At 34.0% G+C, this 72,089-nt stretch overlaps 1 long non-coding RNA gene across 4 annotated transcripts; it reads left to right on the top strand.

Annotated features, from left to right (window-relative positions):
• The first annotated feature begins 29,934 nt into the window (after nucleotides 1-29,934).
• Nucleotides 29,935-49,018, top strand: LOC136027643 (uncharacterized). 4 transcript variants are annotated; one of them, XR_010617646.1, is made up of 3 exons: nucleotides 29,935-30,772; nucleotides 38,750-38,861; nucleotides 45,450-49,018. It is a non-coding gene; the product is annotated as an uncharacterized LOC136027643 (long non-coding RNA). The 4 variants fall into 4 exon arrangements; XR_010617647.1 differs by lacking the exon at nucleotides 38,750-38,861 and adding an exon at nucleotides 38,171-38,279; XR_010617644.1 differs by lacking the exon at nucleotides 38,750-38,861 and having other exon boundaries at nucleotides 47,477-49,018.
• Nucleotides 49,019-72,089: the final 23,071 nt, after the last annotated feature.

The raw sequence follows: 72,089 nt of genomic DNA, 5'->3' as shown, positions 1-72,089 counted from the left end.
AATGTAAGAAACAACTGAAGAGGAAATTGGGACCCTAAAAAATAGGTATAAAAACAGACTGAAAATCATTTTTTAGCTGGGTTCAGAACCCAAATATGGGGCCCAAAAGGGGCTAAGAAAAACTTTTCATACCGGCTTAAAACTTTCAAGAGTCGCTACCTGGAGCAGTAATGGTTTTAGGCCTCATAATTTAGGGGGGGGGCAATATATACCACCGGAGTGTAGAATATGAAAAGAAAGGATTCAATATCAAACTTCAGATGTACTGGGGGACGGCAGCCCTCCCCCCCCCCCAGCCCTACGTCTAGAACCACCTCTGGCAAATTCTAAGGGGGCTAACATTTCGTTGGGTGAGAAAAAATTGTTAAAGAGCCTTTTAAACTTTGCAGGTGGTTCATTTGACTGGATCAAAAATGGTAACTTCCTCCTAAAGGGGACAAAGGAATAGGTGAGCTATAGAAAGTGTGCATATTCGTGCAAATCAGATCAAGAGTAGTATTTCCTTTGGTTGTTGGTATTTTTAATTTGGTGCCCACCTCGAGTCACATTGGCGCCCTTGGTCCAGTGGCCCCCTTATCCAAGATCTTGCTCTTGATCTGCTAGAGAAGAAATGAAAACGATTGCACGATCAGTTTACGAATCATTTCGTCATAAAATTATAAGATAAACCTCGTTTTCAGAAAAAATTAATGATATAATTAAACTTGCTAGATCTTCATCTTCAGATTGTTTTTTCTGTTTTTGGCAGATTTTTTTATTCTCTTTCTTAAGAGCCCATCAATTTACGGTACGGTTTCTGGGAGTCATTGATAGGGTTATGATAAGGATGGGTCACGCGAGGGGAGACACATTATAAAGGGGGTCTTGGCTGTTCAACACACGCTTGAACAGTATTTTGACCGTGTTTCGGCAAAACGCCCTAAACTGAGATGAGGCAAAACATCCAAGACCATCCATTTTCAGTTTCATCAAGAAAACGCTGAATCTCTACTTAGGGTGTATTTTTGAGAATGTTTTTCTTATTTTTCACTGCTTAACGGGAAATTTTACAAAGAAAAATGACCTAACTGGTTCTAACGAGAGGAATGCTCAGATTTTATCATTTAGGACTTGATTGAGCGCTTGAGGTCAATATACTGATCAAACAGAATTAACGAAACCTTATAAATTTGTTTAGAAAAAAAGCTAACTCAGAAAAGTAATTTTGTCAAGACACTGTCAATTTATTGTCGACGAGTGTTGAGAAAAATATCAATTATTTTGGGTCACCTACCTTCACTATTATATTTTTAAAGAGTTTTCTTTAACAAGAAAAAAAACAATAAAATTTCTTTCAGATGCCTTAAATCTGTCGTTTCCGTCAAAAACTACTTCAAAAATTCCCCTCAAAAATTCAAAAACTCTGACGATAACTTCAAGTTTGCCGTTACTCGTTGCCTCTGGTTCTCACACAGATTCGACTACAGAGACACTGTCTACCAGCTCCACCAAGGACAACAAGCTGTCACTACCAACTTTTTCCCACAATTCTGACACTCATTAAAGTGAAACATTCTGATCAGCTCACAGAAGGATCGAGAGATGACACAATATTCAAGATGCAGCAGACGGAGATGACACACCCAAGCAGCAGCACATCCTCCTCGCTTGACACTGGCATCACACCCTTCTCTGACTTCGGTTTCGCAGTGATACTAAAAGAAACAAACCAACTAACATCTGGAGATATTGCATTTTTTCTTAACGAAAGATGGAAGCCAAAGAACCAAGCCGAAGTTCCGACTTCAATACAAAGACGAAAGGGGGGTGAACTTACTCTTCGACTTCCCATCGATTTTCCTGGCTTGTGGTGAGCCGTTACCAAGAAATTGAGAGACTTTGGTATAGTGTTTGTGTCATAATGAGAATCTCCAATAGTAATGGAGGGTGGTTGGCTCTGTCTGGGGGTAGGAGTGGGGGGGGGGGCAAAAAATGCGTCGGGTCGTCTTTTAAACCCCCCAAAAAGACCACTCAAATCTAACTGGAAAAGATGGCGCACTTACAAAACATGCCAATTCACAGTATCATATGAATCACCAGTGCAGAGTTGTAGCGCTTTTAGCTTCGTTCAAGCAAGACCATCAAGATATCAGGAATGCCTTGGACTCTGAAAGAATAAAACAATTACACCAGAACCGTGAACTATTTACAAGCATTGTGGAAACAACTAAACTTTGCGGGGAACAGAATATACCCCTCCATGGCTACCGATTATCGATGGTAAACTCGATAATCAGGGGCCTATTTTATTCGCAGCAGAAAATGATGGTAATTTCCGTCACCTACTTCGGTATCGTGTTCATGGGGGTGATTCGCTGATTCAAAGGGTTGTAGATACTACACCCGGAAACAAAAAATTCACCAGTAAGCAGATCCAAAATTAACTAATCGGGTGGAGAACTTATAAACTCCGAAGCAGTCAGAAAAGAGAACACAGCAAGAGTTTGGTGTCTCATTGCTGACGAATCCACAAATAGACAGACAAGGGAAGTCATGGTAGTAGGGTATCGTTATGTTTACAAATCAGAAAAGGGTTACGTAGTCCGAGAAGATCCTGTTGCCATATTCGACGCTTTTCAAACCTTAGCGGGGCTCTCTGAAGATGAAAAGACCAACACCAGCCAAAATTTTGAAGAAAGGCTAGACGGCAAAAGCCTCAGCACACTACTTTTAAGTGAAGTCACCAAATTTGGCTTATACATGACAAAGTGCATCGGCCAAGGTTATAACAAAGCCGCTAGCATATCATGCTTGGTAAATGGGGTGAAACAAAGCGTAGTTACCAACTTGCAGATTAATTTCATTGCGTAAGCCCTGCCACTAATCTTTCGTGCTCGAAGACAGCTTCTGTCCCAATTCTACGGAATGTGCAAGATGTCGTACAAGAAACTATTTGTCATTTCAGCTCGAGTGCCAAACGAACAAAGCTTCTGAAGAAACATCTAATGTCAGGCAACTGTAGAGCTGAGACCCTGATTGGTCTTTGTACCACAAGATTTATAGAGAGGCATGGGGCAATTAGTCGGTTCTGGGATTCCTTGTCGTCTATTATTTCTTTTCTGGGTGAGATGGAAGGCTGGCTTGACCGAGAGGCCAGCAGTAAAGCACATCTACTATGTTCTTGCATTTAGAAACCAGATACGTTGATTGGACTGGTCTGCTTGAATTCGTTTTCATCTCTAATGAAGCCATAAGCAGCGTCAAGACAACAATAGAGGAAATGTGAGCCCGTGCAAAAACTGAGTTCCAGTGTCTCTATACGGAAGTCGAGAACATGGCAAAAACATCAATGTTGCCATAAAAGTCCTCCAACCGCGCATAGCCTCGCGCTCTGTGTACCGAACGGGAGTACCGAATCTGGATCCAGAAAGCCAATGCAGGATGGCAGCATTCATCCCAGCCATTAGAGCCATTCTTCATTTCCCGGTAAGATACAACTCCCATTTTCCTCATGCGGCTAAACTTTCATCACTATTTCCAACAATTGCCCATCGCAAGAATTGCGACGATCTGAAGGAAGAGTACGAGAAGTACAAGGACCTTTCAACTTGCGCATGAAGTGATTTGAAAATGAAATTCCAGATATGGAAGAGCCACTGGTCGAAGGTAGCAACGGAGTAGCCGAAGAAGGCTATTTCGGCTCTCATCGGCTGTCAGGAGCAGATTTTTCTGAACATCTTTGCATTGCTCACAATCCTTGCGACGCTTCCAGTTTCAACATGTGAGGTAGAGACAATTTTCTCCAAGGTCGACATAATGTGTTCTGCACTCAGAAGCACAACGTCTGAGGAGAGGTTTGAGGCGCTGTTGCTTATGCAAGTATACAGGAACGAACTGCCGAAAACAGAAGATGTAATAAATTTGTTTTTAATCTGAAAAGCTCGGAGACTGAGTCTGATACTCCAGTATGGCCTTTTCTTTCTTTTTGTTAAATTTTTTTGCACCTTGAATTAGATAGAGGAAAGGAGAATAACCCAGCTACAACTCTTTTCATCTCATGATACGAACCAAATCTACAGAAACGAGACTTACAGACTAACCGAAAAATCTGTCAAGAAGAGAATCGGGTCCGAAAAAAATAAGGAATGCTATTACCGCTAGTAGTGATATTTAGATTAGTAAGGTGATTTAGGTGATGTAGAATAGATGTGATGGGATGGTATGACACAGATTAGTAGAGATGGGATAGTATGAATTAAATTAGTACGGATAGGATGATCTATTCCTATTGCAGTTTCCAATTTTTTTTATTATTATATTTTGTATAGTGGAATGGCTATTTAAGCATCCTTTGTCTAATCCTTAAACTAATCCTAGAAGGATTTGGGGTAACTATATTCTGATTCTTAGAATAACAAAAAAAAAAGAAAGAAAGGAGAAACATCACTTGCTTCCCACGCGAAAAAGCGATTTTCTTGCTGCTCCTGATGGGAGGGGGGATTTAATTCTCTTAAATAGGGTTTTCGGCTATGATAATTCCAATGGTGTTTATTTTGATGTGACCACATTTTCGGGGTTTTCAGGGCGTTTTTTGAAATTTCCTCAAGCCGTTTATTAGCAGCAAACTTTTCCCCTTAACATTTTTCGAAGTAATAGTTACCACTCCTGAAACAGCTTCACATGGTAATTCTTCTTCACGTGACAGATTTTTTTTTTTAAAGTTTTTAATTTTTCAGTTACTATGGGTCAGGGTTCATTCCAACCATGATCCTATAAAGGATTTTTAGGCAACCAAAGTCTAATCCTATGAGGGATTAAATAAAAAAACAAAACAATTTTTTTAACTGTATGTAAGGAGCGACATTAAAACTTAAAACGAACGGAAGTTATTCCATATATGAAAGGGGTTGTCCCCTTCTCAACGCCCCGCTCTTTACGCTAAAGTTCGACTCTTTGTCCCAACTCTACTGTTTAAAACAATAAAAAAACTTTAGCATAAAGAGCGAGTTGTTGACAAGGGGACAACCCCTTTCATATACGGAATAATTTCTGTTCAATTTAAATTATAATGTCGCCCCTTACTTGCAGTTAAAAGAACTTTTTTATATATTTAATTTCTGAACGTTTTTTAACTAAGCCATGTTTTGATTTTGGCTCACTGCTCATGAATAAATAAAACAAAATTTGCATTTCATTTAATTTTGCTAAATGGCTTTCTCATAGTTTTAATCGGAAAATTTTGCTAAAAAAAGAAGGATGGGGGAGGAGGCTTAGTTGCCCTCTGATGTTTGGTTACTTGAAAAGGCAAATAGATTTTTTTTTTCAAACGTTTTGCTAGTAATAAACATACGTACCTTACGAATTAGCTTATGTGACGAACTTTTATATTTGTGTATTTTTATTTCGTATATGACGGGGTTTACCCCCTCGTCAATACCTGGCTCTTTACATTAAAGCTTGAATTTTGTCCCAAATCTTTAAGAATGGCCCCTAAATCACAAAGGCCGTAGAATGAATTGTTGAAATTACTAAAACTACTTTAGCGTTAAGAGCAAGGTATTGTGGGGGAGACAAAAAACCTTATATACGTAATATTTTTTGTTTGTTTTAAGTTTTAATGCTGCTCCATACTTGCAGTTGAAAACAAATTATTTTTTCATTGTTTTTTTTTAATAATAATAGAAAATTCTGCGCCCCCTTCATGGAAATTGTCTTCCTTCATGATAAATTCCTCCATTTGAAGATCCTCCCATGTAACCCCCTCATAACCCATTTAAAATACGCATTAAAATAGGATTCTTTTGATATAACTATTGGTATAAAAATTTCGGTTTTTAGAGTTTTGGTTACTATTGAGCGGGGTCGCGCCTTACTACAGTTCGTTACCACGAAATGTTTGATTTTTAGGTATGCATTGAAAACAGTTTGATAACACAAACTCCAATCTGAAACTATTTCCAGTTATAATTTAATGTCAAGCTACAAAAAAGATGCATCGTGTTTTGTGAAAAACACTAAATTCCAAGGCTCTTCAAAATCAAATCAAACAGTACGTGGTAACAGTTCGAGGAGCGACCCGGCTCAATAGTAAACGAAACTCTAAAAACCGAATTTTGATGCTAAAAGATACATCAAAAGAATTGAATTTTCATGCTGATTTTAAATATATAAGTTTCATCAAATTTAGTCTTTGTCATCAAAAGTTGAGAGCCTGAGAAAATTTGCCTTATTTTGGAAAATAGGGGGAAACACCCTCTAAAAGTCATAGAATCTTAACGAAAATCACACCATCGCATTCGGCATATCAGAGAAAATATATAGAGAAAATTTCCAAATTTCCCTATAGAGAAAATTTCAAGCTCCTATCTACAAAATGTGGAATTTCGTATTTTTTGCCAGAAGACAAATCACAGGTGCGTGTTTGTTTGTTTGTTTTTTTTTTTGTTTTTGTTTTTTTTCCCAAGGGTCATCGTATCTACCAAGTGGTCCTAGAATGTTGCAAGAGGGCTCATTCTAACGAAAATAAAAAGTTCTAGTGCCCTTTTTAAGAGACCAAAAAATTAGAGGGCACCTAGGCCCCCTCCCACGCTCATTTTTTTCCAAAAGTCAACAGATCAAAATTTTGAGATAACCATTTTGTTCTTCATAGTCGAACACCATACAAACTATGTCTTTAGGAACGACTTACTCCCCCACAGTCCCTGGGGGAGGGGCTGCAACTTACAAACTTTGACTAGTGTTTACATGCAGTAATGGTTATTGGGAAGTGTACAAACGTTTTCAGGGGGATTTTTTTGGTTTGGGGGTGGGGTTGATGGGAGGGGGCTATGTGGGAGGATCTTTCCTTAGAGGAATATGTCACGGGGGAAGAAAAATTCAATGAAAAGGGCACAGGATTTTCTAGTATTACTATAAAAAAAAACAATGAAAAAATAAACATGAAAACGTTTTTTCAATTGAAAGTAAGGAATAGCATTGAAATTTAAAACGAACAGATATTATTACGCATATGAGGGGTTCTAAAAATACTTTAGCATAAAGAGCGAGGTATTTAGGAGGAGATAAATACCTCGCCTTTATGCTAAAGTATTTTTAGTAATTTCAACTATTTATTTTACGGCCTTTCTGATTCAGGGGTCATTCTTAAAGAATTGGGACAAAACTTACGATTTAGTGTGAAGAGCGAGGTATGAACGAGGGTACAAACCCCCTCATATACATAATAAAAATATAAGAATGTAAAAGTTTGTTATGTAAGTTAATTCTATATTTTTTACTAATAAAAACGTTGGTTAAAAATTAAAAGTTCTAGTTGCCTTTTTAAGTAACCGAAAATTGGAGGGCAACTAGCCCTCCTTAACCACCCCTTATTTCTCAAAATCGTCTGATCAAAATTAAGAGAAAGCCAAAACAAGAATTAATATGCAAATTTCATTTTAATAATTTATGTTTGGAGAGCCAAAATCAAACATGCATTAATTCAAAAACGTTCAGAAATTAAATAAAAAAAAAAACTAGTTTTTCTAACTGAAAGTAAGGAGCAACATTAAAACTTAAAACGAACAGAAATTAATCCGTATATGAAATGGGTTGTCCCCTCCGTAATCCCTCGCTCTTTACGCAAAAGTTTGACTTTTTGCCACAATTCTACTTTTTAAAGCAATTAAAAGCTTTAGCGTAAAGAGCGAGGGGTTGCTCTTTAGGTCAGGTCTTAGAGCCAGACTGAGTTGAGACTCTTAGGTTGTTTTTTTATTGGGGGGGGGTGATCGGTAAAGGGACTTGTAGGTTATTTTTAAGATATAAGGGAAAGCTTTGCATCGGCCATATCGGCATACCGGCCATAAGAAACATGCAACAACACTAACACAGCAAATAAAACGTTTAGAAAGCGTTAGCTTATACAAACCCAATAAACAAGGGAAACGCCAGTCCCCGTTCACCTAATCCCCGCAGTTTAAGGGAGACTCTCCTCAGAGGTACAACGGTGCTTGTGACGGGGAACTGCCCCTCTTCTGCTTCCCTATTTGGGTTACTTCAAACAACTAAAAGCACTCCTTTCCCTCAATTCAAATCACTATAAAATCAGAATAATAACGATGCCAAAAGACTGTTCCTTTCACTAAATAAAATAATTCTTAAAAAAACTTGACAAACAGCTTCTTAATATCCAGAAAAAAGAGGTATGATTCACTTATAATATATTCTAAAACTACGCAGATCTTAATTAAAATGGTTGTTATCTTGCCAGATACCAAAAGAGCAATTTGCCAATTTCAATTTCAATTTCTGCCAACTATTCTGTTTCGCAATCACAGTCCTAAATAGTTTGTTTCCAAGTCCTAATTAGGAGAGATGCATAATTGATATGTGCTCAAGAGCTATATATATATATATATATATATATATATATATATATATATATATATATATATATATATATATATATATATATATATATATATATATGTACATATATAATATATATATGTATATATATATATATATACATTTATATATATATATATATATATATATATATATATATATATATATATATATATATATATATATATATATATATATATATATATATATATATATATATATATATATATATATATATATATATATATATATATATATATATATATATATATATATATATATATATATATATATATATGTATATATATATATATATATATATATATATATATATATATATATATATATATATATATATATATATATATATATATATATATATATATATATATATATATATATATATATATATATATATATATATATATATATATATATATATATATATATATATATATATATATATATATATATATATATACATATATATATATATATATATATATATATATATATATATATATATATATATATATATATATATATATATATATATATATATATATATATATATATATATATATATATATATATATATATATATATCCTTCATATAAGGAATAATTTCTTTTAGCTTGAGTTTTAACATTGCCCTTTACTTTCAGCTGAAAAACTTCATTTTCTATATTTAATTACCAGAAGAAAGATTTTGGATGCGTATTTATTTGTTTGTTTATTTTGTTTTTCCCAGGGGTAATCGTTTTGAATAAATCGTCCCAGAATATTGGAAGAGGCCTCATTCGAACGGAAATTAAAATTCTAATGCCCATTTTAGAGTGACAAAAAAATTGGAGAGTAACTAGACCTTCTCTCACACGCCTTTTTCCCAAAAATCGTCAAATCAAAATTTGAAATATCTGTTTCGTTCAACATACTTGAAGGGTTAATAGGTATACCTTTGGAGATAACATAGCCCCCATCACCCTTGGGAAAAGGTGACCAAGCTATAGAATTTGCAAATTTTTTGCGTATATTATTTCTTAATAGGAAGCAAGGATTCATTTTTCTGGTGATGGGGGGGGGGATGAATTTGCTGCTTGGGATAGTTTCCACGGAAAAAATTATCCATGGAAAGGGAAGTTTCTCGGGGGCTGAACTTTCTAGGAAAAAATTTATACTGGGGGAAAATGCCAAAATCCATTTATGGAATTCTTTTTTATTGTCTAACCTTTTCTTTGGCGACTCAATTTTACGTTTGAAGATATAAAGGGTAACTGTCTGGGGTAAATTTTTACCGGGACTGAATTGTCAAAAGGATATTTACATGGGGGGAGGATCTTCCCTTGAAGGTAGAGCCGGATTTCTCGGTACTATTAAAAAACGACCAGAAATTAAATAAAAACACATGTTTTTTCAACTGCAAGTAAGGACTAGCATTGAGATTTCAAACGGCCAGAAATTATTATGCATATAAGGGGGGTTTACTCCTCCTCAATACCTTTGTAATTGCGCTAAAATTGCAATTATATTCCAATCTCTTAAGGACGACTCACGAAATACAAAGTTCATTTCTTTGGAATAATGAGAAGGTTTTTCAAAAGCACTAAAAATATTAGCGTGAAGAGCAAGGGATTGAGGAAGGGTCCTCCCCTTAACTACGAAATAATTTCTGTTTTTTTAAGTTTTAATGTTTCTTCTTACTTTTAGTTGAAGAAAAAAGTGTTTAGTTTTTTCACTTAATTAATTCAAAGCACCCCGGAATTTATTAGTTCAACTGAAATTCCTGCTTTGTCTCCCTTTGACTTGAAACTAAACAATATAATGATAAATAGGCCAAGGTGTAATGCATTAATTACAGAGAGCTTAGGTAAAGAAACATTGTTGTTTGTTAGGGAGGTTAGAACTTTTAATTTAAGCTTGAATGAGCCCTCTCTCAATATGGTAGGACCACTCAATCGATAGAATAACCCCTGAGGAGAAAATAATTTCATGATCTTTCTTCTGGTAATTAAAAATAGAAACTTCAGTCTTAATGCTAAAAGTAAGGACCAAAATCAAAACCTAAAACCAAAATATTCTTTCCCCGAATGCGAAAGGGTTTTCCCCTTCCTCAATAACTTGCTCTTTTTACTAAATACTTTAGCACTTTTTTCAAAACCTCTTTCTTTGATTAAACGGTCTTTGTGTTTCAGGAGTCGTTCTTAAAAAAAATACGACAAAAAGTCAAACCTTAGCGTAAAGAGCAAGGTATTGAGGAAGGGGAAAAAACCTTCATATAGAAAATAGCTTCTGCTGGTTTTGAGATTTTATGTTCCTCCTTTCTTTCATCTAGAATTTTTTTTTTAATTAAATTTTGATCGTTTTGCCAACGCTGGTAAAAACTCTTCAAGACAAATTCCCTCTTCTCATGGAAAACTCGTCCATTGAAAGTTGCTACGACGCAAAATAAACCAGCAGCCTCGGGAAATTCCCTCCGGACAGTTCTATCGTCGCAAAAAAATTCTCTATCGTCTATTGTCGGGAAAATCCCTCCGGACAATCTATCGTCGCTAAAAATTCTCTATCTTTTATCGTTCTATGGTCGGCAAAATAATATTCAACCAAATGCACAATTTAGTTTTATTCTAAACAATAAAGATTTAAATAATAAATTTCATTAGCGTATGAAATTACAAAATCTAGATTTTTTTCTTATTTTCATGCATATAATGAACTAATAATTAACGATGAGGTGAAGAACTTCATAGTTTCATGTATATAAAGGATAATAATTCCCGATGAGATGAAGAAATCCTCCTCATTTCATTTATATATTAAACAAAAAAAAAGTTTTAACGAACAAATATCATTACGTATATGAGGAGGTTCGCCCCCTCCTCAACACATCGCTCTTTACACTAAAGTTTAAATTCTGTCCGAATCCTTTAAAAATGGCTCCTGAAACACAAGGGTCATTTAATTAGAACAATAAGTAACTTTTTTTAAAGTGCCGGAAAACTGTAGCGTGAAGAGCGAAGCGCTGAGGAGGGGGCAACAGCCCTCATATACGTTATAATTTCTGTTCGTTTTAAGTTTTAATGTTGCTCCTTATTTTCAGCTGAAAATACTTGTCAAACTTTTCATTATTTCATGAAGCTAAGAGACTAACATTTTTCTATAGGCAATGGAAAAAGTATGTCAATTAAAGGAAATGTATACAAGAATAAAAAAAGTAAGTCATTGAAAAAAAAAATACAGAAAACAATAGCCTACTTACAAAAACTAAGATATCCCAGCATTCAGTTCTGTTGAGCAATGCCAAAGCGTTGGACGGATATTTTTTTTAACAATATCGACAGTTTTGAACTTGGTTATTAAACACCAAAGTATTTAATGCCTTTAGACTCAGTGTTTATAAGAAGTAACGCATTATTAAAGTAATTTGTTCAAAGTAAAACATTAAAACTAAGATTATGAAAATCAGATAAAAATTTTCAAGTCGATATTTTTAATTTAATTTTAACTATCAAAAATGAATACATTTGACACCTTTATACTTCACAACTGTAAAAAATTAATATTTTTACAAGTAACAACTAGATAAATACGATTACTCCAGTAAAAAACAATATATGATAATGAAGCACAAAAAAACACGTCTGTTCAGGGGGGAGGGAACAGAAATGCCCAGTATTCCGTTCAGGGGAAACATTTCTGATTATAGTGGCTTCATATATCAGCTCATGGGTACTATTGCAATGCAAGCGAAAGTTGACAGCATATTTTTACCGAAATTGTCCCTTATTAGGTTGTTTTCCTTGCGTCTTCTATAATTGTACGAACTTTCGTGTATACTAATAACTGCACTAATTGCTAATAAATAAATACCTTTTTAGGATCACCATTAAAAGTTGATTTTTTGATTGAATGTTATCAATAGTTAGGCTCTTATACTTTCATGATTGACATGGATCGTCATTTATTACTTACGTGATTATTTATTTATTAGTAATCATTGATTACTATGACAAATTTGAAATTTTTCGTTGCTGCTTCATCCAAATCATGTAGAAAAATGTTTGTGGAAAACTCAAAAGGGGTCACTTGGTCACAAATTAGAACTTTCATTTTCTTATTAATGGTCAAAACCTATTGGCAGGCAGCCAACAATGGGGCAACACATATTTTTCCATGGTTTTTCCCTATTCTGCTCTCTTTCCTTTGGTTTCCTTATAATTACTTTATAGTCCCAAATTTCAAGGGAGGCCATGGCCCCCCTGCCGGCACCCTTGAAGCCGTTCCCAATGTATTGTAGGTACACCGTTGTGATAGTATGGCAACACACAGTTTCTTTTCTTATTTACATCGCTACTTAACCAAGTATAGACTATAATTCCCATTGGAGCTGATAATGCAATAGCTGTTTAGTAGATCAGATATAAAGATTGGCTTAGTTTCATTCTCTCCCCCCTCCTCCTAAAAAAAATATATTTTCCTTGATAGGCAAAAACAAGGCGATGAAGACAAAATTTATAAAAATTGTGATTCGCGACGCCCAAAACAGCTAATTCATGGCACTCAAAATAAGTCAATTTTTTTTCGTCTGCAGGCGGTCAGCAACTTAATTGACATGCTAATTCATGGCACTAATAACACTGAATAACAGCTAATTCATGGCACTGATAACACTGAATAACAGCTAATTCATCGCACTCAAAATAAGGCAATTTATTTTTGTCTCCAGGCGGTCAGTAACTTAATTGACATGTGTTTACGAACAAAACAAAATGAAACATTTCGATTTGTATAGCCCCAAATCAGGCCAAGTATTTTTTCTCCTATCAGCGTAAAACTTACCAGTATGCAGACTGGACCAAGGGGATCTTAACGAGGATAGTAAATTTTGGAAGAAAAGGTGGTTATTTCGATTTGTTATCGCGAAAAATCAGGTTTTTTACGCTGATTTGTTTTTAAAGTCTTGGGCCGTGCAGGCACCTCAAATAATATATCACCACCAAAGGAATCTAAAAAATTAAGAAGAAATCTGATTCTATTGATTCATGGTATCCCTTTTTTAAAGACGATAAAACAGAAATATTTTCAGTAAATGACCTTGGCATGCATTATTGAAACAAAAAAAGTAATAACAAAAAATAACGTGAAAAGTTTGTTTTAATAGTATAGAAGATTAAGATATGTGTATATTTAGGGCAGGGCCGTCATGTACGGAAGGGAGGGGGGCTCCCTCCAATGTTTTTTGGTCATTCGGTAAAAAAGGAAAAGTCTTTGTTCGGTTCTATAAAGACCACTAAAATACCGACACGTCATCTACAGAAATTTCGAACTTGGTCGGTAAACGCACCAGTTTTACCGACTCCTGCCGTGACTTTACAGATGTTGCCGCAATTATTCATTTGGTCAAATAAACAACATTAAAATAGTGACATGATATGTACCAAAATCTAAATCTCGGTTGGTAAATGCAGCGGTTTTACCGACTCTTGCAGTGATTTTACTTATTGTATTCGAAATGGACATTGTGCTAATTATTGACAAAAAGTCGGTAAAAATGACCAGCCAGTTGGTAAAGTCTCTTGCCTCCCCCCCCCCCTCAAACAGTTTGGTTAGTAACGATCCTGATTAAGAGGATGTCTGCAGGATTGATTCTGCCCTATAGGGAAAAATTACGAATTTTCAATTAATATGAATAGTAATCCCCCTCCCATCCATCCTATATTCTAATAGCAAAGGGGGAAGTGCCCTTTTCAAGTGACAAAAAGATTGGAGGGCAGCTAGCCTCCCATCCCCGACCCCTTTCCCCCCCCCCCCCCAAAATCGTCCGATAAAAAATTCGAGATAGCCAATTTATTTAGTATATTTGAAAACCCCGCAACTATGCTTTTGAAGATAACATGACCCCCTAGCCCCCTGGGAAATTCGTATATTGTTTATGTATAGACATTTTTAGGGGGTGGGTGAGGCGGTAATTTTGTGCTGGTGACGGTTTTCCAAGGGGATAATTTTCAATGTGGAGGGAAATTTCTGGGGAAGAACTTTCCAGGGAAAATTTTACACTGGGGAGATTTGACAGAATTCATACACGAAATGCTTCTTATTTGTCTTTGTTTCTCTTTGTCTACTCAATTTTGCATGTGGACATGTTCCAGGGTAATTATCCGGGTAAATTTCAGCGTGTTTGGATTGCCGGGAAACAATTTACAAAAAAGGGGGGATTTCCAAAGATATTGGAAAAACGATTAGAACTTAAAGTTCTATTTTAGTGTTCGTTTAGTCAAAATTGTTAGAACTTAATTTAATGCTCACATAAAAGTAAATAGTGCCTTCAATAAGGGATCAGTTTGTATTTGATTTTTTTTTTTTTTTTTTACTTGGTGGCTTTTTCAAAACTCATTTTTTCTACTTGCTAATGAGACTGGGAAGGGGAGTTTTCAAGAGGGAAATTTTAATCACATGTTTAAGGGTTTTTGATCATGGAGATTTCAAGGGTAGACCTTTTATGGTTTACAGTTTTACACTCCAGAAATGACATTAAAATCAGATTTTGTGCCATAAGGCATTTTATGGTGGTTTTATCGTGACAAAATTATAAAAAGGGCTTAAATATGAGTAATAGTTTTCAAATGATCTTATGTAGCTCTCCAAAATGTTTTAGTATCCTATTAGTATTGGTGAAAAAAAAGAAGAAGACTTATCAGCGTTTCCAACTCTTGTCAAAATTACCAAAATTGTGTTTCCAATATAAACTTTTACTATTAAGATGAGATTAAATAATAGATATCATCCCCGAGTCAGCATTAACGGCAAATATACCTTACGAGACAGAGTTTCTCTGCTTTAAGAATGTTTTTACCCTTTTGGCTGCTATGGTCCGTGGTTTTTTTCATGGCCCGTGGATTGCAGCTATAGAGGGGAAAGGGCAATTTGAAAGTTTTGCATTCAAGCAGCATTAAATGATAAAAAAAATTCTTAGATAAGAATTAAACAATGAATAAAACCATTCCATTCGAGTCAACTCGAATGGAACCACTTCTCACACAAAGGGTTGAATTACATTTACAATTGATATTCTTGATTTCAGGAGAGTTGAGCTGAATGAAGTTGATTTGAAAGAGCTTCGGGTCAAGCAAGGTTCGGCTAAACGGAGGTTTAGTGTCATGAAGATTGAGTTAAATGAGGGTTGAATTGCACAGGAGTTGAGTTTAATGAGAGTTGAGTTAGACGGGGGTTCCGCTAAGCGTGAGTTAGTTTGCACAAGCAATCAGTTAAAAGTAGATCGAGTTGCACGAGGGTTCAGTCGTATGTTTTCAGTTGAACGGGGGCTGAGTTGAAAGAGAGTTATGCTGCATGGGTGTCAAGTTGAATGGGGATTCACTTAAGCGGGGTTTGATTTGCACAGGGGTGGAGTTAAATGGGATTTCAGTTAAACGGGATTGAGTTGCACGAGGGTTCAGTTAAATGGTTTCAGTTGCAGGGTGTTCAGTCGCACGAAAACCACAAAAATAACCACGAACAAGAGTAGAGCTACCACCCCCTAAATCTTCTAAAGGTTAAAGTATTATTGGCCATTTACTGACAACAAAGATATTTTACACGTTTTCTGTGTCATAAGAGGAATAAAAATCTTTGGAATACAGTTCGTCTCCAGCAAAAAGCAAGTGGCGCTCTGGAATTTAGAAGGCTCAGGGAACGTTAGCCCTACTCCTGTTTGCGAAAATTTGTGTTCTTTTTAGGTTTAACTAGATTATTAATTAAAATTCTGTTCATTTAGTGTCTCGTTTGTTCATTGATAGTGACTTTTGTTCGTTGTAAGTTTGAATTACTATGTCAATTTAATTTCTGCTTGTCAATTTAGCTCTTTCATTTTCTTCAAGAAAATTCTTTTCTGGAAAAAGTTTCTTTTTTAATCAATGAAAGTAAATAATGGTACAAAAACACTATCTTGAAGCCAAAAGGAGGGGGACTGCTATTGAAAATTTCCACTCCTTAATTATAAAAATCTAAAATTTCTACAGCCTTAGCGTTAAAACACAAATTTAGGATACAAATTATGTATTCAAGCCAAAGTTCGAAATTATTTTTTGACCCATTCTGTGAGTCGCATGCTTTACGTAAAAAAGAAATTAGATTTTAATATTATATTACAAGGCTGGGGGAGAAGAAATTTTCGAATATATGGGTAATTTCTACTTGGTATATATATATATATATATATGTATATATATATATATATATATATATATATATATATATATATATATATATATATATATATATATATATATATATATATATATATATATATATATATATATATATATATATATATCTTTTTCTCCACATACAAAATCAAAACACATTTTTTACAAAATGCTGCCCGCACTAAGAAAATCTTTACAGTTTTGTAGACGTACGGCAGTAACAAGTAATTCTAATTTTGCCTTTTGCGGACGCTCCTCTGATATGTTTGTTAAATAGAACGTGTCAAGGGCATATAATTCGAAACGTGAATATCGAAAAATCAAGAAAAACATAAATTTAATTTTGATTTAAAGAAGAAGAAGAATCAAGAATAAATCAGCCTTTTTTATTGCAGCACAAAGGGATATTTAAGAAAAAAAAATGGTCAAAATTATCTTGCCAAAAGGGTTAAGTTTTGGGAATTGTCGCTAACAACCCCCCACCCCAATCTATTCTAAAAAATCTAAATATATTATAGGTTTTGCCTGAAACAATAATATTTTAGATAAGCTCCGGAAGTAAAAATGCAATTTTGAAATTAATTAGGGTTCCAAAAACTGTTCCATGCTCCCGTGTCTGATTTAAAAAGAAAAATGTGTTTTAATGCTATAAAAGAGGGCTGATGGAGAGGACACCCCCTCTATACCCCCCTCGTACATACGTTAGTTTCCGCTTGCTGTAGATCGAAATCTTGTCATTTATGGTCATAAAGCGACCTAGTTTTCAAGAATTTTTTTCAAATAACTAATTTTTTAAAGCATCCAATCTTTATGGTATTTCAAAATTTGTTATTTCAAAATAAATATTTAAAATTTTGATCCAAAATGGAGAGGTGGGATTAGGGGAGGTATAAAAAGGCGTAAAAAAAGCAGGTTACTCTCGAATCGCTTTCGATCCTGAAATAATTCCACAAGAACTTACAGTTACCAATTCAAGTTAGAATCAACGCAATGGCCTTGATTAAGTAAAGTACAAAGTTTCTCCCATTTAGCATCAAAAGTCCAAAAATGTGTCTCTATGGGGGACATAAATTACGGGTTTTTACACTATTCTAGGTGCCCCGTGTGTTAAGTAAAAGGAAAATTATGTTTAAATACTTTAGCATGGGGCAGAGGGAGAGGAGGCCCCAACATAACCTTCCCCAATACATAGGGTAATTTCTAATTGTCATAGATTATAATCCTTTCATTTATAGCCACAAAAGCAAAATAATTTTTAAGTGTTTCCTTCAATTAAACTCATTTTTTTCTTAAAGCATCGAGCCTTTTTGGGCCAAGATTTGTTGCTATGTTTTGATCGAACAAAAACAATATATAGGAGAAGGCCCATAAGAAATGAACTCCAAACAAAGTCTTGGCTCAGATCCAAGATTTCGTACGCCTATCGATCAGGTAATTAGGACCATGTCTTAACTATATCCAAGCGGAAATCCCAATTTCCAATACGCTTCGAAGGTCGTTGTTTCCAAAAGCAAAAAAGGATCGGAAGATTTCTAGTTTTTGACCAATCAGAGAGAGAGGAAAGAGGCACAAGGGTCACTTTGGGTGTTATATAAATTATGATTTTGGGAGTTTCTTAGAGTTAGTATGCCATCGTTGGCGGACAGGAAATATAGGGCTATACCTTTGTGTCCTTATTGCAGTGGCCTTGGCCGGTACGTCAAATTTCTTCCTTTGTTTTCAGAGATTATGCCATGGATATAATTTCATGGGATCCTGAGACAGGACATGCTAGAACGAAGAGGGATACTTTTAAATTACTAATTTTATGGTTTTGTTTGTATTTTTGACAATCCATCCCAACCCCGCCCATAGCCCTAGGCTACGTAGAAAAAAAAAATAGCATGATAGTTGATAGGAATTGACTCAAAAACAGACGAAAAAGAAGAAAATATGGTTCATTGATGCTTGCTGCATATCATGAAATAAGAATTCCATCATTATTATCTTTTCTTTCCTTAGTTTCTTGTTATAGCCTAGGGATTTATAAGATCATTAGAGGAAGGGGGGTCTGGGGATGAATTGTTGAGAACGCGAACAAAAGCATAAAAAGGAAAATAAAATTAGCCATCTAAAGATTTCTCTTTTTTCTAGCACGTCTCAATCTAGACAGGTTAGACATTCATGCTATATTGTCACTGGTTTATGGCTTTTATGATACATTTTCCCTACCCCTAACCCTGAAATAGATCACTGCATTCGTGTCTTATCAAAAAATAAGGCTAGTTTAGCAAGCATATGTTCATGGGATCAAACCTAGATTGGCAAAATATAAGCACTCCGTTCTGTTTCGATACATAGAGGAGCAAGAAAAATTAAGCTGTTTTAAATAAATGCTATTTTTTATCTTAATTTAATTTTAAAAGATTAGTTTACAAACATATGTTTTGAAATCAAAACAAACGTTTTAAAAATATTGATTTTAATTTCTGTGCCATGAAAATGTCAACAGGAGTGCTTTGCAAATATTCCTGAGAATAAAAACAACCTATTTCAAAACCTTAGACAAACCTTGGTAAAGTTTAGTGATTGGCGAGTTCTGAAAGGAACATGCTAATTAATTAAAAAATAAGTACCATTAACTTCCTTGGTTTATATTCTTTGTAAATATCACCGTCACTGTTCTTACAATGCACCCTAGCCTCCATCCTGATGGTCTCAGATAAAGCTCTAATAATATGTTTATCCGTTAATTAAATCTCGCGATACATGATAGGTTCTTTCTTAAAACGGATTTCTGCAGTCTCCACTCAATGAAATTTAGTTTCGTTTGTAATTTATTGGATAAGAATATTGAAACGATATTCAAAAAGTGGATAACAATGGAAAGAACTATGATAATCGGATTATTTGTTAATATGTTCCATATTAGTCGTGTTTTCTTAGAAAAATTAATCTGCCAAGATCTTGAAAGAAAACGATCTTCGAAAAGAAATGATTTTGAGGAAAATTTGAGGACTCTGACCTTACTTTTAAGGCTGTTTTTTTTTTTTTTTTTTTTTTTTTTTTTTTTTTTTTTTTTTTTTTTTTTTTTTTTTTTTGCAAATATGATTTTCATTCAACTCTAATCAGTGATTTAAGGATTTTTATTGAATAAATATGATTTATAATAAATATAATATAATCAATATATATATAATTATTAAATATAATATAATATAATATAATATAAATATAATAAATACAAATGAATAATAACGTAAATATAATAAATAATACAATAAGATAATCAATAATATAATATAATAAATAATAATAAATATAATATAATATGATTTATAATAAATATTTATAAATAAATAGTGATTTAAGGATTAGGTGATTTAAGGATTTTGAGGACTCTGATCTTACTTCTAAGGCGGTTTTTTTTTGCACATATGATTTTCATTCAACTCTAATCAGTGATTTAAGGACTTTTAAGAGATTGTCATCTAAGTCTTCTCTTCAGTCTTCTATTTGTCAGTGAGTTGTAAGATGAGTCCAAAATGTACTTGTAAGAATTCCAATGGGTAAGCTTGCAGTTTGCAACATAATTTAGCTAGAATATAAGCGAATACATCACTTGATGCATTTTCTTATGCTCTTCCATAGTTCAATAATTGTTTAGGGGTCAAATTCAATTTTTAGCCCCTAGTGGGGTCACAAAAAGTAAAACAGTCCATAGTTGCCAAAATTTTGAAAACATCAAAAACAAATTGTCTAGTGAGAAAAATTGCCATTTGTAGCTGATTCAGGAATTGTTTTTATTATTTTCCTTAGTCTTGATGCTAAAATATTATTAAGAAAACAAATTTGTGGAATTTTTTAAAGAAAGCCAGAAACCTTTCAAAAGTAACGTCACAGGTAAACTGACGCCATTTTTAAAGGGCTTTCAGCTCGAAAATTTTTGCAAATTTGTTTTTAAAATAATATTCTACTATTAGCACTAAAGGAAACAATACTTACCATTACTGAATAAGCTACAAATGGCATTTATTTTTTTCTCACTAGCCAGTTTTTTTTTTAGAAACTTCCTTCTAAACTTATGTGGACTAGGGACTATTTTGAGCCTTTTAAGGGCTCAAAATGGAATTTGCCCCAAATGCTATTCTTGAACTATGAAAGAACATGAAAAATGCATCAAATAATATATTCAGTTTTGTCCTCGCTAAATTATGCTGTAAACTGCAAATTTACCTTTCATTGTTTTAGTATTTTCTTTCAGTTTAAAGGGGCACATCTAGGACGATCAGAAGGGGGGGGGGGGGTGGATCATCAGAAAGGCGACCATGATTTTCAGAAATAGGAAAAAATAAGAAAAATAATGGTAGGCTACTATTATAGTTATTTAGCTATTGCTTCGTTCATGTTTAATGAAGGCAGCTGCTAAGCTTCTTAATGGTAGGCTACTTGGCTTCCTTCAGAAGTGGCCGATCACTAAATATTTACCCAGATCTCCAAAAGCTGTATTTAGACTGCTGAGTTTGTCGTTATGGGTTATTTTATTGAAAATGCTAAAATAGTATTTAATGCAACTAATCCAGTCCAACTGTCTTAGAATTTGATTTTGGGAATTCGATTCTGGTTCCTAAGAGCTTAGAGCAGATAAATTGATTTTTTTAAATGACTTAAATATGAAATCAATTTTTCTAAAACTTTAGTTTCTGTCCTCCTCCTACCGGAAGGACTGGGCTGAGATTTTTAGTATTTCCTGGACAGCAATAATATCTTTCTAGTGAATATTTAAAATTTTGGATTTTAAGTTATAATAACTTGGGGGTTTATCAAGATGGGTGTGGTTTAGTTAAATGAAATCTGGTTGAACAAAATTCATTTCATTTCATTTTTCATTTCAAAATTCATTTCACTTTTGACGAAATTTAAGTTGTTTTTTCAGAATTTTGGCAAACGCTTAATGCAGAGCTTAGTCAAATCACTTCTGTTGAATTTAAAGGCAATAAATTCTTTCATGTTGTCGAAATTTATTTCCACTATGGGTTTTGTTTAATAATCCTAGAATAATGCTGATAGTGCTGCATCACTATACGAAAAAAAGAATTCCACTGTGGGTCTCAAGCCCCTTCATTTTGATCTTGAGAATATACATTGCCGGATCCTATCGTAAACAGGTTTATCATATGAGGATCAAATCTAGACCAATCGTAGAGTACCATCAAGGGCCAAAATGTGTTCATGACCTTGGGTTATGACACTGAATAGTTCTAAGGTCAAGGAATTTTAATCGTCTGGATAAATTAACAAAGATTGCAGAGGAAGTACTAATTATCTGATGTCTCACGGGGCAAGGGATGATCTTTAGTGGCTTCAACCAATGTATATGTATTTGTGTGGGGAGGGGATATTTACCTGACATCCCGTAAATTTTGAAATTAACTCCTTTTTTTTGGGGGGGGGTACTTTTGTTGATAAAATTAAAAAGCAGACTTTGGTGAATTGATGCCACCGATGAGGTCCAGATTACCTTGTCTATGCAAAGCTGCTCTGAGCACAAAAGTCGAAGCGCTTTTGTCACTTTCTATGATAAAATGTCTCAAATACTCTAGTCAAAAAAACTCAAATACTCTAGTCAGTACAAACCAAATCCTAAGAATAGCTCCTACCACAGGAGTAGCACATCATGATCAAACCAGTAATTTATGAAGTTAACCAAACTTGCAATCGAGTGCCAACCATAACCAAGAATTAGCGGGAAATAAATTTGCCCTTAAAACTATTTTTTTTGTAAAATAAACTTAGAAGTAATGCACTTTGATGCTTTCTTTTTCTGGCACCAGGATAATATACCCCTCGTCCCAGTCCCTGTTCTAGATCCAGGACCATAAAATGACTATAAAAAAAACTAGATTAGAACTACAGACAGTTACATCTTTAAAGCTGTTTGGTGTCATATGGTTTATTTTTTGCCGATTTTTCATCCATGTTTTATTTTTTGATTTGGCAACCACTAATGCAAGAAACTACATAGCTTCATTAAAATCGTAAAAACTAGAAATAAGAAAGCTGTTTAATTTTACATTTTCTGACCTTTAGTTCCATCGGTAAGATGCAAAGGCCTACTTCAACGGCTATACATCAACTGGTGTAAAAGATCCAGCTGTCTTTGGGTCTACATTTGGTATTCAAGGAACACTTACCGTCCAAAGACAAGGGCCGTACGCTACTGCTAAGGGAAGTTGCTAAGATTTGATTCTTTATGAGTCCAATTTGGCCTGATAATAAAAGAAACAACAAAGCAAATTTTTATGCATCTGACTGAAAAATTCACTGAATTTTTCAGTATTAGATTTCATGTTTGGATATACATTTTGGTTGACTGTGTATTTGAATAGATTAGGATGGAAGAGACGCAAGGTTTGTGTGTTGGCCTTAGATGGTGATGCAGTTAGATGCAGATGTGCAGTGAGATAGCAGATAGTTCTGCAGTTAGTTGTTAGAAGCAATAGTATATTGAAAATTCACAGTTTGTGGTGTTGGCCTTAGATGGCGCTGCAGTTAGATGCAGATATGCAGTGAGATAGCAGATAGTTCTGTAGTTAGTTGTTAGAAGCAAGTATATTGAAAATTCACAGTTTGTGGTGTTGGTCTTAGATGGCGCTGCAGTTAGATGCAGATGTGCGGTGAGATAACAGGTAGTTCTGTAGTTAGTTGTTAGAAGCAATAGTATATTGAAAATTCAAAGTTTGTGGTGTTGATCTTAGATGGCGCTGCAGTTCGATGCAGATATGCAGTGAGATAGCAGATAGTTCTGTAGTTAGTTGTTAGAAGCAATAGTATATTGAAAATTCTACAGTGTATTTTCGAATGAACACTGTCAGTTGGTTGCTTTGGAATGATTAGTGATGAGTGGCAAATTGTGTTGTTGAGTTTTGGTATTTTATTTTCTTTGGAATATTTATTTAGAACTTTGGAATATATTATTTTATTAATTCAAGTCCCTGGCAAATCCCAAGTCTTAACTCGTACATCCGTGGTGATATGCTTTGTTCTACCAGTAGTCAAAGCAAACTATTCGGTTATCATCCGTCTGATCTTTGCCATCCGAATGTTCGAGAGAGTAAAGAAGTTACTTGACCAGTTTCTTGTGTCAAAATTGTATAGTGTTCATTATATAACCGATAAGTACTGTCCAGGTTTGAACCCCCCCCCCCTAATTGTTTTCTGACTCTTATCAACGCAGCAAAAAGGCATATAAATAGTTTTTTTTATACTTTTATACTTAACAACTGGCGGAAAAAATTAACCCCCCCCCCTCGAACAAAATTACTGAGTGCACTCTTGGATCAAGATCCGTTCCTTCAGTGTGCCATGATTTACATGCTACTTAGATTTTTTTTTAGAGAATGATCAAAACTTCCCTGAAAGGAAGACGTTCTTTTCTTGACGATTTTTCAGCTAATTTTTAATTTAATTCCTATTCTAAAAATTCATAGCAAATTAAAAAAAATTCAATCTGGTAGCTGCTTAAAGCCAAACCTCAACTATTAAATAATAGCAATTGCCATCTGATGTTGAAATTTTTAAACATTAGGAACTGCAAAAAAATAACGTACCAAAAACATACATGGGAAAAAAAAGGGCCAACCTTAAAAAGGGAAAACTTAAAGGGCCAAGGACAGTGAAAGGCAAATCTGATTGTTTTAAATGGTTAAGTGGAAACTTGCACGATGATATATATCTTTAAAAGATTAGAAACATTCGGGGATTCCATTTTAATGAAAAGTATTTCCATATGACAACCCTTTTTGTCCTTAAAAATGCAAACGTTAACCATCTGCTGATTCTCAAAGATAACTACACAGGGAAGCTTTTTAAGCTGCTTTGTGCCATTTGATTTTAGCCTTTTTTGGGCTGTATTGTCAACACCGTCTTAATGTTTTAAATGGTTAAGTTTACACGACGATATATATCTTTAAAAGATTAGAAACATTCGGGGATTCCATTTTAATGAAAAGTACTTCCATATGACAACCCTTTTTGTCCTTAAAAATACAAACGTTAACAATCTGCTGATTCTCAAAGACAACTACACAGGGAAGCTTTTTAAGCTGCTTTGTGCCATTTGATTTTAGCCTTTTTTGGGCTGTATTGTCAACACCGTCTTAATGTTTTAAATGGTTAAGTTTACACGACGATATATATCTTTAAAAGATTAGAAACATTCGGGGATTCCATTTTAATGAAAAGTACTTTCATGTGACAACCCTTTTTGTCCTTAAAAATACAAACGTTAACAATCTGCTGATTCTCAAAGACAACTACACAGGGAAGCTTTTTAAGCTGTTTTGTGCCATTTTATTTTAGCCTTTTTTGAGCTGTATTGGTTAAGTTTACACGACGATATATATCTTTAAAAGATTAGAAACATTCGGGAATTCCATTTAAATGATTAGGACTTCCATGTGCAGATTACCATTACATCTTATATAAGTATCATATAAAACAAATTCTAATAAATCAAAAATCATATCTAAGCTGTAACATCTTGGGCTAACTGCAGTCTTAAAGCAGTTTGTCCATATAGCTTTTTTATTATAATTGTCTATTTTTAAGAACGTCTTACTAGATAAGAGGAAAGATTTCTTGATAACCATATTTAAATTTTCTAACACTAAATTGTGATAAATTAGTATTCATTGTCGCAAAATCGAAAGGCTCAATTCTTTTAGCCGAAACCATCGTTAAAGAGTCTATCACCTGCAGTGAATTATTAACACTCCAGTATGGATTAATATTCGAAATTTTTTAATACCAAAAAAATAGGTTTTAAGTTTATTTATAATTTCCTTTAAAATTAAAGAGAGGTCAGTAGCAGCAATGCGGGTTGGAAATCTAGCTGCTCCAGCAAAAAACCGTGTCTTAGGGTGATTCTTATGAATTTTTACAGTCCAATCCAGTCTTAGGGGGATTCTTATGAATTTTTACAGTCCAATATAGGAAAGGGAACTTTTTATATTGTCATTAATTCTAATATTAAATTTTTTTTTAAAGTATTTCCTCAGTTCTTTCAATTAAATTTTCATCCTCTAAATTCACCTTTTCATTTCACCTTTTCATAAACATTAGTCGTGCATAAGTCCCTTGCTAAGACATCACAATACAGCTTCTGACAAATTATGGCAAAATTATTATTAGCTTTATCCACTGGCACAATTACAAATTCATTCTGTAGATTAGCAATTGCTTGTTTTATTCTAGCATTATAAAATAATGGTTTAGTGTTACTATTTTTAATATTAGCATATATTTTATTTTTTATTCTATTAATTAGTTAACATATTCTATTAAAAGTTTCTTCCCGTATTCTATTAAAAGTTTCTTCCCAATCTCTCCACTCTAAGAGTTTTCCTAGATTTCAGGTTTCCCCCTCCAACTCCCCCCAACATCACCGGGACCGGTCGAAATTTCAAATAAGAGCTCTGAGACACAATATCCTTCTAAGTATTTAATTTCATTAAGATCCGATGACCCGTCCGTAAGTTACAAATGCCTCATCTTTTCTAATTTTTCCAGAATTAACCGTCTCCTACTAGCCTCCCCACTCAGATGGTTGAATCGCCCTAGCTTATTTGGAAGTGCCCAAACTAGCAAAACCAGAACCGACAGAAATTGCAATAACTGTATGTCACTTGGTAAATACCAAGTGCCATAAAAAGCAGCCCCATCTGTGTCGCGTTTGTTTTTTAACTTACATAGTCCTTCCCAAACTTTTTCTACCACCCCTTTTCATAAACAAATATCACTCAGTGCCCCGTGTGGATTATTTAATTTCACATTTTAATACCAAATAAACAGAAAGAGTATACAATAATGCACCTACCTTCTTCGTAAATCATACTAAAGAAAAGAGGAAACTGGAATAACTGATGCTATTATTAAACCAATTTTATTATAAAGCATAATAAAGCAAAAAAATTTTCTACAATGAAATTTGATTTATGACAAAATCTTGAAACTAGCCATTGAACTTAGAATAGAAAAGTAATATATATATATATATATATATATATATATATATATATATATATATATATATATATATATATATATATATATATATATATATATATATATATATATATATATATATATATATATATATATCATATATTGTTTTTAATATTGCTTTAAGCCAATATTTCGCAATTAAGTGCGGAAAAATTCCATTTTGTCGGCTGTGATTTTGTTCAACCCATAAACGTATTTATTTATCACAGACTGAATACAAGACGTTTTTTCCAAATATCCTTGTGATTTTTAAAAATAAGTTATATTTTTTAATTTTCTTACAAAAATAAAGTTTAGGTTTTTGAAAAGTGAATAATGGTGAAAATTCATCAATTAGATATCAGGTGAAATAGACCAAACAGTGTAATCAGGTTGTGTCTAAATATATTTAGGATTAAACCATATGAGAGCCACTCAGGTATTGATTTGATCCACTCCATTTTTTTAATAGAAATTTTGGTGTCAAGAAAATTCCGACCGGTCCTGGTGATGTTGGGGGGAGTTGGAGGGGGAAACCTGAAATCTTTGAAAACGCTTAGTGGGGAGAGATTGAAATGAAACTTAGTGGGAAAAATAAGCGCAAGTCCTAGATACATGATTGAAATAACCAGAACAGATCTGCTCTTTAGGGGAGTTTGGGGGGGGGGAATTGGGAAAAATTAGAAAAATGATTTCTAACTTACGAACGACTGATCGGATCTCAATGAAATTTGATATTTAGAAGGACCTGTTAGCTAAGATCTTTATTTTAAATCCCTACCATATCCAGTGTCATTGGGTGGGGGGGGGGCAAAAACCTTTGAAAAAGCTTAGAGTGGAGAGATCGGGATGAAACTTGGTGGTAAAAATAAGCACAAGTCCTAGATACGTGATTGATATAGCCGGATCCACTCTCTTTGGAAGGGGGGAGGGGGCCGATTCGGTAGTTCGGAAAAATTAGGAAAAATTATATGTTTTCAACTTACGAACGGCTGATTTGATCCTAATGAAATCTGATATTTAGAAGGAACTCTTGTCTCTGAGCTTCTATTTTAAATCCTGACCATATCTGGTGACATTTGGGGAGTTTGAGGAGGAAACTGTAAAATCTTGGAAAACACTTAGAGTGGAGAAATCGTAATGATACTTTCTGGGAAAAATAACCATAAGTCCTAGATACATGATTGATATAATCGGACCGGATTGGCTCTCTTTAGGGGGGTTAATTTGGAAAAATTTGAAAAAATGAGGTATTTTAACTTACGAACGGGTGATCAGATCTTAATGAAATTTGATATTTTGAAGGACCTCGTGTCTCAGAGCTCATATTTTAAATCTCGACTGGATCCAGTGACATTGGAGTGAGTTGGTGGGGGAACTTGAAATCTTGGAAAACGCTCAGAGTGCAGAGATCGAGATAAAACTTGGTGGGAAGAATGTCCTAGATACGCTATTGACATAACCAGACTGATTCTGCTCTCATTAGGGGAGTTGCGGGGGTTTTAATTCGGAAAAATTTGAAACTTGCGGTGTTTTTATCTTACGAACGGGTAACCAGATCTTACCGAAATTTGATATTTAGAAGGGATTCATGTCTCAGAGCTCTTATTTTAAATACTGACCAGATCTGGTTACATTGGGGGAAGTTGGACGAGGAAACCGGAAATCTTGGAAAACGCTTAGAGTGGAGAGATTGGGAAGAAACTTGGTTGTTACAATAAGTAAATATCGTAGATACGTGATTGATGCAAGTGGAATGGATCTGCTCTCTTTGGGGAAGCTAGGGGGGGTCCAGTGCTTTGGCGAGTTCAGTGCTTCTGGACGTGCTAGGACGATAACAATTGGTGGCCGTTTCAGAGACCTGCACAAATTGATTTGATGCAGTCATCTTCCCCGATTCGACTATCTGCGGGGCTGAAGAGAGATGAAAAATTAGAAAAAGTGAGGTATTTTTAACGTGCGAATTGGTGATCGGATCTTAATGAGTTTCGATATTTAGAAGAACCTCGTGTCTCAGAGTGTTTTAAATCCTGATCGGTATTAAGCCTCTGATTTTCCTTTTAAATCAATCTATTAATTCTTATAATTTTGCTAATCTCTCTCTTCTCGCATCTTTTCTCATAGGACAATTCTTTCTCTTATGTTATTTAGAGACAGTCTAGAACCTTTCTAAACTTTTATTTCAAATTATATAAAATTTGAGGAACAACTTGGTTGAATGCAACCAAAACCAGCTTATGTAACTTATGTTTAATCAGCTTATGTAACTGCCGTGATTCTGTTTTAAAACAATTTAATTTAACTTATTCATTGAGGTAAAATTTAAGTCCTTTATGATCAAACTCATATGATCAATGTTATATGAACCAATATGAATATGAATATGATCAATATAAATATGAATATATGAACCATATGAACCAATGTTAGATCAACGTATGTAACTGCAGTGATTCTGTTTTTAAACAATTTAATTTAACTTATTCAGTGTGGTGAAATTTAAGTCCAGTATGATCAAACTCGTATGATCAACCAGATCCTCTTCCAGATCCATTGAGTTTTTACATACATTGAAACTATCTTCAGCAATGGCTAAAGACTTCAGAAAGACTAAAGAACAGCTTTAGCTTTTCAAGCTAAATCAAATTAATTCAGTCTGATTGACCTGATATTTTAGATACGGACTGATTTTTACTGGCAATATATACATCAATTACCAATTATAAATTAATTTGAAATTTAATTAACCCTTTGTTTATATATTCTTTTTGCTTACATAGTAGGCCTACAATAAAATACCACTTTTTCTATACCTCATACTTTCTGATAATGACTGGAAACTAAAATCAAAGAATAAAAAGAGTAAAGTGAAAATGTTGAAAAAAACTTTTTTGAAACGTCCTTATGTCTCCAAATGCAAGAAAATCAAAACAAACTAAAAATATGTCTGTGACCCATTCTAAGATAGCTGCTTCTATGTTATAGATGATCAAGCACAACGCATTATAGTTGATGGTAAATAATTCAATTGTTCAATTTACAACCTATTGTATCTAATGAAACTATTACTCATAATTAATAACTATGACTACCATCACGTAGTAAATGATTAAGCATTTATTCATTAGTTAAATTTCTTGCCGTCTTTCGGTCCAGACTAGAATTTTATTTTAGAATATCAAGCAAAACTTTTGAGATAAAAAAAAAAAGGAATTTCTTGTCACGATACACCATGTATGCTAAGAATGGCTGTAACTCAAAAACCTCATCAATATTTATCGCTGATTTTTTTTTCAGGTGTAAAGCAGAAGAAAAAGCAGAAGAATATTTTCATAAATAGCAAGTTCAAGCTTTAACTCATCACCAAAATCAAAAAGTTTTGAGCCACTATGCTCTATTGAAGTCATATAGCACTTCCCATCACTTGAGACATTATTCAATATGGCTTGAACATTTTCAATCCAGATGTTGCTATTTTTTTCGTCAAAAATGGGAAATTTTGTGGATCGGCTTGATCTAAGGAGCTCAAACTCTGAGGGAAAGTCAGTCTCGTCTAGAATATATTTAAATATACTACTATGTACGATACGCTCTGCATTCAGCTCATTGCTCAGGAGCTTGAGAATTTTAACAAATTCTTCTGGGGTTGAAAGAGGAGAATAGGACTGAATTCTGGACAAAAAGTCGTTTTTCTGTTGAATATATGCTGCCACATTTATAAGTTTGGACAGACTGGAATAGATTTGCTTTCCCGTCGATAGAAAATTAAGCATTGTGCAACTGACTAGGTCATCAAGTGCATTTTTACTGGACGCATCATTGTCCAATGTAGCCTTTAATGTGTTTCTTAGGATTCAAGTACGTCTATGAAATTTATCGATTGTGAACTGGATATTAGCAATCTCATACTTAACTTCGATAGCCTTTTCTGCAAAATCAATTTTAAAATCAACAAGTGACGTCAGCGAATCAAGCTCCGGTACGATTTGGCCTCCTAGTAGGCTAGAAGCATCGAAAATTACAGATTTCAACCGAGAAACCAACAGACGAACTTTATGACGTTGAAACCTGGTGCTTATATCACTATTTGCCAAAGAAACAGGAGTATAAGCATTCATCAAATCAGAAAATTGAACTCCAATTCAATTCTAGATGGCCATTCAAATTACATGGGAAGATTGATGAAGGTATGACAAATTGATTTTTTTTTACAAAACTATTTCTAAAACTTTTAAACGTGTTAAATGCTTTGTTAATGTCTCTTGTTGAGTTCAACGCATTCAGGATACGAATACCTTCCTGTACAAGTTTCTCCGCTTCAGCACGTTCAATATAAGCAAATGACATTCGTTGTTTGGAACATCGACTAAACATATTTTTTTGTTCTAACATAGATACACAAATTTAACAATACAAATGTGTCTAACATAGGACTAATTTTCTCTGTAATTCCTAATGGTAATTTACTTAGTAGTTCTCGGGAGCTTGAAAGTGTGGTGGAAAAATGTTCCTTCAAGCACTCACGGTCTTGTTTTGGGACATGCAGACGTGAAGGAGTTTCATCAATTATGAATGAATTTCACTTATTGCAATCTGTATGTTATCATATTTTCCATTGATTTTGTTAGCCGAGCTTCAGTTACATCCCATACTTTCTTAACCAATCCTTTTTTGTCATTCATTTTGGCTTTGCTCTACAAGGACACTCAATTTGTTTTTTTCCTCATCTGTTAAGGACTCGATAGCTTCAACCAGATTTTCAATCGTATTATTTTATTATATTCATCATTATCTTATCTTATATTATTATTATTATTATTATCTTATTATATTCAATCTTATTATTTCTCTCGATTTCATTTAGATTTTCGCTAAAGAGAAACGCATACTCAGTTACGTTTTGTTTTGTGTTACAACAAACAAATTATCCATTATGTCAGTATCACGAAATTTGGTACCTGAATTAATCTTTTCAAGTACTAGTTAATACAAATTCGTCATTATTGTTGGTGTAACAACAGTACCAGTAAGGACTCTAACTTGGCCTCTTTCTTGTAAAATCAATGTAATTAATTTAATTAGACTCTGTTTGAAACGATCTGATCCTTCCCTTTTAAGGCTAGAATATTTTAAATACTCATCTATCCTCGGGAGATGCAAATAAAGGAATCCTACAACTTGAAGTGACTTGAAACATTGCTTTAGTTTTTTGTGTATAGAATTTCTGTTTGTTGCAGTTTGGGTTTCTGATTCAAATTCTTCTTCTAAAACTTCGTCTGTAAGATCTTCGTCACTTTCGTAACCTTACATTTTATTCACTATTACGACTCATCGCCCGTCCATAAAGTCAGTGCAAAGCTCACCACTCTCATCTTGGATTTTATTTGCCAAATTCAGTAAAAATTCAATTTTGTAAGCTCCTTATCTGCCCGTAAGGAATCAATTGTCACCCATATTATAACGTTAGAAAAAAGCAAAAGAGGAATTTTGAAACAAAATCAATACTGTCGCCTCTCACTCCGATTCCTTCACTGTCAGTAAATACTAACAGAAAACGTGATACACTGTTATCGAAACCATTTTTTAGTGCATTATAGGTTTCAGGAACATATTCATTAGTAGAAATTATTGGGGATATGTCAATTCCTAAAGTTGTTGTTTTTGTGCTTTTTCTTCCCTGGAGAAACATTTTCATTTCCTGATAGCATTGAGGCAATTGTTGATTTTTCCAGATCCACGGAATCCCAAAAGAGCCACAAGTACTGGTGGCCTAGAAAAGACGCCTTGTTCTTCTAGTCGAATTTTACCACTCTCTTGAAGAACACCAGGCGTTTTTTCTTCTGTTACATCTCCCGTTCCTAATTTGGGAACTTTGGTTTCTTTTGTGTAGTTACTCTTCATGCTTAAGGTACCATAGGATTTCTTATTTAATAAAAATGTCCATGTACCTTTAAAACAGCTTGAATGCAAAAGGGGTTCGCCACCAGAGTTAATATCTAACGTAATCTCAAACGTCTTTGAATTTCTTATATACGAAGATTTCTGCAATAAGTATTTGAAATCATCCTTCATATTTATTCAATACGATTACCCATGGGAAAACGCAAGAAAAAAAAAAACACGCATCCAAGATCTTTCTTCAGGAGTCTTTATTGAGAAATTGAGATAAACTGCCAAATTTTTGCATAAAGATAACGGTATTAAGGAGGAGGTAACCCATTCATATATAGAATAATTTTTGTTCATTTTGAGTTTTAGTATGGTTCCTTACTTTTTGTTGAAAAACTTCGTTTTCCTCTTTATTTCGTTTCCCCTATAACGGGGTACTCTTGAGTAGAAAAGTCCTTCTACCTAAGACAGCCCTTCCCATATCCTGTAAAATTTCCTTCTGACAATGTTATCCCTGCTGAAAATTCTTTCTTCCTCTCCGTAATATTTTTGCCGATGATTCAGCCTGAATCATTTCTCCTTTACATGCTTTAATTTAAAAGACTGTTAAATTTCTAATCATTTCTTCGGTCAATCGAGAAATCACCTTTCCAGGTACATTATTCTCAGAAATCTGAACCTGCCAAAAATCTCCCCCGGTAAATTCCCCCAGAACATCTTATAAAACAAATTGAGTTGGAAAAGAGAAAGAAAGACACTAAAAAGAATTTCGTTTTGCAAATCATTTCAAATCCTCTCAGTGTAAAATTTCTCCAGGAATGGTCACCATTGAAAACTTCCCTTTCTGTAGATAATTATTCTCACAGAAACCCAATTTAGCAAAAAATCACCCCTTTCCCTCCGAAAATATATGTGCACTTCTCAATAACAGTTACTATATGCAAGCAGTGGGCAAATTTTATAACTTAGAGCTAATCAAACAGTTCGTGGTAACGAACTGTAGCAGGGAGCAATCCGGCTCAATAGTAACCGAAATAGTAAACGAAAGTTTAAAAATGCGATTTTGATACTAATAGATACGTCAAAAGAATCCGATTTTTATTCGGATTTAAAATATATAGGTTTCATCAAATTTAGTCGTGGTCAAAAGTTACAAGCCAGATAGAATTTGCCTTATGTTGGAAAATAGGAGAAAATACCCCCTCTAAAAGTCATAGAATCTTAATGATAATGGTATCATCATATTGAGCGTATCAGAAAACCCTACTGTAGAATTTTCAAGCTCCTATCTAAAAATAGTGGAATTTCGTATTTTTGCCAGAAGACGGATCACAAGGTTCTTGTTTTTTTTTTGTTTTTTTTTTTCGGGGGTGATCGTTTCTTTATGCATATATATATATATATATATATATATATATATATATATATATATATATATATATATATATATATCATGAAAAGAGAAATCACCAATGCTACAGCACAAACACAAAAAAAAAAAAAAAAAAAAAAAAAAAAAAAAAAAAGGAGACAGAAGGAGAAAAGGAAGACTGTTTTCCTAAATTAGTGATTAATATAGACCAGCACTTGAATGAGGCCTTAACCCTACTCATCCATACAATCACATAGGTCAAACAGCATAGCCACACACAATCAACCATAAAGAATAATCCATGGACAGGCAGTCATGTCGTCAATAAGTATAAGTCGTCATTTACCAAACCATAGAAAAAATAATATAGACAAATAATTCAGAGGCAACACCCAACATAAGGGCTCATCAGGAGAATACACTGGCCTATATAGGGTTTCGCCACTCTAAATTCTCTACCCAGCACAGTGTTGTGGCTACCACAGAATATCCATGGCATCCCCGCGTCAGGTATCACCCCCAAAATACATGTCTATGAAAAAAACAGCAAATGTAAAACAACCAAGTAAAACCAAAACAAGCTTATCCTGTTAATATATCCCTCCCTTTAGCAACAATAGGTAAACTAAATATTATAAATTTTACCAAATCACAAATATTAACACATTGCAAAAAAACCTGAATGAACTAAACAATTATATAATTCATCTTTACCATGTGGCTAATTTTTTAAAAATTCCGCTCAAATAGAAACACAATTCAAAATAAATGGCGCTGTGACAACATTTCTCGAACCTCCGAAATTAGTCAAAAATTTCTTTAAGTATTTCTAGATAATTCTTTTGATATTTATTTAAAAGTTCGTTATAATGAAAACTAAATTTTTTAAATTGCCAAGTTAATTTATTTGCAGAAAAACCTCTTGATATCAATTTTTGGCTTAAGATTTTACATCTATTTTTAAAATCAATATAATTACTACAAATCCTTGCATAACGAAGTAACTGTGAGAAAAACGCTGAATATGTGATATTTGAGTGTATATTACTTTCAGGGAATGGGAAACTAATCACTTCAAAATCAAAATCATCCGTTTTATTATACATTTTAAAACTTAATTTATTATTATCACAAATATTAATATTTAAATCTAAGAAATGATCTTCATGACCAGCGCCATGACTAGGCTCAAGAATAAGCTCTGATGGATATATATTTTTAGAAATATCAATGAAATCCTTACAATTTAAGACCAAAATATCATCTAAATATCTTTTATTATTTGACAAAGCATGTTTTAAATTAATTGGATTATTCTTATCCATCATATATTTATATTCTAGTTGACTTAAAAACAAGTCAGCTATAAATGGGCTGGCATTCCCCCCCATGGGAATTCCCATAATTTGCTTGTACAAATCACCCCCAAATCTTATATAAGTATTGTATAAAACAAATTCCAATAACTCAAAAATCATATCCAAGCTGTAACATCTCAAGTTAACTGTAGTATTAAAGCAGTTTGTCCATATGGCTTTTTTATTATAACTGTCTATTTTTAAGAACCTTTTACTAGATAAGAGGAAAGATTTCTTTATAACAGTTTTTAAATTATCTAACACTAAATTGAGTGATAAATTAGTATACATTGTCGCAAAATCGAAAGACTCAATTCTTTTAGCTGAAACCATTGTTAAAGAATCTATCACCTGCAGTGAATTATTAACACGAATTATATATATATATATATATATATATATGTACATATATATATATATATATATATATATATATATATATATATATATATATATATATATATATATATATATATTTCTCTCTTATTCTTGTATTGTGCTGAAGACGGCCCTTGGACATAGGGCCGAAATATCTACATAAATAATTTCCACTGTCTTGAAATTTTCCCTATTGTCTCTACGTTGTATTTCTTTGTTATGGAAAGGCAGTGTGGTCTTCGTCGCTATTTATATATATATATATATATATATATATATATATATATATATATATATATATATATATATATATATATATATATATATATATATATATATATATATGACCAGTGAACAAGAGACCAATTATTTCCGTAAACAGTATATATATATATATATATATATATATATATATATATATATATATATATATATATATATATATATATATATATATATATATATATATATATATATATATATATATATATATATATATATATATATATATATATATATATATATATATATATGACTAATGAACATGAGACCAATTATTTAAACTTCTATTCATTTTTCTATTCTGTTTCGCAATTTTTGTGGCAACAGCTGACCGAGTCAATAAGTTTAATGACCATCCAATCATTGTTAGGAGAGATGCATAATTCATATGTGCGCCAAAGCTATTATTAGCGCCTGAAATCTATGCTAAGAGAATGAATCTTGCCAAGTAACAAAGAAAGTTAGATTCAGATTTTTGTTGGAAGGTAATAGCCCATAGTTGAAGTTAAAACAATAAAATGCATCAGATCCACTTTAATCTTAGGGATGTCATGCGATGCTTTTTTATATTCTACTTTGTTTTATGTTTCGAAAAAAGTCATGGTAAATCCACTTACTTCGATAAAGATGTGGTTAAGCTGGTTGACTTTGTTAGCACAATAAATAAAAAAAAACAAGTTTTTTAAACTGAAAGTAAAGAGCGACATTAAAACTTAAAACGCACAGAAATTACTTCGTATATGAAAGAGGCTGCTTCCTCATCAGCGCCCCGTTCTTTACGCTAAAGTTTGACTCTTTCTCTCAATTCTTCTTTTTAAAACAGTAAAAAACTTTAGCGTAAAGAGCGGGGCGTTGATGAGGAAGCAGCCTCTTTCATATACGAAGTAATTTCTGTGCGTTTTAAGTTTTAATGTCGCTCCTTACTTTCAGTTTTAAAAACTTGTTTTTTTAAATTTAATTTCTGAACGTTTTTGAATCAATGCATGTTTTGATTTTGGCTCTCCGCAGAGGAATAATCAAAACGAAATTTGCATATTTTTTTTTTTTTTTGCTAAATGGCTTTCTCATAATTTTGATCGAATGATTTTGAGAAAAAAAGATCGGGGGACGAAGCCTAGTTGCCCTCCAATTTTTTGATTAATTAAAAAGGCATATAGAACTTTTAATTTTTTACGAATCTTTTTATTGGTAAAAGATTTACGTAACTTATAAATTAGCTTACGTAAAGAACTTTCGTATTCTCAAGTTTTTATTACATATATGAGGGGATTCGCCCCATCGTCAGTACCTCGCTCTTTACACTAAAACTTAAATTTTATCCCAATTCATTAAGAATGACCCCTGAATCACAAAAGCCGTAGAATAAATAGTTGAAATTACTAAAAATACTTTAGCGTAAAGAGCGAGGTATTAGAAGGAGGTGAGCGCTCATATGGGTAATAATTTCTGTTTGTTTCAAGTTTTATTGCTGTTCCTTACTTCCACCTGAAAAAGCTTTTTCACATTTATTTTTTATTTTTTTTTTTAAATAATGCTAGTAAATCCTGCTCTCCCTTCATAGAAATTTTCTTCTCGCATGACAAATTCTCGATGGAAAGTTCCCCCAGCATATCCCCCTCTTCTCAACCCCTCCCCCCAACCAAATAAATCCTCCTGAAAACGCCTGTATACTTCCCAATAACCATTACTATATATGAGCACAGGTCAAAGTTTGTAACTTGTTGCCCCTCCCACGGGGACTGTGGGGGAGTAAGTCGTCCCCAAAGACATAGTTATAAGGTTTTTCTACTACGCTGAATAAAATGGCTATCTCAGAATTTTGATCCGTTGACTTTGAGAAAATAATTAGCGTGGGAGGGGGCCTAGGTGCCCTCCAATTTTTTCGGTCACTTAAAAAGGGCACTAAAACTTTTTATTTCCGTTAGAATGAGCCCTCTTGCAACATTCTAGGACAACTGGGTCGATACGATCACCCCTGGGGAAAAAAAAACAACAAAAAAACAAATAAACACGCATCCGTGATCTGCCTTCTGGCAAAAAATGCAAAATTCCACATTTTTGTAGATAGGAGCTCGAAACTTCTACAGTAGGGTTCCCTAATACGCTGAATCTGATGGTGTGATTTTCGTTAAGATTCTATGACTCTTAGGGGGTGTTTCCCCCTATTTTCCAAAATAACGCAAATTTTCTCAGGCTCATAACTTTTGATGGGTAAGACTAAACTTGATGAAACTTATATATTTAAAACCAGCATTAAAATGCGATTCTTATGATGTAGCTATTGGTATCAAAATTTCATTTTTTAGAGTTTTGGTTACTATTGAGCCGGGTCGCTCCTTACTACAGTTCGTTACCACGAACTGTTTGATACAATGGATTGATTTTAATGAGCTATCTCTGGATGGTGGCGCCAAGGTAAAGTTTTTTGGTTACATACTCATATCAGTGTGCCATTTCGTACATTCTGGTGTGATCAGGAGACTTTTTATTGTATCCCAATTTGGCCTAGGATTTGGAAGAGGAAAAAATGGCTTTGTCACTGAATCTCTTTACCTAATGGCACCTGTCACCGAATGTACAGATTGTCACGAAATGCTTGTCATTGTTCGGTGCTGTTGGGTATTAAATTTATCAAGATGACAAAATGACTCCAAATCGATAGAGAAAACCCCATGGAAGAAAAAACAACAAAAATCACATTGAATTGTAAAACAAAATTTTGCACGACAAAACATACTGCTAGATGAGAAAATAAAATTACAATGGAAAGAAGGAACGTGTTAGTTTATATTGCGTGAGTCTATGACGGATAAACACGAACAATAAAATTGAACGCATTCCAGAATTATACATTTTAACTGCTTACTTTCCACCGTGTTTTCTAGGAACATGTTATTTTAGCCTCGGCAAAGGTATACATGAAAAAGGAAATGGATTCGCAAATGAGTTTTTTATCTACCCTGGAATAGCAAGAAGTAGTTTTGGCACTTATGAAGGGTAAAAAGAAAAGTGGAATTGAATTTATAGGATAAAAAATATATGAGGGATGTTGTTTTTATAACAAAACATTTCTTGGTAATAAAATGTAGGTAAGTAGTGACATAGCTAGTCAGTATCCGAAACTCTAAAAAATTGAATTTTAATATCAATGTGTGCATCAAAACAATTGAATTAGTATGGCAATTCAAAATACGTAAGATTCATCAATGTTAGTGTTACCTGTCAAAAGTTACGAGTCTGAGAAAACTTGCCTTATTTAAAAAAAAAGGGATAAACGATCAAAGAATTTTAATAAAAAACAAACTATGAGATTCAGCGTATCGGAAAACCGCGTTGTATTAGTCTGAAGCTCATATGACGGCGTCATTCTAGCAAAAATTTAAAGCTCTAGCGTCATTTTACGTGACTAAAAAGATGAGAAGGCGACTTGTCCCTCTCCCAGGTTAGGTTAGGTTTCCCTAGGTTTTTGTCCCCAAAGACTTAGTTATTAGGTTTTGCGACTATGCTGAACAAAATGGCCATCTCAGAATTTTGACCCGTTAACTTTGGGAAAAAATGAGCGGGGAAGGGGGTCTAGGTGCCCTCCAATTTTATTTGTCACTGAAAAAGGGCACTAGAACTTTTGTTTTCCGTTAGAATGAGCCCTCTCGCAACATTCTTCGACCGCTGGGTCGAAACGATCACCCCCGAAAAAAAACAAAAAAACAAGGACCTTGTGATCAGTCTTCTGGCAAAAATACGAAATTCCACTATTTTTAGATAGGAGCTTGAAAATTCTACAGTAGGGTTTTCTGATACGCTCAATATGATGATACCATTATCATTAAGATTCTATGACTTTTAGGGGGGTATTTTCTCCCATTTTCCAACATAAGGCAAATTCTATCTGGCTTGTAACTTTTGACCACGACTAAATTTGATGAAACCTATATATTTTAAATCCGAATAAAAATCGGATTCTTTTGACGTATCTATTAGTATCAAAATCCCATTTTTAAACTTTCGTTTACTATTTCGGTTACTATTGAGCCGGATTGCTCCCTGCTACAGTTCGTTACCACGAACTGTTTGATTAGCTCTAAGTTATAAAATTTGCCCACTGCTTGCATATAGTAACTGTTATTGAGAAGTGCACATATATTTTCGGAGGGAAAGGGGTGATTTTTTGCTAAATTGGGTTTCTGTGGGAATAATTATCTACAGAAAGGGAAGTTTTCAATGGTGACCTTTCCTGGAGAAATTTTACACTGAGAGGATTTGAAATGATTTGCAAAACGAAATTCTTTTTAGTGTCTTTCTTTCTCTTTTCCAACTCAATTTGTTTTATAAGATGTTCTGGGGGAATTTACCGGGGGAGATTTTTGGCAGGTTCAGATTTCTGAGAATAATGCACCTGGAAAGGTGATTTCTCGATTGATCGAAGAAACGATAGCGTAAAAAGTAAGCTATGGAGGAGGGGGAGGGATAAACCCTTCATATAAGGAATAACTTCTTTTGGTTTGAGTTTTAACATTGCTCCTTACTTTCAGTTGAAAAAACTTCAGTTTTCTATATTTAAATACCTGAAGAAAGATCTTGGATGCGTGTTTATTTTTTTGTTTCTTGCGTTTTCCCATGGGCAATCGTATTGAATAAATGGTCCCAAAATAGTTGAAGAGGTTTCATTCGAACGGAAATGAAAAGTTCTAATGGCCATTTTAGAGTGACAAAAAAAATTGGAGAGTAACTAAGCCTTGTCTCAAACGCCTTTTCCCCAAAAATTGTCCAATCAAAACTTGAGACATCTATTTCGTTCAACATAGTTGAAAGGTTAATAGGTATACCTTTGGTGATAACATAGCCCCCATCACCCCTGGGAAAAGTTCACTAAGCTATAGATTTTGCCCATTTTTATGTATAGTATTTCTTAAAAGGAAGCATGGATTCATTTTTATGGTGACGAGGGGGGTGGGGAGGAATTTTCTGCTTGGGATGGTTTCCACGGAAAAATTATCCATGGAAAGGAAAGTTTCTGGGGACTGAAATACAGGAAGTACTGAATGAATAAAATACTGAAATGAAGGAAAGTTACACAGGGGGAAAATGTCAAAATTCGTTTACAGAATTCTTTTTCATTGTCTAACTTTCTCTTTGGCGACTCAATTTTACGTTTGAAGATATAAAGGGTAACTGTCTGGAGTAAATTTTACCGGGACTGGATTGTCAAAATGATATTCACCTCAAGGGAGGATCTTCCCTTGAAGGTAGAGCTGGATTTCTTGGCATTATTAAAAAACATCCAGAAATTAAATAATAATAATAATAATAATTTATTTATAACCCACAAAGTACATTAAACTGTGGAGTAAACACACACACAAAAAAAGAAAAGAAAACAAGACAAAAAAAATAACAACATAAATAACATAGCAGCATAGCAACATACAACATAATTAAATTACCTCAATTCAAAAAATGGCCAAAGAGGGTCAAAAACCCCAATCATTTGCCGAGTTTTAAGACATATGTCTTTAGATAAATGTTTCAGTCACGAGGATGCATCAACGATGTCAAATTTAGAAACGACTGTATGATTCCGATACCACCGAGGCAGACGCAGCAAATACTTGCAATACTTAAAGTATCCTGAGCGTATTTTCTTTGTATCCTTCTTGCGAAGGAGGAAAACAAAACCAGAAAGATAAAATGAAAACACAAGTTTTTCAACTGCAAGTAAGAACTAGCATTGAAATTTCAAACGGCCAGAAATTATTATGCTTAAAAGGGGGTTTACTCCTTCTCCATGCCTTGGTAATTACGCTAAAATAGTAATTTTACTCCAATCCCTTAAGGACGACTCATGAAATACAAAGTTCGTTTCATTGGAATAATGAGAAGCTTTTTCAAAAGCACTAAGAAATTAGCGTGAAGAGCAAGGGATTGAGGAAGGGTCCTCCCCTTAACTACGTAATAATTTATGTTTTTTTTTAAGTTTTAATGTTTGTTCTTGATTTTAGTTGAATAAAAAAGTGTTTTTTTTTTACTTTATTATTTCAAAGCACCCCAGAATTTATTAGTTCAACTGAAATTCCTGCTTTGTCTCCCTCTGACTTGAAACTAAAGAAAATAATGATAAATAGTGTGTAATGCATAAATTAAAGAGAGGTTAGGTAAAGAAACATTGTTAGTTGTTAGGGAGGCTAGAACTTTTAATTTAAGCTCTCTTTAAAATTCTCTTTAAGAACTTTAAAATGAGCCCTCTCTCAATATTATAGGACCACTGGATCGATAGAATAACCCATGAGGAGAAAATAATTCCATGGTCTTTCTTCTGGTAATTAAATATAAAAACATTAGTCTTAATGCTAAAAGTAAGGACCAAAATCAAAACTCAAAACCAAAATATTCTTTCTCCGATTACGAAAGGGTTTTCCCCTTCCTCAATAACTTGCTTTTTTTTACTAAATACTTTAGCACCGAGGCAGACGCAGCAAATACTTGCAATACTTAAAGTATCCTGAGCGTATCTTTTTTGTATCCTTCTTGCGAAGGAGGAGGATAACAAGCTTATCCTGTTAATATATCCCTCATTTTATCAACAATAGGTAAACTAAATATGATAAATCTTACCAAATCACAAATATTAACACATTGCAAAAAACCTGAATGAACTAAACAATTATAGAATTCATTTTTACCATGTGGCTATTTTAAAAAAAAAATCCGCTCTATTAGAAACACAATTCAAAATAAATGGCGCTGCATCATGATTTCTCGAACCTCCGAAATTAGTTGAAAATTTCTTTAAGTATTTCCAGATAATTCTTTTGATATTTATTTAAAAGTTCGTTATAATGAAAACAAAATATTTTTAAATTGCCAAGTTAATTTATTTGCAGAAAAACCTCTTGATATCAATTTTTGGCTTAAAATTTTACATCTATTTTTAAAATCAATATAATTACTACAAATCCTTGCATAACGAAGTAACTGTGAGAAAAACGCCGAATATGTGATATTTGAGTGTATATTACTTTCAGGGAATGGGAAACTAATCACTTCAAAATCAAAATCATCCGTTTTATTATACATTCTAAAACTTAATTTATTATTATCACAAATATTAATATTTAAATCTAAGAAATGATCTTCATGACCAGCGCCATGACTAGGTTCAAGAGTAAGCTCTGATGGATATATATTTTTAGAAATATCAATGAAATCCTTACAATTTAAGACCAAAATATCATCTAAATATCTTTTATTATTTGACAAAACATGTTTTAAATTATTTGGATTATTCTTATCCATCATATATTTATATTCTAGTTGACTTAAAAACAAGTCAGCTATAAATGGGCTGGCATTCCCCCCCCCCATGGGAATTCCCACGATTTGCTTGTACAAATCACCACCAAATCTTATATAAGTATTGTATAAAACAAATTCTAATAACTCAAAAATCATATCCAAGCTGTAACATCTCAAGTTAACTGTAGTATTAAAGCAATTTGTCCATATAGCTTTTTTATTATAAATGTCTATTTTTAAGAACCTTTTACTAGATAAGAGGAAAGATTTCTTGATAACAGTTTTTAAATTAACTAACACTAGATTAAGTGATAAATTTGTATACATTGTCGCAAAATCGAAAGACTCAATTCTGTTAGCTGAAACCATTGTTAAATAATCTATCACCTGCAGTGAATTATTAACACTCCAATATGGATTAAAATTCGAAAATTTTTTAATACCAGAACAATAAGTTTTAAGTTTATTTACAATTTCTTTAAAATTAAAGAGCGGTCAGTAGCAGCAATGCGGGTTGGACATTTAGCTGCTCCAGCAATAAACCGTGGTTTAGGGGGATTCTTATGAAATTTTACGGTCCAATATAGGAAAGGGAACTTTTTATCATTGTCATTTATTTTAATATTAAATTTTTTTAAAAGTATTTCTTCAGTCTTTTCAATTAAATTCTCATCCTCTAAATTTACCTTTTCGTAAACATTAGTTGTGCATAACTCCCTTTTTAAGATATCACAATACAGCTTCTGACAAATTATGGCAAAATTATTATTAGCTTTATCCACTGGCACAATTACAAATTCATTCTGTAGATTAGCAATTGCTTGTTTAATCTTCGCATTATAAAATAATGATTTAGTGTTACTATTTTTTAAGTTAGAATATATTTTATTTCTTATTCTACTAATAATTAAATTCTTCCAACTTTGAAAACTCTCTTTATTTTCATTCTCTTTCTTACACCACTTATCAATAAATAAATCAAAATCATTTTCCAAGCCATCAAGAACAATCGATGGTTTCAGATGATGAGAAAGACGGAAATTAGCCCCTTTATTCATTATAATTTGAAGATCATCTTGCTTTATTATTGACAAGTCTCCTGTTATAACATGTTTGTAAGTAGGATTTACAAATGGGCCAAGTTGCTTACAATTACAAACCGGTTTCCAATTTATATCACTATCTAATCTTTTACGTATCAAATTATAATTAAAAATAATTTGCCCAATAGTTTTTGAAAATTTATAAGTTAAAATTGGACTATCATTATAATTCAAATTACTAGGAAGGGCCTGTTTCACATGCCGCTGATTTAAAATTTCTGGTAAATTAATATCTTCAATCTGCTTACAAGTAAAATTAATAGGTAAATATAATCTGTTATCCTTTTTACCAATCTTATCAAACTTTTTCTTTTTTGAAATAAATTTCGTTTTAGTTAGAATGCAAATTGTATCACATATTACTTTAAAATTATATTCAAGAGCTGTATTATTCTTAACAATCCAGAAAAGTTTGATTAAATTCCTCTTGGATAAATTATTTAGACATTTTATTACAGAAATCATACCCCTAGATTCAAGTAGCTGGCATAGATCTATAGAAAGCATATGTAAATCTAATTCATTTTTTCTATTATTTTTCCTATGTCCTCTCGATCGTTTTTTACGTTTAGTAGGACAAGTAAAAGAATGATGGTCCATAAAACCATCAATACATTTAACAACAACCTGAGACATGTCACCATATTTTGCTACACGATCATTTACGAACTGTAAAAAACAGTTTCAAGTCTTGATAATAATAGATACATCAAAAGGATAGAATTTTGAAGCTTAATCAAAACATATAAGATTAATGTTACCCATCAAAAGTTATGAGTCTGAGAAACTGCCTAATTTTCACAAAAGGGGGGAACACCCATAAGAAATCAAGTGGTCTTAATGAAATTCACACCATGAGATTCAGAATATCAGAAAACCCTACTGTAGAGGTTTCAAGCTCCTATATACAAAAATGTGGAATTTTAAATTTTTGCCAGAAGCAAGATCACGGATGCGTGTTTATTTGTTTGTTTGTTTGTTTTTTTTTGTTTTTTTTTTTGTTTTTTTCAGGGAGAATCATTTCGAACCAGTGATACTATAAGATCAGGATAAGGCTCTTTTGATCATAAATCAAAAGCTCTAGTGTCCTTTTTATGTGACCAAAAATATTGGAGGGCAGCTACCCCCCTCCCACCCCTCTTTTTATCCAAAATTGTCCGAGTTTAATTTTGAGATAGCATTTTTTTTTCAGCATGGTTGAAAAATGGAATAACTATGTCTTTGAGGATGATTTGACCCCCCACAGCCTCCGGGGAAGGGCTGCAAGTTATGAACTTCGTGCATTCCTTACATACAGTATTGGCTATAGGGAAGTATTACAATATTTTCGGTTGAGGGGCTTCTGGTGGGGGTGATTACGCAGAAAGATATTTCCACGGAGGAGTTTTCGTTTGAGAAGGGAATTTTCCATAGGAGAGGAGCTGGAATTCTCGGCTTTGATTAAAAAACTATCAGAAATTAAATTGGACGCCTCACTCTTAATTTCTTTACGAACACTACGAGAAAAATTTCGATCCTCGTATTTAATTTAGGTTAATTTGTGTTTCGACTTTTCTTTTGTTATCATATCTAATTTCTATAAAACCAAATTCTTTAGAAACGATTCCTGAAACACAAGGGTCATTTATTTAGAACAATAAGCAACCTTTTTAAAAGTATCAAAACCTTTAGCGTGAAGAGCGAGGTGCTGAGGAGGGGGCAACCCCCTCATGTACCTTATAATTTCTGTTCGTTTTAAGCCTTAATGTTGCTCATTAATTTCAGTTGAAAATATCTTGAAAATGAGCAAACCAAATGTTCAAATTAAATTGTTCAAAGGAAGAAATTTGCCTCTACAGGCTTGCGTCGCAAGTGATTAGACCAAATATAAATATAAAATAAAATATCCATATTGGCTAGGATAAAAGTAAAGAAGAAAAACTTATCCTCATTTGATTTTTTCTTAAAGGGTTTTCGTCGTGTAAAACTTAAACCGTTTCTTTCAAAGAGGGCAATGACTTCACACAACACCCACGGATGTAGACGCTCAAAATCTTCCTCTAATAAATCTTCCATTCTTGTTATTCCACTTTCTACAGGTTCAGGAAAAACATCCTGAAAAAATGTCAAATTTAGTTTTTTTTTTAAATTTGTTATTCTTCGGAGAAACAAACTTATTGTAAATGATTATTCAAACGATACGATGTGGCTATCACTGCAATCCTTGATATATCCTGCTTCTTACAGGTTCAGGAAAAACATCCTGAAAAAATGTCAAATATAATTTTTTTTTCTTCGGTGAAACAAATCTTCTGTAAATGATTATTCAAAGGATACGATGTGGCTATCACTGCAATCCTTGACATATCCCGCTTTTTACAGCTTCAGGAAAAACATCCTGAAAATGTCAATTTTTTTTAATTTGTTATTCTTCGGAGAAACAAAGTTACTGTAAATGATTATTCAAACGATACAATGTGGCTATCACTGCAATCCTTGATATATCCCGCTTTTTACAGGTTCAGGAAGAACATCCTTAAAAAATATCAATTTTTTTTAAAATTTGTTATTCTTCGGAAAAACAAAGTTATTATAAATGATCATTCAAACGATACGACGTGGCTATCACTGCAATCCTTGATATATCAAACTTCTTACAGGTTGCGGAAAAATATCCTGAAAAAATGTCAAATTTTAGTTTTTTTCTAATTTGTTACTCTTCGGAGAAACAAAGTTACTGTAAATGATTATTCAAACAATACGATGTGGCTATCACTGCAATCCTTGATATATCCCGCTTTTTACAGGTTCAGGTAAAATATCCTGAAAAAATGTCAAATTTTAGTTTTTTTAATCTGTTATTCTTCGGAGAAACAAAGTTACTGTAAATGATTATTCTAACAATACAACGTGGCTATCACTGCAATCCTTGATATATCACGTTTATTACAGGCTCAGGAAAACCATCCTGAAATATGTCAAATTATAGTTGTTTTTTTTTAATTTGTTATTGTTCGGAGAAACAAAGTTACTGTAAATGATTATTCAAACGATACGATGTGGCTATCACTGTAATCCTTGACATATCCCGCTTTTTACAGGTTCAGGAAAAACATCCTGAAAAAATGTCAATTTTTTTTAAATTGTTATTCTTCGGAGAAACAAAGTTATTATAAATGATCATTCTAACGATACGACGTGGCTATCACTGCAATCCTTGATATATCAAACTTTTTACAGGTTACGGAAAAACATCCTGAAAAAATGGAGTTTGGAGTTCAATTTTCTGATTTGATGAATGCTTATACTCCTGTTTCTTTGGCAAATATAAGCACCAGGTTTCAACGTCATAAAGTTCGTCAGTTGGTTTCTCGGTTGAAATCTGTAATTTTCGATGCTTCTAGCCTACTAGGAGGCCAAATCGTACCGGAGCTTGATTCGCTGACGTCACTTGTTCATTTAAAAATTGATTTTGCAGAAAGGCTCTCGAAGTTAAGTATGAGATTGCTAATATCCAGTTCACAATCGATGAATTTCAAAGACGTACTGGAATCCTAAGAAACACATTAAAGGCTACATTGGACAATGATGCGTCCAGTAAAAATGCACTTGATGACCTAGTCACTTGCACAATGCTTAATTTTCTATCGACGGGAAAGCAAATCTATTCCAGTCTGTCCAAACTTATAAATGTGGTAGCATATATTCAACAGAAAAACGATTTTTTGTCCAGAATTCAGTCCTATTCTCCTCTTTCAACCCCAGAAGAATTTGGAAAAATTCTCAAGCTCCTGAGCAATGAGCTGAATGCAGAGCGTATCGTACATAGTAGTATATTTAAATATATTCTATACGAAACTGACTTTCCCTCTGAGTTTGAGCTCCTTAGATCAAGCCGATCCGCAAAATTTCCCATTTTTGACGAAAAAAATGGCAACATCTGGATTGAAAATGTTCAAGCCATATTGAATAATGTCTCAAGTGATGGGAAGTGCTATATGACTTCAATAGAGCATAGTGGCTCAAAACTTTTTGATTTTCGTGATGAGTTAAAGCTTGAACCTGCTATTTATGAAAATGCTTACAAAAACCCAGGCCCTGAGTGGATTATTGAAGCATCAACTGTATATAATCATGCTGAACTTATAAATTATCCCTTTTCATCTTATTACAAAATTAGTGTCCCACAAAACTATCAAATAGGCAATGATTTGTGCAATATAAATGTGAATATGGCTTCAATTCGTCAACTAGAATTAATTTTCAAAGTATGGATTAAAAAGTGAAAATATTCGCACAAATTTGGTCACTGAAGGATTTTAATCAAGTTGATATTTAAGCGTATGAAAATTTATTGGCACTTTTGTTATTTATTTCTCTTGTTAGATCTTTATTTTTTTTATTAGGTGGTACATAGGTGAGACCCATACCTTTGCAAAAAACCACAATAATGAGAACATATAAAGCGACTAACAAGACTGGAAAGGCTATTATTAATTCACTTATTTAACGTAAATTTATCCAAATAAACGTTTAACTCCATTCTTTATTATGCCGGCTAAATTTTGAAGTCAACGACCTAATGTGTTTTTAATTCGAATCTTAAAAAAAAATCCAAAGAAAGAGAAAAAGTCATTATAAAACCTAAGACAAGCAGAAATAAAGTTTTATGAAAGTTCGATATGTTTTTTCGAAAAAGTCAGTTTCAGATTTGTTTATTCCTTTTAACTTAATTGTATCTGTTTTTCTTATGTTATTGAATAAACCTTTATCCCTCTTGCATCCATCCTCATGTCTCGTGAAATCCGGGTAAGATAGCAGGTGCTACTAGCTGTGTATTACTTCAAGTTTTTAGTTTATTTTTCCCTTTTCTACAACTACTGCTACTCTTACTACTACTACTACTAGTAGTATTATTGAAGCTAAGGATATTAAGACGAACCTTTCAGGGAATGTTGTGGAAAATCTTAAACTATATAGAAACACACTATGTCAATTTAGGTTATCGAATGGGTCTAACAGCTCTATTCCAAGGGCAGACTAGCGTATTAAGTTGAAACTTCCAGTGAATGTTAAAGGCGATGTTGAAATAACCAAAAAGCACTATATGCATACTAAAAAAGCACTATAGCTACCCCTTTCTACCTACAAAATACCCACCGCACTTCCTTCATAATAGATGATGCACAATTATATTACACATTACATATCAAGCATTAATATGAATATTTATATTAACCACTCATCTTATATGGACTACAAAACTGTTTGGGAACAAGTCCGTCACCGTGCGGCCTTGCTTCTTCAGCAACTGAGAAGTTCAATATACAAAAACTAAATGCTTTTAAATTGATTGGATATATCAGAATTTTTCAGTTTGTTTCAAATCGTAGTTTGATGATGTAGTTTCTTGACTCTATAGGAACTTAAAAACAAAATTAAATTAGCAACAAGATTGACTAATAGACGGCCGTTTAGTCAACGAATAAAGTTGATTTTGGATTAAAATGGAATAGTTTTAGGCATCAAGTCATGGCTAATTGTAGGAAAAGCCAACCCAGATAGTCCAATTGAGTAAGAAGCAAACCTGGCATTAATCCTCCCTCCCTATTAGGATTGTATAACAAGAACTAAGAGCTCATATGGCACTTGTCACCAGGTCTGAAGAGCCAGCCAAGAGGTAAGAGCTCATATGGTATGAGCTCTAGCAAAATTCTAAGAATCCGTAGATTGCTTTAAAAGGACAATCAGAGGCTTAATGCCGGTTGGGATTTAAAATAAGAGCTCTGAGTCATGAGGTCCTTCTAAATATCAAAATTCATTAAGATCCGATCACCCACTCGCAAGTTAAAAATACTTCTATTTTTCTAATTTTTCCTCTCCTTTCAGCCCCCAGATGTTCGAATCGGGGAAAACGACTTTATCAAGCCAATTTGTACAGCTCCCTGACACGCCCACCAATTTTCATCGTCCTAAATCGTCCAAAAGCATCAAACTCGCCAAAGCATTGAACCCAACCATCTAACTCCCCCAAAGAGAGCGGATCCAGTCCGGTTACGCCAGTCACGTATCTACGACATTTATAAGCGTTTTCCGAGATTTCTGGTTTCCCCCTCCAGCTTCCCTCAATGTCAACAGATCTGGTCGGGATTTGAAACAAGCGCTCTGAGACATGAGTTCCTTCTAAATATCAAATTTCATTAAGATCCGGTTACCCGTTCTCAAGTTGAAAATACCTCAATTTTTCTAACTTTTCCAAATTAACACCCCCAGATACCCCAAAGAGAATGGATCCGTACCAATTATGTCAATATCGTATCTATAACTTGTGCTTATTCTTCCCATCAAGTTTCGTCCCGATATCTCCACTCTAAGCGTTTTCCAAAATTTCCGGTTTCTAAGATTTCTGTTTCCCCCCTCCAACCCTCTATGTCCCCGAATCCAATTCGAATTAAAAATGGAGTATCTGAGACATAAGATTCTTCTATATATAAAGTTTCATTGAGATCCGATCACCCAGTCGTAAGATACCTTGATTTCACGTTTTCCAAGAATTGCGACTTCCCCCTCCAAATCTCTTCTATGTCAGCGAATATGGTCGGGATTTAAAATTTGAGTTTTAAATCATAAGATCCTTTTAGATATCAAATTTCATTAAGGTCTGATCACCCGTTCGTAAGTTACAAATACCTCATTTTTTCTTATTTTTCCAAATTACTCCCCCATTTTCCCCTCTCGCAACTCCACCAAAGAGAGTGGATCCGGTCCGGTTATGTCAGTTACCTATCTTGGACTTGTGCTTATTCTTTCCACCAAGTTTCATCCTGATCTCTCTGCCTTAAGCGTTTTACAAGATTTTCGGCCCCCCCCCGTAATGAAACTGGACCCGGTCGGGATAAAAAATAAGAAATCTGGGTTTCGAGGTTCTTCTAAACATGAAATTTCGTTAAGATACGATCACCCTTTCGCAAGTTAAATATACCTCATTTTTTTTAATTTCTTAGAATTAGCCCCCCCCCCCCAACTCCCCCAAAGAGAGCAGATCCGTTCTGGTTATGTCAATCCCGTATTTAGGACTTGTGCTTATTCTTATCACCAAGTTTCATCCCGATCACTCTAAGCATTTTCCCAGAGTTTAGGTTCCGCCCCCCCCCCCAAACATCCCCTTCGCCGGATAAGGTTGAAATATAATATAAGAGCTCTGAGACATAATTTCCTTCCAAATGTCAAATTTCATCAAGATCTGATCAATCTTTCGTAAGTTAAAAATACCTCATTTTTCTAAATTTTCAGAATCACCCCCCCCCCCCCATTCCCCAAAGAGAAATGTGAAATATCAAATTTCATTAAGATCTGATCACCCTTTCTAAAGTTACAAATACCTCATTTTTTCTTATTTTTTCAATCGGAATTTAAAACAAGAGCTATGAGACACGATATCCTTCAACACTTCAAATTTCATTAAAGATCCGATCACTCTTTCGTAGGTTAAAAATACCTCATTTTTCTAATTTGTTCAGAATTAAGCCCCCCCCCCCGCCAACTCCTCCAAAGAGAGTGGATCCGTTCTGGTTATGTCGATCATGTATCTAGAACTTGTGCTTGTTTTTCCCACCAAGTTTCATCCCGATCCCGCCACTCTAAGCATTTTCCAAGGTTCTAGGTTCCTCCCCTCCCCCTCCCTCAATTCTCCTCAATGTCACCGGATCCAGTCGGGATTGAAAATAAGAGCTCTGAGACACAGTATCCTTCCAAACTTCAAATTTCATTAAGATCCCATCACCTCTTCGTAAGTTAAAAATACTTCATTTTTTCAATTTTTTCCGAATTAATTGGTTAATACCAAGTGCCATAAAAAAGAGATTAGTTTATTTGTTAAGAGATATGTCTATCTATTATCCGTATATGCGTAATTGCTAGGGCAGTAGAACCAAGGTAGGTAGTCATAGAGATAATTTTATTTTACTAATTAAAAGTAAATACATTTTCCAATTTGGCTGGGTCCCTTCACCTACAACAATAAAGTTTGTTTTACCACTAACTGAGTGCGTAGCTTGACTGAGTCCGACCGTATTTCCTAACAAGTTCTTCAGTTTGGTCAAGCTCTAAAGAATCTAGCACGCCGGTTATGACATAAGTTAATCCAGCTAAGCAGCCTTCAGTCCCCTGAAATAAGAAGACATTAAACATATTTCTCTAAAAGGAGAAAGGAGCGAATATTCAGAATTATCTAATATTATTTCCGAGGACCAAATTAATTGATTGAAAAATAAGTTTTCAACAAAAATTGAAGCTCAATATTAAAACATAAATAATTAGAAATTACAGCAAGCCCGGGAGGCAAATAAAAAAAAACAAACAGATATTACTAAAAACAGAGACAACACCTCTGAAGGCTGAAGTATCATTTACACTTTATTGAAAATTAAATAGATTCCACAAATTGAAAGCTTTATTGATCCAGTGGATTTTCTATACTTTCGGATATGAATGGTTTTTAAAGAATATTTTAACGAATATTAGGTTCATTAGAACATAATAAAGCCTTTGATGCAAACTGTGGTAGAAATCGGAGGCCATTTGCAGAGCAGGTAGGTTGAAATAGGGGCTTTTTATCAATTTATATTTCTAGTCATATTTTTGCAATTAGTGATTTTAAAACAACATCGATGGCACTCACAAAAATATGTGCCTTAAGCTATTGAAAAGAGCTATTGAAATAAATATAAAATATAATTGTTTATTGAAATAAGACAAAAATATGTGCCTTAAGCTATTGAAAAGAAATATTTCTTTTAAGATTAAAAAAAAACAAAAAAAAAACAGCTGAATGATTCAGCTTCCTATCAATATGGAGCTAATAGAATCATGTCAAATAGTTTTTGGGCTACAAATTATGTGCATACTAGATATACAATAATATATAGCAGGGGCGTAATTTGCTATGGGGCAGGGGGCTACTGCTCCCTCCAGACCCAAGTTTGCCATCCCGCTCAGCTCAAATTTATTTTCAAAATCAAAATAAGCCTGCATAATTCAAGTGTCCATATAAACAGGTCAGTTTTCTTTAGTATATCTTTGCCTTTGTGGTACCACTTCGATCATTTTTCAGTTTTCACTGCCATTTTTACTTGATTTGGTAAAATTGGCTCCAACTTTGACAAGCCTCCCCCACCCCAATAATTTTGACGAAATTATGCCACTGATATATATATACATATCATTATATAATTTTACTACAGACACTATTGTCCTCCACTTGTTCTAACAAATAATATCACAGGGCCAAGAACCATAGAACCCATCTGCCATCTTCATAGTTTCTACAAAAGAGTGAAAATAAGTACTTGAAGCCTTTGAAATAAATAGTTTTTTAGTAGGATTAAAAAAAAGGCTGAATAATTTAGTTTTCGTTTGATATTTAGAATTTAGAATCATATCAATAGTATTTGGGCTAAAAAGTACCTATAGACTACATATGCTATTACCTAAAGTAAAATCATTCTATAGAGACTTTGTAGAGTGTATACAGGATTTTTTCAGGAAGGAGGTTATTTTTTCGAGTAGAAAGGAAGGGGGGAGGGTAAAAAAAACTTTCAAAACCAAAAAAAAATATTTATATGAATTGGTGTTACGTTTTTGAGACTCAGTAAAAATTTAGAGGGAGGGCAGACCCGGTAAAACCCCTTGGATAATCCTTCTGCTGCTCTAAATGATAAAACCGTAGGGCCCAGAAACACAAGACGTATCTAATTACTTAAAGTAGAGCAAAAACTGATTTCTGAAGCTTTTCAATAGAACACCTTCTGAGAAAAAGATGTAACTGAAGGTAACTAAGAAAAATAAGGCTCCAAGTGCAGCTAGAGTGGTAAATGAGTTTCTTAAACATGGTGGCTCTAAGGCTAGAAATAAACTACTGAAGATTATGAATAGGATTTTGGAAAAGGGGTAGTACCTAAAGATTTTGGAAAAACCTTCTGGTTTTTCTTGTTTCTTGATTTCTTGTTTTTATATTTAGAGTTTGAATCTCCTTCTTTCATTCTCTGAGAAAGGTGCAATTTTCCACCATAAGCCATCAAACAAGTTCCAGATTTTTTATTTTTTATTAGTATTTCCTGACGCCAATTTATTTAATATTTGCATTTCAGGAGCAACATTTTGATTTTATCTTTCTTTATATGGTAAAGATTTCAGTTTACTTCAAGAAAATAGTGAGGCTGTAGTATATGTGATTTAATGCCAAGTGTGCACCTCAAACCAGACTCATGAATATTACACTACATATCAGAAAGCTGGATATAATGCATGTCTTGCTGTCCTTGATCCAGAACCGAACAACACGAGAGGTGAAGTGTAGTACTACAGTCAACATAAGAAAGGGATTTCTCAAGTTTTTCTGTAAAGCTCTCATTTTTTTTCAGCCATAGTCCTACTTTAAAGCTCAGTTTCAGCCTTTCCAACATGCAGTGTCACATTCAACTGATGTATCCCAGGAAGCTGAAGAAAAAGGTCTTTATTCATCCTTAAATAAGCAATGGTCATTATCTCAGGATCTTCCGATGTTGAGGTCAACTGCTGTTGAACTATAGTCATTGGGCATTGAATGAACCAAGTGTAAGCAAGTCAGTCCAAGCAGACAATGAAACTGGTATCAGTCTTAAATTAACCTTGAATTAAAATTAAGAGTGTTTAAGAGGCACGACAATTCCCTGGTCAGTGGCCCAGTCGCTAAAATATTTCATTATAATAATAAACAGAAAAAAAAAGAGTGGTCCTTAGCTCAAGATCTTCTGATGTTGAGGTCAACTGTTGTTGAGCTATAGTCATTGGGCATTGGATGAAACAAGTGTAAGACAATCCAAGACAATGAAACTGGTATCAGTCTTAAATTAAACTTAGACTAAAATTGAGAGTGTCTAAGTGGCACGACAATTCCCTGGTCAGTGGCCCAGCCACCAAAATATTTCATTATAATAATAAATTGTATAAAATTACAGATCAGCTGAAAGATGAAAGATTTTCGTGTTTTCTAAATTTAGGCCTAAATTGGTCCAAGAACTTCAGACTGCCCTCCTATCACCAGCTTATCATCATATTAGACTTGTTGCTCCCTATTTGAAGCGGAATAGTCACAGAATAAAGATTCTATCGGTATGACCACAGGCACTTGGCTCCTCCAAGACAACCTTCTACCATCAAATTTTCAAAAAAAAGTAGAGAGGAATTTTGTTCACCAATTGGCTTGAAATTTATGGGGCAGATATCCGAGGCTAACAGATACTCTATATTATATGGTAACTTTTATTATATGTTGGTAACTGGTATTACATATTATATGGTAATATATAGTAACTATACCATAGCAGATACCCTAATTTATGGGGCAGATTCCCTACTGTAGAAGTTTCAAGTTTCTATCTACAAAAATGGGGAATTTCGCATTTTTGCCAGAAGGCAGATCACGTATGCATGTTTATTTGATTGTTTTTTTTTTGTTTTTTTCCCCAGGGGTGATCGTATCGACCAGGTAGTCCAGGTAGTCCTATTTCGCAATAGGGCTCATTCTAACGGAAATGAAAGTTCTAGTGCCCTTTTTAAGTGACCAAAAAATTTGACCCCTCCCATACTAATTATTTTCCCAAAGTCACCGGATCAAAATTCTGAGATAGCCATTTTATTCAGCGTAGTCGAAAAACCTTATAACTATGTCTTTGGGGACGACTTACTCCCCCACAGTCCCCGTAGGAGGGGCTACAAGCTAAAAACTTTGACCAGTGCTTACATATAGTAATGGTCATTTGGAAGTGTACAGACGTTTTCAGGGGAATTTTTTTGGTTGGGGGGGGGGGGTTGAGAAGAGGGGGATGTGTTTCCATGAAGGGAACGCAGGATTTTCTAGCTCTATTTAAAAAAAAAACAAAGAAAAAATAAATAAGGAAAAGTTTTTTTCAACTGAAAGTAAGGAGCAGAATTAAAACTTAAAACGAACATAAATTATTACGTATATAGTGGGCTCACCTCCTACTAATACCTCGCTCTTTATACTAAATTATTTTTAGTAATTTCAACTATTTATTCTACGGCTTTTGTGATTCAGGGGTCATTCTTAAGAAATTGTGACAACATTTTAGCTTTAGTGTAAAGAGCGAAGTACTGGCGAGGGGGTGAACCCCCTCATATACGTAATAAAAACATGAGAATACAGAAGTTCGCTACGTAAGCTAATTTAGAATTTACGTATATATCTTTTACTAATAAAAACATCCGTAAAAATTAAAAGTTCTAGTTGCCTTTCTAAGTAACCAAAAACAGGAGGGCAACTAGGCCTCCTCCCCTACTCCTTTTTTTCAAAATTATTCGATCAAAACTATGAGAAAGCCATTTAGCCAAAAAAAAAATTTGCAAATTTCGTTTTAATTATTCATCTGCGGAGAGCCAAAATCAAAACATGCATTGGCTCAAAAACGTTCAGAAATTAAATAAAAAAAAACAAGTTTTTTTAACAGAAAGTAAGGAGCGACATTAAAGCTTAAAACGAACAGAAATTACTTTGTATGTGAAAGGGGTTGCTTCCTCATCAATGCCCCGCTCTTTACGCTAAAGTCTTTTACTGTTTTAAAAACTAGAGTTAAGAGAAAGAGTCAAACTTAACTCTTTCTCAGCGTAGGGAGCGAGGCGTAAATACCTCGCTCTTTACAATAATGCTTGAATCTCTCTAAATAATAATAATAATTTATAATAATAATAATTTATTTATAACCCACAAAGTACATTAAACTGTGGAGTAAATACACAAAAAAAGAAAAAACAAGACAAAAAACATAACAACATAAATAACATAGCAGCATAACAACATACAACATAAATAAATTACCTCCATTCAAAAAATGGCCAAAGAGGTTCAAAAACACCGATCATTTGCCGAGTTTTAAGACATATATCTTTAGATAAATGTTTCAGTCGCGAGGGCGCATCAACGATGTCAAATTTAGAGACGACTGTATGATTCCGATACCACCGAGGCAGACGCAGCAAATACTTGCAATACTTAAAATATCCTGAGCGTATTTTCTTTGTATCCTTCTTGCGAAGGAGGAAAGCAAAACCAGAAAAATAAAAAACAGCAGGGGCACAAAAACTAGAATAAAGACGGCATAGTCCATTTCGGTTATACCGACCACGATTTGGTGAAATTTTCGCGTATCCAACCCGCATACTTTTCAGCACACTGGACGTAATAGCGGAGCAAGTAGACGAAAGTGACGTGGAAAAAGAGAGACCCAACCATTTAATACTTGCTGAACATGGTATAGTTGAAGAACCCAAGCAAAGAGGTGATGCTGGTGGAGGACTCCCAAAACACAAAAACTCACATTTGGAGGCATTAACTGAAAGGCCTACTGTGGATAGTGCGGCTGAAAGCCGGTAGAAGTTGGTAATTAGACTATTTTTTGTCCGGCTAAGAAGCAGAGCATCATCAGCATATGCAACGTGACTAATGCCTAAATTATCATTGTAAAAAATTGACGGTTGAAGACGTCGGAGACACGAAGCTAAAACACATTTAAAAATGCTCGGGGATAACACGGCACCTTTCCTAACGCCTTTTTTAACAGGAATATACTCCCCCTACCGTACCTTTCCACTTCACCCTAACTGAAGAATTAGCATACCAATACTTAAGCACGGAAACAATAGAAAGGTTAACACCCGAGGCTGCTAGAGAAAACAAAGCATTTGAATGAATTACATTATCAAAAGCACTAGATATGTCAACAGTCAAACAATACAGGGGACTTTTTTGAGCAACAGCTTGTTTCATTAGCCGGCCCACAATATGGTGAGCTTGAAAACAGCCCATACCTTTTCTAAAACCAAGCTGTAAGGGTGTAAAATTGCACTTGGAGTTAATGGCCGGTAGCAGTACATATTCAAATAGCTTACTAACAAAACAAGACACAGTGATAGGACGATAATTAGAGCAAGCACTGGGGTCCTTACCCCTCTTGACTATGGGAGATATACAGCCGGACAAAAAACTATCTGGCACAACGGACTATGCCAAACACATCTGAAACAATAATTGCAAATGCTTCAGCAGTTCAGGACAATCATAAGCAAAAAACTTGAAGCGAAGACCATCACTATTGAGAGACTGAGACTTATTCACTTGCATAAGAGCTCGGAGTATAACACCAGATTCCACCGACAACACTTGAGATTGGTTGATACGAATTGGGATGATTGAGTTGACAAGCTTTGTAAAATGATTTTGGAGATTAATATTAAACGAAAGCAAAATATTTTTATAATGAGAAACGAAGTCACATAGCCGAAGAGACGAATTAATTGTTGGTGAACACTTAACACTGTTTATAACACGATCCCAGGATTTCTTGTCACAAGGACCATCCCAGGCATTCAGTCTCGCTCTACGCAGGGAATATTTCTACTCTCGTTTGGTTTTCTGTTTTATTTGATGTACTGAACCAGAAGAAGGACGATTACAGGCTATCCACATACGGAGCCAGAACTTAGCTTTTTTTTAGCTATCTTAACTTTAGGATCAACTTTCCAAAAGGGATTGCGAGTACCCGTTCGCACGCACTCGGAGGGTACAGCTGTTTTAGCGGCAGACTTTAGACAGAACACTATTTGCTGATAATACGAGTTGATATCTATCCGAGTTGAAGTTGTAGATACAGATGTTTGCAATAAGTGGAAAGGCACTTTAATAGATGATAATAACTGGGACAATGTCAATACATAAAGTGGAACATTGGTATTTTCCCAATTTAACTTTGAGAACCACTTGGGAGAGTTACGTTGCACAGAGGTCGCCATGGAGCAAGATAGTTGGCACGTGATTGGTAAATGATCGTCGTCGATTTTAGAGTCTTCCACGTGAACTATTGATGAAAGTAGAGTTGAATCTGACACAATTACATGATCAAGGTTGGAAGTAAGACCACCACGATTGTGAATATAAGTAAATAGAAGATCTTTATCAGCAAGATGGAATCCTCCAGGTAGTGAATCGAGAAAGATTTCAGATCGGTTGGAATTAGATAATAAGTCAGTGTTCATGTCGCCGGCGAGAACCCATTTGGTATTTTGTTTTGAAAGGTCGCTAAGTAGTGTTCGTAGGCGATTACATGCTTGTGAAAAACTAGACAATGACTGGACAGTCTTTTTATTACAGGGGAAATAAATCTGCTTTTTAAAACAGTAAAAAAGTTTAGAGTAAAGAGCGGGGCGTTGATGAGGAAGCAGCCCATTTGATATACGAAGAAATTTCTGTTTGTTTTAAGTTTTAATATCGCTCCTTACTTTCAGTTAGAAAAGCTTGGTTTTTTTTATTTAATTTCTGGACGTTTTTGAATTAATGCATGTTTTGATCTTGGCTCTCCGCACATAAATAATTAAAACAAAATTTTGAATATTAATTAATTGCAATTAATCGGAAGATTTTGAGAAAAAAGAAGCGAAGGAGGAGGCCTAGTTCCCTCCCAGTTTTTGATTACTTAAAAAAGCAACTAGAACTTTTAATTTTTTACAAATGTTTTCATTGGTAAAAAATATACGTAACTTACGAATTAACTTACGTAACGAACTTCTATATTCGTATTTTTCTATTGCAAATATGAGGGGGCTCAACCCTCGTCGATACCTCGCTCTTTACACTAAAGCTTAGATTGTGTCCCAATTCCTTAAGAATGACCTCTGAATCACAAAGGCCGTAGAAAAAAATAGTCGAAATTACTAAAAATACTTTAGCGGAAAAAGTGAGGTATAACGAGGAGGTAAACCCCTCATATGCGTAATAATTTTGTTTGTTTTAAGTTTTAATGCTGCTCCTTACTTTCATTAGAAAAAACTTTTTATATTTATTTTTTCATTGTTTTTTCAAATAAAGCTAGAGAATCCTGCGCCCCCTTCATTCAAATTCTCTTTTACCATGAGAAGTCTCTCCATGGAAATATCCTCCCATGTAACCCCACCTCCCCCCCTCAACTCTCCTCCCTAAACCAAAAATCCCCCTGAAAACGTCTGTACACTTCCCAGTAACCATTACTATATGTAAACACAGGTCAAAGTTTTCAACTTGCAGCCCCTCCCACGGGGACTGCGGGGGAGTAAGTCGTCCCTAAAGACATAGTTATTAGGTTTTTCGACTATGATGAATAAAAAAGCTATCTCAGAATTTTGATCTGGTGACTTTGGGGACAAAATGAGCGTGGGAAGGGGCCTAGGTGCCCTCCAATTTTTTGGTCACTTAAAAAGGGCACTAGAACTTTTAATTTCCGTTAGAATGAGCCCTCTCGCAAGATTCTAGGACCACTCAGTTGATATGATCACCCCTGGGAAAAAAAAAAACAAAAAACAAAACAAGAAAACAAATAAACACGCATCCGTGATCTGTCTTCTGGCAAAAAATGCGAAATTCCACATTTTTGTAGATAGGAGCTTGAAACTTCTACAATAAGGTTCTCTGATACACTGAATCTGATGGTGTGATTTTAGTTAAGATTGTATGACTCTTAGGGGGTGTTTCCTCCTATTTTCCAAACTGGGACAAATTTTCTCAGGCTCGTAACTTTCGATGGGTATAATTGATCTTGATGAAACTTGTATATTTAAAATCAGCATTAAAATACGATTCTTTTGATGTAACTATTGGTATCAAAATTATTTTTTTAAGAGTTTCGGTTACTATTGAGCCGGGTCGCTCCTTACTACAGTTCGTTACCACAAACTGTTTGACAGATGGAAAGTTTCTTATTTAAAGTCTTTTTATTAAATGTTTCTTAAGATTTATTTATTATTTTTTTCTTTTTTTGGTTGTTGTTTTGTTGGTGTTGTATCCTCGATGACGCGAGAATTTTAATCTGTGTTTTATTGTCGGGTGATGTGAGGGTCGCTGTTTCGTGGGGACTGCCGGTGAGTTGATTTCTTTTCCTTATATACTTATATTTAGATGTTGGTTAGTATGTTTATGACAAGTTTTATGACGCTTTATTTATTGTACGCCGTTTCCCAAGTAACGGGCCATTGAGCCCTTTGGGAGATAGAAAAAAATCTAAAAAAAGAAAGTTTCAAAATACGTTGTTTTTACTTCAAGCCTGCTATTTAAAGTAAATTCAGAAAGTAACTGTTCTGAAATTTTATTTTAGGTTCTTGAAAATATTTGCAAGCTTGAGAAACCAATGTTAGCCAGCGCTGTTGAAGAGAAAGTTCTTGAAGATCAGACATTATTTGACACAATGCAGTTGGTTGCTGGATTTGATACCAAAACCTTCAAGAGCTCTTGGGAAAAAGTAAAAGGTGATAAGGAGAAAAGGTAGTGTGTTTTTATCTTTCAGATACCAAGTTGATCAAGTTCATATAAAAATAATGAAGCAAATTCAAAGGAAGATTCAGCACTTTATTTTGATAGGAATATTTGACTAGGGGAGCTAATATCCAGATTTTCTTGATGTACTTAAGTACTTGAGCACGGTTCTGGTGCATCACCACATGCTTACATCAAATGAGTTGAAGGCTTAATGGAAGTATTTTGCTTTTTTATGTTTACTCTAAATTTTGGGAAATACCAAGGGGATTAAAACGAAAAAAAATTCTGCCCCTTGACCCATCTTAGCTACCTACTGCTAAAAACTACTTTTTCGTCTATGGCCCATAATTTGTTTGTTTCATAATTGCAAAGTTAGAAAAATATCACCTTTTCGTCAGTGTTGCCATATCGAAGCGTGAAAATTAATAAGCAAAACTAATTTGTTTAATTAGTGCAATTTGTTGATTTGCGAAGACACCTTCACCTTCAAAGGAAAGCCATACCTTTTTGAGCTATCTGGTGTGAAGCATTTTTAGCCTGTTCATTTGCACCCGGTGCCGGAGTTCTTTCAGCACCCGGTGCGGTACAAACTGCATAATTGCACACGGAGGTCTTCCTGATTAAAGTTGAATTTCTCCTATCCTTGTTGAGATCAAATTTTTAAGGAGCGACATTAAAACTTAAAACGAACAAAAATTACCCCATATATGAAAGGGGCTGTTCCCTCTTCAACGCCTCTCTCTTTGTGCTAAAGTGTGACTCTTTCTCTCAACTCTACTTTAAAAAAACTAATGACTTTAGCGTAAAGAGCAGGGTTACAAAAATTGTTCTTCGCATCGAAATACCAGCTATTTGGTATTAAATGGCTGATACTTTTTTAACTTTCGTTTCAAATGAAAGCTTTCAACGAAAAGTTTTAAATAACTTCTCAGCTACCGTTCTACTTATCTTGTTATTTATGTGTATTTTATTTGGTACCCTGTCAATTGGTTTAGTCTTATTTTGCACTTTATCTTCAAGCTATCTCGTTTGGCATGTCCCTTAGAGAATCTTAAAATTGGATAGCTATATTAGAGTCTTAGTTGCAAAACAACACTACCCTTATACCAGTAACACATCTAAAAAAAAAAAAAAAAAAAAAAATTATGCAGAGTTTGGTAATTTTATCTGGAAGGACCATTACCCTCTCGTTTTTTGGTTATTTTTGTAATTATATTTTATGGTTTATTTTTCAAACACGAAAAACAGCTTTTCAGAGTAGGGTAGGTGTCCCTAAGATTATTATTGCCCCAAGGCTTACTAAATTAGCAGCAAACCAGGTTTGTTTTCCTCAATGAGATGATGTTGAATACTTGAATTATTTTGTATTATCTTTCTATTCTAAGTTCAACGGCTAGTTTCAAGATTTTGTCTTAAATCAAATTTCATTGTAGATAATTTTTTTGCTTTATTATGATTTATAATAAAATTGTTTTAATAATAGCATCAGTTTTTTCAATTTCCTCCTTTCTTTAGTATGATTTACGAAGAAGGTAGATACATTATTGTATACTCTTTCTGTTTGTTTGGTATTAAAATGTGAAAGAAAATAATTTGCACGGGGCATTGAGTGATATTTTTTCATGAAGAGGGGCGGTAGAAGAAGTTTGGGAAGGACTACGTTAGTTAAAAAACAAACACGACACAGATGGGCCTGCTTTTTATGGCACTTGGTATTTACCAAGTGACATATAGTGATTGCAATTTCTGTCGGTTCTAGTTTTGCTAGTTTGGGCACTTCCAAATAAGCTAGGACGATTCAACCATCTGAGGGGGGGGGGGGCTAGTGGGGAACGGTTAATTTGGAAAAATTAGAAAAAAATGAGGCATTTGTAACTTACGGTTGGGTCATCGGATCTTAATGAAATTAAATACTTAGAAGTATATTGTGCCTCAGAGCTCTTATTTTAAATCCCAACCGGTCCCGGTGATGTTGGGGGGACTTGGAGGGGGAAACCTAAATCTTGGAAAACGCTTAGAGTGGAGAGATTGGGATGAAACTTAGTGGGAAAAATAAGCGCAAGTCCTAAATACATAATTAACATGACCAGAACAGATCTGTCTTTAGGGGAGTTTTTTTTTGGGGGGGGGATTGGGAAAAATTAGAAAATTGAGGTATTTCTAACTTACGAACGACTGACAGGATTTCAATGAACAGAGATATTTAGAAGGACCTCTTAGCTAAGATCTCTTATTTTAAATCCCTACCATATCCATTGTCATTGGGTGGTGGGGGCGCGAAAACCTTTGAAAACGCTTAGAGTGGAGAGATCGGGAAGAAACTTGGTGGGAAGAATAAGCACAAGTCTTAGATACGTGATTGATATAGCAGGATCCACTCTCTTTGAAAGGGGGGAGGGGGCCGATTCGGTAGTTTGGAAAAAATAGAAAAAAATGAGGTATTTTCAACTTACGAACGGCTGATTGGATCCTAATTAAATCTGATATTTAGAAGGAATTCTTGTCTCTGAGTTTCTATTTTAAATCTTGATCAGATCTGGTGAGATTTGGGGAGATTGAGCAGGAAACCGTAAAATCTTGGAAAACACTTAAAGTGGAGAAATCGTAATGATACTTTCTGGGAAGAATAACCATAAGTCCTAAATACATGATTGATATAATCGGACCGGATTGGCTCTCTTTGGGGGGGTTAATTTGGAAAAATTTGAAAAAATGAGGTATTTTAACTTACGAATGGGGTATCAGATCTTAATAAAATTTTATATTTTGAAGGACCTCGTGTCACAGAGCTCATATTTTAAATCTCGACTGGATCCAGTGACATTGGAGGGAGTTGGAGTGGGAACTGGAAATCTTGGAAAACACTCAGAGTGCAGAGATCAAGATGAAACTTGATGAGAAGAATAGGAACATGTCCTAGATAAACTATTGACATAATCAGACTGATTCTGCTCTCATTGGGAGAGTTGCGGGGGTTTTAATTCGGAAAAATTAGAAAAATTGCGGTGTTTTTATCTTACGAACGGGTGACCAGATCTTGGCGAAATTGGATATTTAGAAGGAATTTATGTCTCAGAGCTCTTATTTTAAATCCTGACCAGATCTGGTTACATTGGGGGAAGTTGGACGAGGAAACCGGAAATCTTGGAAAACGCTTAGAGTGGAGAGATTGGGAAGAAACTTGGTTATTAGAATAAGCAAATATCGTAGATACGTGATAGATGCAAGTGGAATGGATATGCTCTCTTTGGGGAAGCTAGGGGGTCCAGTGCTTTGGCGAATTCAGTGCTTCTGGACGTTCTAGGACGATAACAATTGGTGGGTGTTTCAGAGACCTGCACAAATTGACTTGATAAAGTCATCTTCCCCGATTCGACCATCTGTGGGTCGAAGAATCTTAAATCTTATGTTATTTAGAGACAGTCTAGAACCTTTCTAAACTTTGATTTCAAATTATATAAAATTTGAGGAACAGCTTGGTTGAATGCAACCAAAACCAATGTTAGATCAGCTTATGTAACTGCCGTGATTCTGTTTTTAAACAATTTATTTTAACTTATTCAGTGTGGTAAAATTTAAGCCCTTTATGATCAAACTCATATGATCAATGTTATATGAGCCAATATTAATATGAATATGAATATGATCAATATGAATATGAATATATGAACCATATGAACCAATGTTAGATCAGCTTATATAACTACCGTGATTCTGTTTTTAAACAATTTATTTTAACTTATTCAGTGTGGTAAAATTAAATTCCTTTATGATCAAACTCATATGATCAATGTTATATGAACCAATATGAATATGAATATGAATATGATCAATATGAATATGAATATATGAACCATATGAACCAATGTTAGATCAACTTATGTAACTGCAGTGATTCTGTTTTTAAACAATTTAATTTAACTTATTCAGTGTGGTGAAGTTTAATTCCAGTATGATCAAACTCGTATGATCAACCAGATCCACTTCCAGATCCATTGAGTTTTTACATACACTGAAACTATCTTCAGCAATGGCTAAAGATTTCAGAAAGACTAAAGAACAGCTTTAGCCTTACAAATCAAATTAATTCAGTCTAATTGACCTGATATTTTAGATACGGACTGATTTTTACTGGCAATATATACATCAATTACCATTTATCAATTAATTCTAAATTTAATTAACCCTTTGTTTATATATTCTTTTTGCTTACATAGTAGGCCTACAATAAAATACCAGTTTTTCTATACCTCATACTTTCTGATAATGACTGGAAACTAAAATCAAAGAATAAAAAGAGTAAAGCGAAAATGTTGAAAAAAACTTTTTTGAAACGTCCTTATGTCTCCAAATACAAGAAAATTAAAACAAACAAAAACTATGTCTGTGACCCATTCTAATATAGCTGCTTCTATGTTATAAATGATCAAGCACAACGCATTATAGTCGATGGTAAATAATTCAATTGTTTAATTTACAACCTATTGTATCTAATTAAACTATTACTCATAATTAATAACTATGACTACCATCACGTAGTAAATGATTAAGCATTTATTCATTTGTTAAATTTCTTGCTGTCTTTCGGTCCAGACTAGAATTTTATTTTAGTATATCAAGCAAAACTTTTAAGATGAAAAAAAAGGAATTTCTTGTCACGATACACCATGTATGCTAAGAATGGCTGTAACTCAAGAACCTCATCAATATTTATTGTTGATTTTTTTCAGGTGTAAAGCAGTAGAAAAGGCCAGCAGCTCATTCTTCACAAAGATGCTTCTGTAAAGCTTTCAGTGAAGGATGATTTCAAATACTTATTGCAGAAATCTTCGTGTATAAGAAATTCAAAGACGTTTGAGATTACGTTAGATAATAACTCTGGTGGCGAACCCTTTTTGCATTCAAGCTGTTTTAATGGTACATGGATATTTTTATTAAATAAGAAATCCTATGGTACATTAAGCATGAACAGTAACTACACAAAAGCATCTAAAGTTCCAAAATTAGGAAGGGGAGATGTAACAGAAGAAAAAACGCCTGGTGTTCTCCAAGAGCGTGGTAAAATTTGGCTAGAAGAACTAGGCGCCTTTTCTAGGCCACAATTACTTGTGGCTCTTTTGGGACTCCGTGGATCTGGAAAATCAACAATTGCCTCATTGCTATCTGGAAATGAAAAATGTTTCTCCAAAGAAGAAAAAGCACAAAAACAACAACTCTAGGAATTGACATATCCCCAATAATTTCTTCTAATGAATATGTTCCTGAAATCTATAATGCATTAAAATATGGTTTCGATAACAGTGGATCACGTTTTCTGTTAGATTTACTGACAGTGAAGGAATCGGAGTGAGAGGCGACAGCATTGGTTTTGTTTCAACAATTCCTCCTTTGCTTTTTTCCAACGTTATAATATGGGTGACAATTGATTCTTTATGGGCAGATGAGGAGCTTAGAAAATTGAATCGCTATCTGAATTTGGCAAACAAAATCCAATATGAGAGTGGTGAGCTTTGCACTGACTTTATGGACGGGCGATTAGTCGTAATAGTGAATAAAATGCAAGGCTATGAAAGTGACGAAGAGCTTACAGACGAAGTTTTAGAAGAAGATTTTGAATCAGAAACCCAAACTGTAATAAACATAAATTCTATAAACAAAAAAACTAAAGCAATGTTTCAAGTCAATTCAAGTTGTGGGATTCCCTTATTTGTATCTCCCGAGGATAGATGAGTATTTAAAATAAACTAGCCTTAAAGGGGAAGGATCAGATTGTTTCAAACAGAGTTTAATTAAATTAATTACATGGATTTTACAAGAAAGAGGCCAAGTTAGAGTCCTTACTGGTACTGTTGTTACACCAACAATAATGACGAATTTGTATTAACTAGTACTTGAAAAGATTAATTCAGGTGTCAAATTTCTTGATACTGACATAACGGATAATTTGTTTGCTGTTAACATAAAACGAAACGTAACTGAGTATGAGTTTCTCTTTAACGAAAATCTAAATGAAATCGATAGAAATAATTGTTCATAGAGAAATAATAATTCATAGAGAAATGAAATGAGAGAAATAATATGATTGAAAATCTGGTTGAAGCTATCAGGTCCTTAACAGATGAGAAAAAAAAAATTGAGTGTCCTTGTAGAGCAAAGCCAAAATGAACGACAAAAAAGGACTGGTTAAGAAAGAGTGGATGTAACTGAAGCTCGGTTAACAAAATCAATGGAAAATATGATAACATACAGATTGCAATATGTGAAATTCATTCATAGTTGATGAAACTCCTTCACGTCTGCATGTGCTTCCCCAAACAAGACCGTGAGTGCTTGAAGGAACATTTTTCCACCACACTTTCAAGCTCCCGAGAACTACTAAGTAAATTACCATTAGGAATTACAGAGGAAATTAATCATATGTTTGCACATTTGTATTGGAACAAAAAAATATGTTTAGTCGATGTTCCAAACAACGAATGTCATTTGCTTATACTGAACGTGCTGAAGCGGAGAAATTTGTACAAGAAGGTATTTGTATCCTGAATGCGTTGAACTCAACAAGAGACATTAACAAAGCATTTAACACCTTTAAAAGTTTTAGAAATAGTATTGTAAAAAAAAATCAATTTGACATACCTTCATCGATCTTCCCATGTAATTTGAATGGCCATCTAGAAAACGGACACAGGATGGTTCAGTATATAGTATCATCTTTCAACAAAAGTTTGGAAATGCTAAGGAATAGACTCGACTTCCATGAACGGATGGATTCAACTGAAATACGATTTGATTTCAATAGTCTGTTCCCATGGAATAGTTTAAACGGCAATACAACGAGAATATTTGATAAGGAATGTGATTTATATTCTATAGTATCATCTTTATCCTCAAGTATAGAGGAACTTCAGCTAACTTGCCTCAACGTAAATATTTATGGCAACACCAAAACAACTTTAAAGTTCCTGTCAATCGAAACAGTTTATTCAAACCTGTATCCAAAAAGCCCTCATCTGTGAAAAACCAGGCAACATTCACAAACAAGTATAAAATGCAAATTTTGTGCACCTTTATACTGGGTTCACATAGCTGTGGGTTTTCAAATCATGCAACAATTTGTAGTGGATACAGCAAAATAAAGAACTGTTCATTTCAAATTAGTAGTTTTTACCTTTTAAAATAGGGGTGAAAAAAAAAATAAAAAAAAAAAAAAATAGAAAGGTGGATTAGAGTAGAAAACCATTAGTTTTTCAATGGATGTGATTTTTCAGCTCCGAAGTTGAAATATTTCTATGAAACCATTGGACCATCATGAGGTAAGAACTTGTAGCAAAATCAAAGGAAATCTTAGTGAAAACAAAATATTTACATTGTTTTTTAATTGTATATCTGCAAACACAGGGCTATATATTGCCTTATAACCTTTCGTTTTATTTCTGTAATTAAATAAAAAAACACGTTTGCTACTGAAAGTAAGGAACAGTATTAAAACTTAAAACAAACAGAAATTATTACGTAAATGAGGGGGCTGCCCTCTCCCCAATATCTCGCTCTTTACGTTAAAGTTTTTTAGTTCTTCAAAAAAGGTTAGTGTTCTAATCAAACGACTCTTGTGTTTCAAGAGTCGTTCTAAAAGAATTAGGACAAAATTCAAACTTTAGAATAAAGAGTGAGCTATTGAGAAGAGGGCAATACCCTTCGTACACGTAATAATTTCTGTTCGTTTTAAATTTTAATGTTGCTCCTTACTTTCAGTTGAAACACTTGTTTTTTATTTAATTTCTGATGGTTTTTTTAAATAATGCCAGGAAATCTGGCCTCACTTCCACGGAGAAATCCCCCTTCCCATGGAAATATCCCCTAGATAATTCAGTCCCGATGAAAATTTACCTCCGACAATTACCCTTAACAGCTCCATACATAGAATTGAGATGGAAATGAGAGAGCAAGAATTGTAAAAAGAATTTTGTTTAGGAATTCTGGCAAATTTCCTAGGTGTATAAATTCCCCTGACAAGTTTACCCCATGGAAACTTCCCTCCCCATGGAAAATTCCTCCCAGCAAAATGTTTACATACTTCCCAATAACAAATACTATACAAAAACAATGGGGAAATTTTATTATTTAAAGACCTTCCCCCTGGGGATGGGGTGGGGGGGGGGTTCATATTATATCCAAAGACATAGCTATTGGGCCTTTCAGTTGTGATTAACAAAATGATATCTCAAAATTTTGGTCGGGAAACTTTCTTTATAAAGGGGTGGGGAAGGGGCCTAGTTAGGCTCCAATCTATTGGTCACTAGAAAAGGGCCTTAGAAACCTTTATTTCTATTCAAATGGGTCTTCTTAGGATATTTTAGGATCACCGGATCGATACGATCACCCGTTGAAAAAAAAAAATAATAATAGCAACAAACGAGCATCTGTGACCGTTCATCGAGCAAAAAATACAAAAGTTCACACTTTTGCAGATAGGACCTTGAAACCTCAACAGTGGAGTTTTCTGATACACTGAATCTAATGGTATATATATAATTAAGATTCAGTTGAATTCAGGGCCCGGTTCCCCCTTTTTTCAGAAGCAGGCAAATTTTCTCAGGCTCGTAGCCAGGGGCGTAATTTTTGTTAAAATCCTTGGGGGGGGGAGTTGGAGCCAATTTTCCAAAATCAAGTCAAAATTAAATTAAAAACTAAAAAAATGAACCGTTTAGTAGCCTACTATAAAGGTACTATTTAGTACTTGTGAAAGTAGTATAAAGGTACTTAATAGTACTATACAAGTCAGTCGACACAGTTCTGGAACCAAATGAGGCGGTTAATTATCCATCTGAATTTTTAAATTCCCTGGATCTCCCAGGGTTTCCACCACACGTACTACAACTAAAAATAGGCGTACCAATAATATTGTTACGAAATATCAACCCACCAAAGCTTTTGCAATGGCACCCGACTTGCCGTAAAAAAAAAACAAAAAAAACAATGGAAAACGTAATAGAGGCAACAAATCTTGACAGGGCCTTTTGAGGGTGAGGCTGTTCTTATTCCTCGCATTCCCATGATTCCAACGGATCTGCCTTTTCAATTTAAAAGATAGCAATTCCCAATTCGATTAGCATTTGCAATCACCATCAACAAAGCTCATAGGCAATCATTAGAAAAATGCGGTATAGATCTTAATACAGATTGTTTTTCCCATGGACAATTGTACGTTGCGTGTTCGAGGGTCGGTAAACCTGACAATCTATTTATATGCACTGACAATGGGACAGCGAAGAATGTTGTATATTCGCAAGTTTTACGTAGTTAATTTGTATTGTATATGTATATCTATCTATCTATCTATCTATCTATATAAAAATAAGTTGTATGTATGCATGTTTGTTTGTTTGTAAAAAGAGCTTTTGCATACGACGTCATTTTAAGTATATAAGGCTTTGTATATGCACCGACAATGGGACAGCCAAGAATGTTGTATTCACAAGTTTTACGTAGGTGGGACACAGGGACACAACTACAATGGCGCGTAACTAGTATGGCTCGTAATGACTTACGCGCGCGGGGGGCTTGGGGGGGGGCGAAGCGTCCCCACCAACTAGGTGTTGGAGTGGCGTGAAGCACCATCCCAGCAGCTAGTAGTACTATATAAACTTATAGTACTATAAATTTAAGTATTTAAAAAAAACTGATCTGTTTGAGTTGATGCTTGAATTATGCAGATATATCTAGGTTTTGAGAAGATTTTGGAAGAAACTAAATTTCAGTTGGGGATCAAACTGGCGTTTGGGGGGGGGGCAAACCATGGACTGGGCAGACACTTGCCCCCCTGCTCTATAGAACGTTACGCCCCTGCTCGTAGCTTTTGATGGGTAAGACTAAAATTAATGAAAGTTATATATTTGAAATTGGCATAATGAGCTTTTGACATATCTATCGGTACCAAAATTCCGTTTTTTAGAGTTTGAGCTAATATTGAGCCGGGTCGCTCCTTACTTACAGTTCATTACCACAAACTGTTTGATCATAGATAGTGTTTTAAACTGATATCATTAAAAAAAAGTCAATAAGATTTTGAATGCGAGCAAAATCAATAAAGAATTTCTACCATTCTGTATATTAAAAATAGCTGATATGTTGAAAACCAGAAAGATATTGTCTAATATAATAGTAAATACCAGGTAGATTATCCATTATCTTTCCATTTGATTTGTCCTTCAATACACTTTCCAAATACAATAATTTGACACCATTGCAATTGCAGTATAGCCCCTTTCTCAATAATGCCTGGGTATATTAAACAAAATTAGTAATTTTATTTTTAATTGACATTTTGAACGAATTGTTCATGAGAAATAATGGAAACAAAAAGAAGAAAATTGTGTGTAGCCAAGGACTACATCTGTGTAGTACAGGGGAGGGGGGGATGCAATCACAAAAGTAATGATTTCTATATTTGGGAAGAGCTCTGAAAGGAAAACCGTGAAGTATTTTGTTCTATCTCTTAGCAAATTAATGTAATAACAA

The sequence above is a fragment of the Artemia franciscana genome, chromosome 5, assembly GCF_032884065.1.
Source record: "Artemia franciscana chromosome 5, ASM3288406v1, whole genome shotgun sequence".
NCBI classification, from domain to species: Eukaryota; Metazoa; Arthropoda; class Branchiopoda; order Anostraca; family Artemiidae; genus Artemia; species Artemia franciscana.
The sequence above is the reverse complement of the archived record's forward strand: the minus strand, read 5'-3'. Positions and strand labels throughout refer to the sequence as shown.